At 45.1% G+C, this 72089-nt stretch overlaps 1 protein-coding gene across 1 annotated transcript; it reads right to left on the reverse strand.

The window, feature by feature from the left end:
* Window positions 1-10072: 10072 nt before the first annotated feature.
* Window positions 10073-49336, reverse strand: LOC128136032 (complement component C6-like). Its single transcript, XM_052775123.1, is given in 16 exon segments — window positions 10073-10256; window positions 16101-16191; window positions 16738-16929; window positions 17892-18047; window positions 18050-18071; window positions 18613-18724; window positions 20497-20569; window positions 21119-21295; window positions 21990-22047; window positions 22814-22863; window positions 22866-22979; window positions 23895-24017; window positions 25114-25354; window positions 30626-30739; window positions 48866-48926; window positions 49161-49336. Coding segments are annotated over 16 exon segments (1944 nt in total).
* Between the last annotated feature and the right edge of the window lie 22753 nt (window positions 49337-72089).

The raw sequence follows: 72089 nt of genomic DNA on the forward strand, positions 1-72089 counted from the left end.
TAGGGGCCTCAAATTCCCAGTTGGTGCCCAGTTACCTGCAATCACTTGTGTGAGATATGGCCTTTGTATTTGATTTGTCTGAAAAGTAAGATATCACCATGGGAAAACTAAGGCTCTCTTATCAGTTGCGCTATTTACATTATTGTCCTGGTTTCAGGTGGGATAGAGTTAATTGTCTTCCTAGTAGCTGGTACAGTGCTATGTTTTGAGTTAGGTATGAGAAGAATGTTGATAACACACTGATGTTTTCAGTTGTTGCTAAGTAGTGTTTAGACTAAAGTCAAGGATTTTTCAGCTTCTCATGCCCAGCCAGCAAGAAGGCTGGAGGGACACAAGAAGTTGGGAGGGGACACAGCCAGGGCAGCTGACCCAAACTGGCCAACGGGGTATTCCATACCATGTGACGCCACATCTAGTATAGAAACTGGGGGGAGTGGGGGTGGGGGAATCACCGCTCGGGGACTAACTGGGCGTCGGTCTGACGTGCGGAAAACAGACTCCACAATCAGTGAGATTGTAAAGTAGGTATGTTCATTCAGCGCTGGGCAGCACGGGGGGTAGTCCCACCAAAGTCGTGCGCACCCGACACGGCAGTTTGTCTCAAGTTTATACAGTCAAGTGTTACATATTCACAATACGCCTATACATATGCATGACCTATCCCCGCTTCATATTAAAATTAGCTCCGAGAGGTCATTTCCATAGTCTCCTCTCAACCGCGCTTGCGCAGTGCCTCTTTATGGTGGTCGCCTGGTGGTCGCAGAGATGAAGATAGATGACTCCTCTTCGTCACCGCTAGTAACCTCTTTTCTTGCGCAGGCTCAGTGGTTTCTTGGTATTCACCCAAGCCGCAAGACCAGTCTTAGCTGGCTCTTGGGGCCAGCTCCTGCTTCTTATCAGGAACTGTCTCTGCCTCATTGGCTGGTCCTTGGGACCAGCTCTTCTTATCAAGGACTGTCTCTACCTCAGCTAATTTCAACAATGTAAGCACTAAACATCATCTTTCATCCCCCTTTATTATATCTACTGAGATTCTTTTGACTCCCCTTGTCTCAGGTTGGCGGGTGGTAAGCAATTGCACTGTGCATCACTTGTATATTCTAATCCTTTTATTATTATTATTATTGTGATTTTATTAATATTATTATCATCATTATTAGTTTCTTCCTTTCCGTTCTATTAAACTGTTCTTATCTCAACCCACGAGTTTTACTTTTTTTTCCCCAATTCTCTCCCCCATCCCACTGGGTGGGGGGCAGTGAGTGGCTGCGTGGTGCTTAGTTGCTGGCTGGGGTTAAACCACGACAATTATGCTTGCAGAAGGAGCTAATAAAAGGGGAAGACTTTTTTTATTATTTTAGCAAGCTCTCAGCAGAGAGAGCAGTAGAGGGGAAAAGTCCCCAGTAACCAGGTTTTATCCCCAGTAAAGAAAAACATTAGCAGTTTGCACTTGCTGACATGTTTATGACTTCCAGCTAAACAGGTATTTCTTGACCTCCATGTTAGGGCACCACAGGGGCCGAGGGCTCCCTGAGGGCCATGGGGGGCCCCCTGGGGCAGCAGGGCAGGGCCTGTCAGCCTGGGTCTGTCCCACCCCCCAGCCAGGAGCCAGGGGGCAGCCCCAGCCATCAGGCATCTCCCTGGGCATGGGGCCATGCCCAGGCCAGGCCAGGACATTGGCCCACAAGTGGAGGTCCCAATTGATGAGGTCCATGGCCAGGCAGGGCAGGGCCTGATGGCCCCAGAGGGCTGAAACAGAGTCCTGGGCCATGGGCAGGGTGGGGGAGGCCCACAGGGGGGCTGATCTGGGCCATAAGTGTCACTGGCGCACTCAGGACCTGACACTTGAGATACCTTATATGCTCTAGGTAAATGATTTCTTCACCTAAAGATGATTCTGGGTGAAAGGCTCTGCTACCCTGCAAATTATGGGAGCAACAGCTTCCAAAAAAAAAATATGGGAATTTTAGCATATCTGTCTATGATAATTTCTTGGTTTCCTTTCCTTTAAGCTTGCTCGTGTCAGGCTGAAGACCCCTTGACTCTCAACTTGGGACGTAATGGGGCTCTAGGGAGAGTCGGCAGGGGAAGGGAACCAGGCTTCATCTGAAAAGCAACATGTTAAAATCAAGCCCCTTCTGCTCCAGGTTTGGTTATTGCAGGTCCCAGAACAACTGGACCCCAAACCCCATTGGGTAATGGTGATGGACAGTCTCTGGTGCTTTGACCAGTGGGCGCAACGCACTAAAATCATCCCATCCCCGGTTTGCCAGTGGCTGGCTGTATCTCATACAGACATGTCTCTTCCACCCACACATGAATAATGCTCGATGGTTTCTGGTTCACAGACCATGTGATGTGAAGGAATCACATGCACCTCATTTAGTGCTCAGCACTGTTTTGGGAGCCAGTCTCTAACCTTGATATTTATATATTTTAAATATATATATACACAGTTATATACACACAGTTTTAAAAGTAAAAGAGAGAGGATTAATTTTCAGAACATGGTTTAGTGGGCATGGTTGATGGTTGGACTGGATGATCTTGAAGGTCTTTTCCAACCTAAATGATTCTATGATTCTAATTTAATCCAGTTTTAGACATCTATAGCATATATATTTGTATCTGGCCTAGTCACCCCCCCAGCTCCCTTCACAGTCAACAGAGGAAGACAAGCACCTTTTGGGCATAACTCATTTGGCATGTTTTTAGATGTCTACCTAAGAAGACAGAAATCCTGTCTTCTAAGGGACTGTTTTTCATCTCCACTGACTAAAAGGACAGCCAAAGATGATTAGCTTGGATGCAGACATTCACCTTTAGGGGCATCTCACTCCCAGTAACCAAGGAGGGAAGATCAGCTTACCCAAACCCCTCTGCATCAGAAATCTTCACACCTACCCACACACAAACCCACAGAGCCTTGGGAGCCAGTTGAAAGACCCCTTATAGTAAAATCGATACCTCTGAGCAAAGAGTTTATTAAATCTAGTTAAATTTTAACTTATAAACAATGTTATTTGTAGCATCTTTATCCCATAACACTCCACTAGCAGAGTTGAGTCAGTTCTGTTACAGATATAGCTGAAGCCTCTGTTTTGTGAAGCAACTAGCCAAAGCCTACTGCTCAGGGATCTCTAGGTGAGCAGAAATGTGATGGACCTCTTCCTCCAAATACATAAATTGAATATGTTGAACTGGAGCTATCATGAATGCCACAAATTATGCTGCTGCTGGAGATGCATCCCTGAGTGCAAGCCCAGGAGTGTGTTGCACAGCAGTGAGCTCTGCAGGAACCCAGTGGGATAAACTGGCCAAGATTGCCTCTGGTTTATCACTCACTGGGAAAGCAGCACTAGTAAAAGCTCTGGTACCCATCTTGTACTGTGTTCGCTGCATCTGACAACTTTGCATTTAATAGTCACAGTCTTATTTTGCACCAAATTCTTAAATTAAGAGATGCTTACCTCTCACATAGCAGCTGAAATAGACATCAGGACTCAAACATTTAATACAAGATGTTTTCTCTCATAGCTGTAACAGAAAACAGTAATTGCTATAACTAAGCAATGGCCCATTGGCAAAAGCTTGGCAGTTACTTTGTAAACCTATATATCTACCTTATCTTCAAACCCTTGAAGCAAACTCTGGTTATCCCTTTCTGAAGTTGCATAAGGATAAACATTATAACAGACACTATATATATATATTCAGTTCTATATTTGGCCAAAGTTTACATTCTATGTTACAATTGCAATAACTATTTATACAGAAGCCCACAACAGCAGCTGCTAATTGTCCAGCCATTGAATTGTGCCTCAGCTGTTGAGCTGTGGTAAGTGTATTCTACGTACAGTCCACATACTGTTGTGCTAGTGAAAAATTAGATATGCTGGGATGTTGTATGGAACTTTTTGTGTCAGTGGAAAGGCTCATATTAATTTTGGATAATGCCTCCTCTCTGACATTAAGAACAAACGGATGAGATTTTCTTGTGCGGTGGAGAAGCTGCATTACCAAGAAAGCTGTCCTTCGAGAATCAGTAAGGTCCCTGTAACCTTGGTTACCCTGACAGATTTAGTTCAGGTGTTGCTTCATCTTCCCCAATTATAATTTATGACCCAAGGCAATGATCCATCATTGGAGTGAGTGCAGTCCTGACCCTACTGAAGCCAACAGCAAAACTTCCACTAATTTCAGCAAGCTGAAGATTTCCTCTGGATTCAGTTTATGGCTGAATCACCACCTTATTATCTGTGAGTGGCAGATGATGTCTCCACTCTGTGTCATAACGCTCAACTGTAAAACAGAAACTACGGGAGTTATCCCCATCAGCAAGAGAACAACGCAAGTCTTAATGCGAGTGCTCACATAGCATGCAACCACTCTGAGACCGGAGGTGCTGGAGAAATGGGGGCAGCCAGGGAGCTTTCAGCTGCCTTCTGTTTACAAGGAAATAACTTCATCTGGCAATTTGTCATGGTGAGAAGTGTCAGGGAGAAAAATTCCTCCTATCACAAACATTGCTAGACAGTCACACTGGAATCAGAGCCCTGTAATGAAAAGCTAGTATTAAGGTTAGAGGGTCAGGAGCAAGAAATCTTCATCTCTTGTTGAGGGTGCAGAAGGCATACGCAGCCATTCTGAGTGATTATTCCCCTACAGAATGCAACCAGCAAGAAGAAATAAGGGCACTAAAAAGCAATCTGGAGACAATCAAATTTGCAACCCTCCCCCCTACCATCACCAGCATATTAGTACAAATCTTCAGTTGGAGGAAAGAGCTATAGAACTACAAGGGCAAACCTATCTTGTTTTTTAATAATAATTTTTACTACACATTTTAAGAAAACATAATGCTTTATTATATTTAGCTGAAGGATTAATTGCTTCTTTTCCTTGAGCTCCATCCAGTTGAGACTAGCTGCTGATTTAGGGAGCTTGGCAACATCCCAAATACAGGGGTCTGATACCTCCTTGGAGGGGAAATAACCATTTCACATCCAGCCCACTCCTGGCTCCCAAGTGACTCTGCCCAGCCCCTAGCCAGATGTGCTGCTTATACATAGGGCAGGTTATTCACCAATGGGCACTTCTCATGCTTTTTTTCCTGATTTTCATTGTTCTGCTGACTGCTGGTAGAAGAAAGTGACTTTCAGCTTTCCCCTTCTTGGAAGGCAGGTTTCTAATCCTCAGGTTCATAAAATTCTGAGCACCTAAGGCTCAAAACCAGCAAACCAACCCAGAAAGCAAATGTTTCCTCCCTTCAGTTACTTTGATTAAAATTTCATGGTTTTGAAGGCTTCACTCAATCATTGCATATTTGTGGTTTTCAGTATTTTGTATTGCTCCCTGAATTTGTACTGAGTGCCCATACAGGTAGCCTCCTTTGTGACCCCGTTAGATGTCAGAGGGAATGTGCAATGATGCTGAAGTGCCCAGTATGCCTGCCTGGATGATACAGCAGGCGCTCAGCCAGCAAGGACCAGGGTGCAGAGCAGACACAAGTGCAGGAATGGAGCAACAAATGGCTGAGGAAAGGAAGAATCTCATCCAGCAATGGGGAGACCAGAGGCAATGCTCCCTTTTCTCCCTTCTCATCTGCTCCCCTCCCTCTGCGCATGCAGAGTTAGCAGCAGTGAGAGCACTCCCTATACTCCACACCCCAGGTCATTTTCAGAGCAAAAAAAGGCCACTGTCACCCTTCTCCCAAAAATCTGTTAAGTGAGGTCTATTTTTTTTTCATCCTTTGTTTTTGATCTATTTGTCCTTTTATAACTGTGGTGGGTTGACCCTGGCTGAGTGCCAGGTGCCCACCAAAGCTGCTCTATCACTCCCCCTCCTCAGCTGGACAGGGGGGAGAAAATATAACAAAAGGCTCGTCGGTCAAGATAAGGACAGTTTAATAAAGTGAAAGCAAAGGTTGCGCGTGAAAGCAAAGAAAAACAGATGATGTTATTCTCTACTTCCCATCAGCAGGCGATGTCTGGCCACTTCCTGGGAAGCAGGGCTTCAGTATGCGTAGTGGTTGCTCCGGAAGACAAAAATGCCCCCCTTCCGTCTCCCTTTACTTAGCTTTTATATCTGAGCTGATGTCATATGGTATGGAATATCTGTTTGGTTAGTTTAGGTCAGCTGTCCTGGTTATGTCCCCTCCCAGGATCTTGCCCAGCCCCAGCCTGCCGTTGAGGGAGGCAAAAATGTTGGGGAGACAGCCTTGATGCTGTGCCAGCACTGCTCAGCAGTAGCCAAAACACTGGTGTGTTATCAACACCTTTCTAGCTACCAATGCAGAGCACAGTGCTATGAGGGCTGCTATGGGGAGAATTAACTCCATCTCAGCCAGATCCAATACAATCTCCACCCCTTATTCCATACCATTTGCGTCATGCTCAGGTCCCACATAATTTAATACAGATATCTTCTAACCATGCCATTGTATTTAATTCTCATTACTGAAATCCCTTCTTAGCAACACTTACAACTGAAACTACATACTCTAAACCACTTTTATACCCAACATACAGACTTATACATTCTTATTAATTACTATCCCCTGTCCTTTAACAGATAGATATTTCATGGGCTTCTTCCACTCCTCCAGATGTTCACACACAGGTTATGACTTGGGCCCCATCCGTCAAGATGAGTGGTCAGGACAGGAGAAGCAGTATGTTCGATCGTTGGTGTCGTGGTTTCAGCCCAGCCGGTAACAAAGGACCACGCAGCCGCTCGCTCACTCCTCCCGCCCCCCTCCGGTGGGATAGGGAGGAGACGGAGGAGAGAAAAGAAAAAAAAACCTGGAACCTCGAGGGTTGAGATAAGGGCAGTTTACTGGGACAACACAAAAAAAAGGTTACAACAACAACAACGGTACTAATGAAAGAATATACAAAACGAGTGATGCACAGTGCAACTGCTCACCACCCGGAACCCGACGCTCCGCCACCGAAAGTCGAGAGACCTCCCCCCGGCCCGCTCCCCAGTTATATACGGAGCATGATGTCACATGGTATGGAATAGCTCCTTGGCTAGTTCAGGTCAGCTGCCCCGGCTATGCCCCCCCACCTCCCAGGTTCCTGTAAAAATTAACTCTATCCCAGCTGAACCCAGGACAGTTGGGCACCAGCACCGGCTTGGTTTGGGTCACCGTTGCACTTGTCTGGTTCCTTGCGAAGTTCACTCCTCTGCAGTTCAGGTCATTTCCCCCAAGGTTAAATATCCTTGAGGCACACACCGGGTCTCCCCATCCTTCCGCATTACCCACCAAGTACACCCAGGTCCTTGAGCAAATACAATCCCACGAATGGGTTTGCCTTTTCCCATGGGAGGAGCAATCCACACTGCCTTCCCCAGCCACTTCCCCATGTGCACTACGGGGACCTTATCTCCTCCCACAGTATGTAGGGGTTTTGTTTGGGCAGGACCAGGACGGTTAGCAGACCCTCTGGTGTTAACTAGCCAAGTGGCTTCTGCTAAATTTGTATCCCAATGCTTCCATGTCCCACTGCCTAGCGCTCTCAACATAGTCTTCAACAGTCCATTATATCTCTCAATTTTTCCAGATGCTTGCGGGTGATAGGGGATGTGGTACATCCACTCAATGCCGTGTTTCTTTGCCCAGGACCTTATGAGGTTATTTTGGAAATGAGTCCCATTGTCTGATTCAACTCTTTCCGGGGTACCGTGTCGCCATAAAATTTGCCTTTCGAGGCCTAAGATGGTGTTTCGGGCAGTGGCATGGTTTACAGGATATGTTTCTAGCCAACCAGTAGTTGCTTCCACCATCATGAGTATGTAGCGCTTGCCTTGGCGTGTTTGTGGCAGTGGTCCAATGTAGTCAATTTGCCAGGCCCCGCCATATAGAAAACCCAGCTGCCGCCCTCTGTTCCAGGGAGACTTTACTCTGGTGGCTCGCTTGATTGCAGCACATGTTTCACATTCATGAATGACCTGTGTGATGGCCTCCATGGTCAGGTCCACCCCTCGATCATGAGCCCACCTATATGTTGCATCTCTCCCTAGATGTCCCGATGTCTCATGGGCCCAGCGAGCTACAAATAGCTCACCCTTACGCTCCCAGTCCAGGTCCACCTGAGCTACTTCTATTTTGGCAGCCTTGTCTACCTGTTCATTATTTCGATGTTCTTCAGTGGCACGGCTTTTGGGCATGTGAGCATCTACATGACGTACCTTTAGAGCCATGTGTTCTACACAGGCAGCAATGTCCTGCCACAATGCTGCTGCCCAGATGGGTTTACCCCTGCGTTGCCAATTGGTCTTCTTCCACTGCTGTAGCCACCCCCATAGGGCATTAGCCACCATCCAGGAGTCAGTATAGAGGTAGAGTACCGGCCACTTTTCTCGTTCAGCAATGTCTAGGGCTAGTTGGATGGCTTTCACTTCTGCAAACTGACTTGACTCGCCTTCTCCTTCAGTGGCCTCAACGACTTGTCGTGTGGGACTCCACACAGCAGCTTTCCACTTCTGATGGTTCCCTACCACACGACAGGATCCATCAGTAAACAAAGCATAATGCCTTTCATCTTCTGATAACTCATTATATGGTGGTGCCTCTCAGGCACGAGCCACCTCCTCAGGCAATGCTCCAAAATCTCTGCCTTCTGGCCAGTCCATGATCTCTTCCAGAATTCCTGGGCGGTTGGATTTCCCCAGTCAAGCTTGTTGTGTGATCAATGCTACCCACTTACTCCATGTAGCACTGGTTGCATGATGTGTAGAGGGGATGTTTCCTTTGAACATCCAGTGTAGCACGGGCAATCGTGGTGCCAAGAGGAGACATGCTTCTGTACTAACAACTTCTGAAGTGGCTCAAACCCCCTCATGTGCTGCTAGTTTAGGTCAGCTGTCCTGGTTATGTCCCCTCCCAAGATCTTGCCCTGCCCCAGCCTGCCATTGAGGGGGGGCAAAAATGTTGGAGACAGCCTTGATGCTGTGCCAGCACTGCTCAGCAGTAGCCAAAACACTGGTGTGTTATCAACACCTTTCTAGCTACCAATGCAGAGCACAGCACTATGAGGGCTGCTACGGGGAGAATTAACTCCATCTCAGCCAGACCCAATACACTTGCCAATTACCATCATGGGCAAAACAGACTTGACTTGGGGAAAATTAATTTAATTTATTAATTACCAATCAAATCAGAGTAGGGTAATGAGAAATAAAACCAAATCTCAAAACAGCTTCCCCCCACCCCTCCCTTCGTCCCAGGCACAACTTCACTCCTGAATTCTATAACTCCACCCCCCGAGTGGCACAGGGGGACATGGAATGGGGGTTGCGGTCAGTTCATCACACGTTATCTCTGCCGCTCCTTCCTCCTCAGGGGGAGGACTCTTCACACTCTTCCCCTGCTCCAGCATGGGGTAACTCCCACGGGAGACAGTCCTCCATGAACTGCTCCAACATGGGTCCATTCCACGGGCTGCAGTCCTTCAGGAACAGACTGCTCCAGTGTGAGTCCCCCACAGGGTCACAAGTCCTGCCAGCAAACCTGCTCCGCTGTGGGCTTCCCATGGGGTCACAGCCTTCTTTGGGCATCCACCTGCTCCAGCGTGGGGTCCTCCACGGGCTGCAGGTGGATATCTGCTCCACTGTGGACCTCCCTGGGCTGTAGGGGGACATCCTGCCTCACCATGGTCTTCACCACGGGCTGCAGGGGAATCTCTGCTGCGGCGCCTGGAGCACCTCCTCCCCCTCCTTCTTCACTGACCTTGGGGTCTGCAGGGTTGTTTCTCTCACATGTTCTCACTCCTCTCTCCAGGTGCAGTTTCTGTTGCGCAGCAATTTTTTTTTCCCCCTTCTTAAATATGTTATCCCAGAGGCACTACCACTGTTGCTGATTGGCTCGGCCTTGGCCAGCGGCAGGTCCGTCTTAGAGCCGGCTGGCATTGGCTCTGTTGGACACAGGGGAAGCTTCTAGCAGCTTCTCACAGAAGCTACCCCAGTAGCCCCACCCCACCCCCCGCTACCAAAACCTTGCCACACAAACCCAATACAATAACCAGCCGAGTTTTCCCCAGGGCGACTCAGCCTGCGCACAGTGGGATTATTGTGGTGGCTGCCAGGAGAGCTGACTGAGCACCTCCAGTTTGATGCCAGCACACTTCATGGCTGCCAGCGTGCAATGACTGACTTTCCTCTTCCTCCCTGTCAACTCCATATGGAGTGAAGGCGGCTCTCTTCTTTGGGGCACTGGTAAGGCATCAGGCAGGAGCAATGGGTCTGTGTCTCTGGGAATGAACGTGTTGGAGTTTTAGCTGCAAATGTTATGACTAAAACCATATCTTATAGTTTGAAACATTTCAAAGTCCAACAGGGAAAAATGCTATTGCAGGTTCATGATACCTTAGTTACAGAGAGCCTATAGTGCATACACTAGATGGTAGGGTGATAGGAATAGAGACAAAAGCAGCTTTAAATATCAGTTTTTGCAGCAGTGGCCCATACAGAAGCAGAAATGAAGTATCTATTTTTTATCCACTGGCTTTCCCTGACCTCTAAACAAAAATATATTAAGTTGACTTTCTGTTCCCAATTATGCTTGCACACAATGTTGCTGTGAAATGCAGTCTTAAGGTCCATATTGTGTCAGATCCTATTTCATTAAAGCTCCCTTTATGACTGCTAAGCTACCTGCTGCTGGCTTGTGGTAAAGTTCAGTCCTGCCAGTTATTTCATTACTCATTTCTGATCAAATCAGATTCTGACTCTTTATATTCTTTCCCAGAATATAGGGCAAGTGTGACGGATGCACTCAACTCCTTAACCAAACTAGAGGTAGTTTAGTACAGGCTCCAAAGGAGGTAAAGAGAGATTTTCTTCATATTGCTGGAGTTGGCGAGCCATTTCATCCACCGTCAGTGCCTCTTCATCTTTCCAGGTCAGTACTGCCAATGGATTGGCATAGGACGATGGTGCGCTCCGTACAAACTTCCGCCACATGGGTCGTGTGCATGGGACTTCGACTGGATCTTTGGGTAATTGTGCATTGCCTGGGTCATAATGAATCGTCTCTAGCATGGCTAATTCCCTCAGATATTGGATACCTCTCTCCATGGTGGTCCACTTGCCTGATTGATATATAGCATCTTCCTTAAAAGGGTACCTTTCCTTCACGCCTGACAGGAGTCGCCTCCAGAGGCTGATGGCTTGTGTCCCTTTTCCAATTGCCTTGTCAATGCCACCTTCTCTGGCAAGCAATCCCAGGTGCTTGGCTTCCCTACCTTCTAATTCCAAGCTATTAGCCCCATTGTCCCAGCATCGGAGGAGCCAGGTGATAATATGCTCACATATACAACAGCCGAAATCTTTTCGTATATCCTGCAGCTCACTCAGGGATAGGAATCGGGTGATTACCTCTGGTTCTGCCTCTTCCTCCTGTTCTCGTGATGATCCTGGCTCATCTTCATCCCTCACTAAGCAAACTGAATATTTTGTATATTTCTTCTTCTGTATGGGGGCAACTGATACTGGCACAGGTTGGTTCTCTGGTTCAGCTGCAGTGCCTGTCGCGGGAGTTGGAGGGGCCATAGTGCCTGTCGCTTTGTTGTCAGATCCAGAGACCTTCTCTTCCCCTTGAGGGTACTGAGTGGTGTTGAACAGGGCTCGATAGGCATGGGCCAGGCCCCAGCACGTTGCAGTAATTTGTGTCTTTCTGGAGTTGCCAGGGTGACAGCATACTTTTTCCAAATATTTTACTAGTTCTTCCGGATTCTGCACTTGTTCAGAGGTGAATTTCCAAAACACTGGAGGTGCCCACTGTCCTAGGTATTGCCCACACTATCCCACACACCCTGCCACTCATAATTATCCAGCCTCGGGGCAGATCTCTAGGTGATTTTCTTAAATAGTTGTTTAACCCTAAACAAGGCCTGAACCACATTCAGGAACATGCTAGTTCCTAGCAAGAGGACCATGCTGGTTTCAACATCCAAAGGTGTCATGGTTTAACCCCAGCCAGCAACTAAGCACCACGCAGCCACTCACTCACTCTCCCCCCACCCAGTGGGATGGGGGAGAAAATCGGGAAAAGAAGTAAAACTCGTGGGTTGAGATAAGAATGGTTTAATAGAACAGAAAAGAAGAAACTAATAATGATAATGATAACACTAATAAAATGACAACAGCAATAATGAAAGGATTGGAATATACAAATGATGCGCAGTGCAATTGCTCACCACCTGCTGATCGATGCCCAGTTAGTCCCCAAGCGGCAATCCCCCCGCCCCCAGTCCCCCCAGTTCCTATACTAGATGGGACGTCACATGGTATGGAATACCCTGTTGGCCACTTTGGGTCAGCTGCCCTGGCTGTGTCCTGTGCCAACGTCTTGTGCCCCTCCAGCCTTCTTGCTGGCTGGGTGTGAGAAGCTGAAAAATCCTTGAATTTGGACTAAACAGTACTTAGCAACAACTGAAAACATCAGTGTTATCAACATTCTCATACCAAACTCAAAAACATAGCACTGTACCAGCTACTAGGAAGACAATTAACTCTATCCCAGCTGAAACCAGGACAGTAGACAGCTGTTCAGTTCCCTCCGTCTCCAAGGCAGCTATACCAAAAGGCCACCGATACCCCTTTGGGTCCTTAAAATACCCTCTCCTGAGACAGTCTATGCCAAGGATACAGGGAGCCTCTGGACCAGTCACAATGGGATGTTTCTGCCATTCATTCCCAGTTAGGCTTACTTCAGCCTCCAACACAGTAAGCTGTTGGGATCTCCCTGTCACACCAGAAATACAGATGGGTTCTGCCCCTTTATAACTTGATGGCATTAGAGTGCACTGTGCACCGGTGTCCACTAGAGCCTTGTACTCCTGTGGGTCTAACGTGCCAGGCCATCAAATCCACACAGTCCAATAAGCCCAGTTGTCTCTTTCCTCCACCTGGCTGGAGGCAGGGCCCCTCTATCCCAGCCAAAACCAGGATAGCTGGGTATCTGTCTAAAGACCTAAGGCTGTCCCAGCATGGTGGGTTGACCTTGGCTGGATGCCAGATGCCCACCAAGCTGCTCTATCACTCCCTCTCCTCAGCAGGACAAGGAGGAAAAAATACAATGAAAGGCTCATGGGTCAAGATAAGGACAGGGAGATCACTCAGCAATTACTGTCATGTGCAAAACAGACTTAACTTGGGGAAATTAATTTAATTTATTGCCAACCAAAATCAGAGTAGTAGAATGAGAAATAAGAACAAATCTAAAAACACCTTCCCTCCACCCCTCCCTTCTTCCCAGGCTCAACTTCACTGCTGCCTTCAGTACCACCTTCCCCAGAGCAGCACAGGGGAACAGGGAATGGGGGTTGCGGTCAGTTCATAATGCTTTGTTTCTGTCACTCCTTCCTCCTCATTCTCTTCCCCTGCTCCAGCGTGGGGTCCCTCCCATGGGAGACAGTCCTCCACGAACTGCTCCAACATGGGTCCTTCCCATGGGCTGCAGTCCTTCAGGAACAGACTGCTCCAGTGTGGGTCCCCTGCAGGGCCACAGGGCTTTCCAGAAAACCTGCTCCAGCGTGGGCTTCCCATGGGGTCACAGCCTCCTTCAGGGCACGTCCACCTGCTCCGGCGTGGGGTCCTCCATGGGCTGCAGAGTGGATATCTGCTCTGCCATGGACTTCCATGGGCTGCAGGGGGACAGCCTGCCTCACCATGGTCTTCCCCACGGGCTGCAGGGGAATCTCTGCTCCGGCGCCTGGAGCACCTCCTCCCCCTCCTTCTTCACTGACCTTGGCGTCTGCAGGGTTGTTTCTCTCACATATTCTCACTCCTCTCTTCCGGCTGCTGTTGCGCAGCAGTTTTTCCCCCTTCTTAAATATGTTATCCCAGAGGCACTACCACTGTCGCCGATTGGCTCAGCATTGGCCAGCGGTGGGTCCATCTTGGACCCAGCTGGAACTAGCTGTGTCTGACATGGGGGCAGCTTCTAGCATCTTCTCACAGAAGCCATCCCTGCAGCCCCTCTGCTACCAAAACCTTGCCATGTAAACCCAATACATTCCACCCCTCACTTCTGTGCATCACATATTTAAGAATTATCATTAAAATACACATTCATCACACAATCTACAACCTTCATAAACTTCACTTACGTCAACAAAAACATTCCCCACACCAAAATCAAAGTGACATCATCACAACACTGACAAAAGTGGCCAATTTACACACACTCCACCTCTCGTCCCTTCACCACAATTACAACAACAATTACCCACAATTATTCCGCTCTCCACTCTAGCAATTGTCAGTCCATGTTTTTCCCGTTACCTCTCCCAATTACTATCCTTATCTTGAATTCCTCACGTCCCACATTGTGTGCCAAAAAGGACTGTGGTGGGTTGACCTTGGCTGGCTACCAGGTGCCCACCAAGCTGCTCTGTCACTCCCCCTCCTCAGCAGGACGGGTGGAGAAAATAAGATGAAAAAATTTGTGGGATGAGATAAAGGCAGTTTAATAAAGAAAAGCAAAGGCCACGTGCAGAAACAAAGGAAAACAAAAACTCTACTTCCCATCGGCAGGTGACATCCAGCCACTTCCTGGGAAGTTGGGCCTCAGTACACATAGTGGTTGCTTCAGAAGACAAACGCCTTAATAACAAATGCCCCCCTTCCTTTCTTAAGAGGAGTCCTTTCTCAGCTTTTATTGCTGAGCTGATGTCATATGGCATGGAATATCTCTTTGGTCAGTTTGGGTCAGCTGTCCTGGCTGTGTCCCCTCCCAACTTCTTGCCCACCCCCAGTCTATTGGCCTTTGGGGTGTTATCAACACTTTTCTAGCTACAAATACAAAGCACAGTACTATGAGGGCTGCTGTGGGGAAAGTTAACTCCTTCCCAGCTAGACACAATACACCCAGCTACTGCAGGACCTGGACCTGATACAGCATAGTGCTGTGAGGTAAGGAAGCTTTGGTCCTGTCCAACAGATGGGAGGTGAAGGACATGTGCCTGCATAATAAAATAGGAGGTGCTGTTACCTCCACAAGACATGGGACACTTCCACAGGCCCTGGGGTGGCTTCACTGAGTTAATGCAGCACTGCAGCAGTGTGTGCAAGTCTGCCTCTGAGGCACAGTTAGTTTGGGACTTGTGGCAGGCAAACACAGCCATGCTACTTGTAGTTTCTTTCTGTATTGCTCTTGGTTCCCGAGTGGATCCATTCTTAGCAAGCGCAGGCATTTCCAAGCAGCATCATGTTGTGGAGCTCAGTCATTTCCCAGAGAGAGGGAGCAATACAGCTCACCTAGTTTAGCCTCTTAAGAGTTAAGCTTATAGCTTTGGGCATCGAAGCCTCTCTAGTTATCAGAGGATTCTGCCTAGGTACTTTTGACAATGTCTGTCACCCTCTGAACATGCTCTCTCTCTACCCTCTTGAGAGAGAGAAGATACTTGGTTATTTGGGGGCTGACATGAATGAGATGAATCCCATGCCAAGGGACTTGCCTGTGGTCACACAGGAGCCCTGTGGTAGAATACGTGTTCATCTCAGCCCTACAACAGCCCAGTTCATATTCAATCTGTTCTCATCTTTCCCATCTCCAGCCCCATGCCACACCTCCACCCTGGTCTGTCCTCCATGATAACCCTCTATTCACTTGAAGGCTCAAAGATTTGTGTAGATCGTGTTGTGCAAAGAAACCATAAATCCGAGTCTTACGTATTTTTATATGCTCTGGAGACTAAAACATACAATGTATTTTGCAGCATGTTAATCTGAAAAAGGTGAATCTCAAATGCAAGGAGCATGACCTATTATAGCACGGTGATGACAGTGAAAATACAGAATTTGGAGGAAAAAAGGGAAGAAAAGGAAGAGTGGGGATCTCCAGTAGCAGATGGTGACGTAGACTAGAAGGATGTTCCACGGTGTGCCATTTGGTTAATGTCATTGTTCATTTATTTCATAGGCTATAAATGGGGCTGTAATTTGGATAGAGGCATATATCTGAACAGAGAGTAACCCTGAAGTTGCTGTTGTCTTTTGTTACTCTTCCTGTTTTGAGTTTGCTATGGACTCTTAGTCTATCAGTGGAGAAACTGCAACTTTTCTTTTTCTAATGAAAGTACTTAACTTACCCACAGTCCTTTTCTGGAGACATACAAACACAGTAAGATCCAACCTGCTTTTGTCCTGGATTGCAAACACCTCTAATCTTAGTTTGCACATCTGAAACAAAAGTGAGAGAGTTATTGTAACTAGTAACAAAGTGAACAGAAATATCTTAGACTTCTGCTGTAAAACCTACAATGGATTTATTTTAGTTTATCCCATATTTCTCTCTTCAAAAGCTGCCATGGTTGGGATTCCACAAGTATGCATCATTCTTTGCAAAAATCACTGGAAAAGCCTGTACAAGAGGAGAAGCTGAAGTTTCAGCAGAATGCATTCTCCTACTTTGCTTTCATAAAGCCTTGTTAATACAGCTGGTTGGGTTGGGTTGGGTTGGTTTGTTTTTTAAGAAAACAGTTTCAGTATCTCAATTTCATAATTAAAGTGCAAGTACGTTGCACCCAAAAATTCTGAACTTAATGCAGAAGTTTGGGGCTGAAATTATAGGGCTCTGTGGTAGGCACAAAGGAAAAGCAAAATTAATGAACAGTTGCTATATGTCTTAAAACCAGTCATCTGCCTCCTACTTCTAGCTACCTAAAAGAAACTGTGCTGTGGATACCAGCAGTATAGAAACAGTAAAGCATCTGCAGGGATACTAACCTTTTTCACATGTAATAGATCTCAAAATAGGAGGTATCCAGAACAAGTCTTTCCCACAAGTATACTGTGTTTGACCAGTGACTATAAACCCAGCTTGGCAGCTCAGCTTCATGGTTTCACCAATCTTGTACTGTTGTTTAAATGGGGAAATTGTGACACTGTCAGATGTTAGTGGCCTGAGGCATACTGAGGCTGTAATAAACAAGAAAAAAATAAAATTCTTGTTGTTTTTATGGTGTGTGGATATTTACAGCAAGTCATAATGCTTCAGTTGAAGAGGCATAAAGATACTCAGTAACACTGAACGTTTGATTGACATTCAAAACTAATAAATATTTAACATAATTGTCTAGAAATTTTCAGTGCAGTCATGTCAGTATAGTCTGTAAAAATATTTTTCAGTCAATAACTAAATAATTACAATGTGTTTCTAATGTATGCTAGTATGAGTAATTTAATTTTACAGTTTAAAAATAATAAGAATGGCATTAACAACATATTTTAATTTTTCTTTTGTAAATGAAGCTATTAACACAATTTAAATGAATGGCAATAGAAAGCTCATAAGTATATTCAGGTAATTTTTTTTGATAAAATGAACACTAAGTCAATGAAATCACACTGAATTCTAGAAAACTATTGGAATCTCTCCTGTTAGCAAACCTAGGCCAGTTCTGATCATTAATTCTTAATTGGACTATAAACACTTCAAGACATTGATTTAGTGTGGGGATTTTCAAGGCAGCCTGGGGAGGGGGGTGGTTAGAGACACACCATCCATTTAATATAAAAAGTGGTAGTCAAATTCCTCCAAGAACACTTTCTTCACCATAACTGTCATCAACTTAAAGATATCTATATAAGTCTGGAAACAAAAGATGAGTCCTTCTGTTAAAGATATTTAAAGCTAGACAAGAGAAGGACTTCACAGCATCCATCTGAGGGTTTTCTAAAGCATTGAATATTATAATATCCTTACAAAGCACATAATAGTAACACTTCTGAATTGAAAGAAGAATGATGCAGTGACTCAGTAGGTTTTTGCCATCTCTAGTGTGAATACATGAAATACCTTCTTAAAATGCTATCTCTTCAGATATCATTACAGATTCATTTGTTAAAACCTGTATTATAATCAATTTTGTGTCTTTTACTTCCACTTCTGTTTTGTTGCCGGGCTAAATCAGTTTTCTCTTTCTTATGTTGACATTCAACAGGTTGTTGCGTCCAGGTTTGATCTGGCAGACACCGAAGGAATTGATAGCCACTGAGGACATACTCACTCACACAGGCAATTTCAGCTTCTTCCCCATAGCATACTGGTTCTTTTCATTCTAAAAAAACCCCAAACAAACCAAAAAACAACAAAAAAACCCCAAACCAATCCACAAAAAAAACCCCAAAACCCCCCAACCCCCAAAAGAAAAAAAACCCCAACCCCCAACCCCCTCCCCCAACCAAAACAAAAAGCCCCCCCCTTCTTCTATGGTAATGAGAATAGATATTGCCAAAAGAAAAAATGATAAAAGCCTGATGATATGATGTAATAAATGCTTGCTTTTCCTACTCTGAAATAGGAGTCATCCACTCACCTGTATAATAATGTTTGTCCAGCTGCACTAACTGACGTCATGGTTACAAAACAAGGATTCAAGGACCACTGTTTAAAATGGATTTTACCTTGCCTTTGCTTCAGTTGCTGGTGGACTTTGGTGGACTAGAGTCTCACAGCATGCCACATACACAGCAACATGTTTGCTGGCACACTAGCTAGTTTGGGTATCAGGCACATGTAGCAGAGAGGCTGTAAAATTTGCCAGCTCTGAAACTACTACACTTTCCTTCCTCACTCACTCATTTTTCATTCATGCTCACCCTGATAAAGCTGTTTTCTGGTGGGTCTGGCCTGGAGCATCCAGACTCAGGTTCACCAATCAATATATCCTCTTCTCTTGTTGCTTCATAATCATTTATACAAGGAGCCCCACTGAAAAGTAAAAATTTTCTGGTAAGGATGTATCTTAAGCAGCGATGTCACCAAATCACAATGGCAGAATGTCAGGAGCTTTGGACAGAAATGCTGAGGACTTCCCTGCCCTGGTTTCAGCTGGGATAGAGTTAACTGTCTTCCTAGTAGCTGGTACAGTGCTATGTTTTTGAGTTAGGTATGAGAAGAATGTTGATAACACTGATGTTTTCAGTTGTTGCTAAGTAGTGTTTAGTCTAAAGTCAAGGATTTTTTCAGCTTCTCATGCCCAGCCAGGGAGAAAGCTGGAGGGGCACAAGAAGTTGGCACAGGACACAGCCAGGGCAGCTGACCCAAAGTGGCCAAAGGGGTATTCCATACCATGGGACGTCACATCTAGTATATAAACTGGGGGGAGTAGGGCTGGGGGGATTGCCTCTCAGGGACTAACTGGGTGTTGGTCGGCAGGTGGTAAGCAATTGCATTGTGCATCACTTGTACATTCCAATCCTTTTATTATTACTGTTGTCATTTTATTAGTGTTATCATTATCATTATTAGTTTCTTCCTTTCTGTCCTATTAAACTGTTCTTATCTCAACCCACGAGTTTTACTTTTTTTTCCCAATTCTCTCCCCCATCCCACTGGGTGGGGGGAAGTGAGTGAGCAGCTGCGTGGTGCTTAGTTGCTGGCTGGTGTTAAACCACAACACTCATGAAACACTGAACTATCAAATAAATCTGAACTCTAACACCAAGTCTAAACCCCAAATCTACTTCCCATACAAGCGAAATTAAAACACCACTGTCTTTTCTTACCCCCAGGGTATTTTGTCTGTGCCACCATGAAGCATTATATGAAAATTTTTATTTACACACCATTTCTTTTCTCCACGCAATACACTTTCTACATTCAGCTCTTTATCTGCATATCTTCAATTGTTTATTTCTTTCAAAATATTTCTTTATCAGGGTCAGATAATGAGGCCTGTAGTTGCCTGAGTCACTTTCCCTTCTGTCCCCTTTTTTTTCCTGGAATATAAATAATATATACTAATATAATACTGTAAGTCTCTTCTGTTTCTTATAGGTATTGCATTAGTGCCAAATTCATTAAAAAAACTGTTTGCATGAAATTGTTCTTTAAATTCTTCAGAATGATGATTATGTTCCCTCTCCTTAAGACAAGCTAAATTGAGTTTTCCTTCCACATTGTAATCAACAATTGTTATATCCATTAGCCATTTTTTCTTAAGCATAATAGGCTATAGGGAAAACTAAGGAATGGGTTTCTTAATTTTTGCATAATTATCTTTGATCTCGGCTTCATCCTTATTGCCGAACAGCTCATTTCCTATTATCTTAATTATGTAGCTGAGGAATCTTTTACTATGTCTTATAATTTCTTTTATGAGCCATGCCTATTCAGTTTGATTTTTTATTTTTAATTCTGCCTTTATTCTTATACTTTCTGACCATCACCATGGGATAAGAAGTGCCATGGATTTAGGAAGGGAAGGTTACGTCAGATTCATCTTTGACAAAATTGCCAGGGTGTTTTTGGTAAAAGGTATGATACGAATTTATTATATCATGAGTGTTTTGGAAAAACATGCTAAGAACAGAAAAAGTTAACAACATTGAGGACCTGTCCCAAGGAGCAGCTGTGACCAGCCCTTCCCCACCTGGCTGATGCCTCCCTGGCCGAAGACTTCCTGGGGGTCTTAGAGGGAAAATGAACAAACTAATGCTTATCCTAATGTCTTGCTAAATCCTGACTATCTTCCATGTTACCCAATAGATAACAGCATTGCAGTTTTGACTTGCATATATCCTGCCTGCAGAGTCTGAGCACCATGAAAGGTGTCTGAACAGAGTGACCCAGAGAGGGGCAAGGACAGGCTGTGTTTTAGGACTAACCCTTTAATGTTTCTGCAATGGCCTCAGCCATTTGGAAAATTGGGATGCCATAGTGGAATAACTAACAAACTTGAGACTTGGTGCAACAGAAATGAGCTGAAACTTGGGAGTTCTAAATGCAGGACTAAATATCACTATGCTAAGAAAAATACTTTTTGATAGGCATTGGAATCTTATTGAAAATAACATGGAAGAGAAAGGTTCAGGTATTAGACAGTTAATTGTATGAAACCTTTACATGGTCAAAATCATTCAGATTTTTATTTTTTAAATGAAATTTCAGAATTTTATTCTATAGAAAATATACAGAATTTAATTTTCAAATTATCTAGAAAAGCAACAAATAGCCTTCTCAGTTTTCCCATGCCACAGGAATGCCTGACTGAAGCCTGCTGTGCATTTTGCATCAGAAGGACCATATTTACATCATGACAGTATCACCCCAAATACCCGATTTGTAACCCAGAGCTCGTGTGTCAGTTTTTGCTGTAGATGCCAGCCTGGCACAGGCAGAGGCACTCCGTCCTGGAAAGCACAGACCTGCCATTGCTGGGGCATGAGGCACACTGGCAAGGGTCAAACCTGCCCACATATTCTCTCAGGGCTCTCCTCAGGTTGCAAGGTCTGGTCACGGCCCATGGCACATTCTTCACCAAATCCATGATGGCGACACCTGGAAGACAGCCATTCAGTAAGCAGTTATCCAGATGCAGCAGGGTCCTGCTGGGTGTTAGTTGCAGGATTTTAAAGGCACTAGAGACTACACATGAATCTATGATGTCACACAGGAGTCAGGCATGTTGAAAGTTATGGATACTTTAAAGGAGCATGCCAGCACTATACATCTAGATTATCCTGTTTATATTGCTTTTATTGCCCCAGTTTAGGGCTCGGTGAGCCAGTGACAAAACAAACCAATTTCTGCCATGTCTAAAAATTCAGGACACCATAGATGACACAGGGTTTGCTTATACCTGATCCCTGCCATGTGAGACATCCCTACACTGCCTTCAGGAGCTCGGCAGCTGCAGTGGGAGAAAGATCACTGCATGCTGCATTCAGGCAGGTTTTGTCATTTGCCTCAAGCACTTTGCTGTTGCTGAGTGGCTTCTGTGCCAGCTGGGGAGGGAGGCAGCTCAGTGCACTCACAACAGTGCTGGCACAATGCATTAAACAAGTAGGACAGTGATACCAGGGGACTGCTGTTTTGTTTCAGTTTAGCTATACACCATACCTTGCAATGTAGGCCTGACAAGGGAAAGAGCACAGGGAAAAAAGTGTCCCCAGCACCATGCACTGCTTTCCTGCACAGTAACTAACCCCTGCCCATGTCTGAGCTCCTGCTGATGCCAGAGTAATTCACTCACATTCCTCCCTCCTACTCCCACTGTCCATGGATAATGCAAACCTGGTGCAGCTTGTAAACTGAGATACATAAGAAGTAGCTTTAATAAATTTTGTATGTTTATATTATGCTGTCCTGGTTTCAGCTGGGATAGAGTTAATTGTCTTCCTAGTAGCTGGTACAGTGCTGTTTTGAGTTCAGTATGAGAAGAATGTTGATAACACTGATGTTTTCAGTTGTTGCTAAGTAGTGTTTAGTCTCAAGTCAAGGATTTTTCAGCTTCTCAAGCCCAGCCAGCAAGAAAGCTGGAGGGGCACAAGAAGTTGGCACAGGACACAGCCAGGGCACCTGACCCAAACTGGCCAACTGGGTATTCCATACCATGTGACATCCCATCTAGTATAGGAACTGGGGGGAGTGGGGGCAGGGGAATCACCGCTCGGGGACTGGCTGGGTGTCGGTCGGCGGGTGGTGAGCAATTGTACTGTGCATCATTTGTATATTCCAATCCTTTTATCATTACTGCTGTCACTTTATTAGTGTTATCATTATTAGTTTCTTCTTTTTATATTCTATTAAACCATTCTTATCTCAACCCACGAGTTTTACTTCTTTTCCCGATTTTCTCCCCCATCCCACTGGGTGGGGGGAGAGTGAGTGAGCAGCTGCATGGTGCTTAGTTGCTGGCTGGGGTTAAACCACGACATATGCCCATATTTGTGTGCATTCATATAACACACAGCATCATCCTGACTTAAAAGACAGAAAACACCTGCAGAGCACTCTGAAGAGCTGCTAACTGGTGAGCGCTTTACTATCTCAATGTTTTTCTTGCTCTTCTCTTACCTCAAAGTCAGTCACCATGGGATTGTCCTTTGTGGATTCCAGCAGTTTGTGAAGATTGCGTGTCCTGGAAAAGCCCCCTTTTTCTCCCAGGCCAGAGCTGCAGTGTACTCTGACCTGCCACCCTTTACCAGAGAGACTGACCGTTCAGCTGACTCCAAAATGGAACCTGAAAGGGGATTTCATTGCAGTATTGTCAGATAAAGGCCTCTAAAGCTAGTGGATACAACAACAGAGTTCTAAGAAAAAGTGTAAGAGGATATAAAAGAATATACCAAGATTAATTTTTTGAAGCTACCTTTGGAAGAATGAAGTCTAAGCTCAGAAAAACAATCATCTCCACTATGATGGCAGCCTGTCATAGTCTTCCAAATGAAAGTGTGTGAGACCTCAGCCACAGAGATATTCAGAACTACAGGAGACACTTGTGGAAAATGCATGGGATACAGCAGGCTCTTCTAGAAGGACACACTGCAAGGCAGGATCTTTAGTCCCAGCTGTAAACATCTGAGTAACTGGAATTGATCATAAAATGAGGACAAAAACATGGTGGAGGTGATGAAATCCCTGTTTTTAGTGATGCAGAACATGACTCTTGCCATTCTTGCAGAAAATGCACCAACTTTCTGCAGTTCCTGAGACACATTTCTGGCATCGCCAGGAGACTCCTGCACCTAGACGCCTGCTTAGCACAAGGAAGATGAGAGGGGAAGGTCAGGGAGTGTGTTATTGCTGCCCAACCTCTCTCAATGAGCCCTGAGAAACCCTTAGAGAAGATCAGGGACTCAGTCATGATCATGCGTTTCTAGTTGTGCCCATTTCCCAGTTCAGCATCCCTGGCCTTGGACCCAGGCTACCCAGAGCAGAGGAAGAGCACTCCTACATCATAATTTCTTTTGCAAGCAAGAAGATGTTTCCAATGCTTGCTTCAGAGATAAGCAGTGAAACACTGGCTCCTCTGACAGTGGTGGAAGAGCATCTGTAGTTCAACAAAGCTAAGCGGTCACCTGGGGCACCTAGCTGAGAGGAATGGTATCTCTCAGGGTAAGTAACAGGACATGGGCCCTGTTCTCATCATGGTTACCTTCATGTTTCACAGTCATCCTGTTTGTGGTGCATCTGGTACTGACTTTCTTTTTCTTCCAGAAGAACACATGCCTTGTTGTTTCTGTTCGGACACACTCCACTGATTCATCCACCGCCAGACCTAGAAATATGACAGAGCAGCAGTTTCACCACCAGTTTCACCACCATAACCATGTTACATGATGGAACTGTGCCTTCATGCTCCTACAATGAGCTGAGCCATCACAGGTCTCCCTGCTCACTGGTTTCTTTCTGACCTCCACACTGTGCTCACGCTCTTCACTCACCACTGCCAGCACCTCATCTCTCTGGTCCCATCAGGCTCTGCCCATGTTCACCCTCTCCCAGACTCCTCTTCCCATTCCTGTCTGGGAATTTCTCCCATGTCGCCTCTCCTGGGGTATCTGACACCCCCTCCTGCCACCAGAACCCTGTGGAACAGCCCTTTTCTGTTCACAGTCCAGTCATGCTTGCCCAGGGTGCTGCTCTGCAGAGGTCAGTGGTGGTGAGAACAGCACACCTCTCCCCCAGCCTGGGATGCAGCAAGAAGCTGCTCTTCCTGGGACAGCAACAGTCACCTGCTCCTGCTACACTTGGGGCACAGGACACCAACCAGTCTAGGAGGAGACTTCACTACTGCAGGTACCTGCTTCCCCAGGTACAAACAGCATTGGACTGAGTCGTGCTTACCAACCCCTTTAGGTATCCTCCCATACCCATACAAGTTACAGCAGTGGCATTAAGGATCACAGCTTTTAACCTTAGGTTTCCACTTTTGTAGATTTGTCTTTTCCTTTCGACAATCTGGCAGTCATAGGATTAGTTTTAGAGTAATTTCTAATCAATACCAACAACTATAATAACTGTAGCCCAAAAGGCACCACTTACACCTCTCAGACCTCAGTTCCACACTGAAGTATGCTGGAATACATTTTCCTGGTGGCACCTGGTCTTGATCTGAAAGTCTTAAGAGGTTTCCCTGAACACAATGATATTTACCAAGTAAGGAACCTCTTGAAGTTTTCAAAATAAGACAGTGTAGAGCAAAATTTTCTTCTCACTCTATTTAGGCAGTGTGGGCAATTCCTGGGTCTATGCAAGTCTAAAGGATTTTTTGCTGTTAGTTGGAAAACTTACTATGTGGTGTAAGGCCTAAAAACAGTGATAAGAAAAGCTGGTAAACAAATAATGATATTTTCTTGCTGAAGATTACATACCTGAGTTCTTTAGTTCCTCAGAGCTGTACTGGTAAAGAATGTCATAGGAACCACCCATCTTCCCAGAGGTGTAGTAATGAGTGCCAAAGTCATCGAATATTCTGCTGTATAAAGTGTAGTTGTACTCCAGGGGCAGGTGGTTAAGTGCTTTTAGAAAGATGTCTGAGAGCTGCAGATCTGACTGTTTCATTGTGAAGTTTGCAACAGAAATGACTTTATGGACTCTAATATAGTTGGAATTCTAGAAATAAAGAAAAAGGAGAGTCTTAGCACCTTCATAAGTAGTTAATTGCAGAAAGTAGAGAGGCCAAGAATATGACCTGAGATATATTGCAAGAACTAATTAATCCTGTGTATCATGCTACTTTAATCATGAACAAACTAGCCCTTGAGTTTCCAAGAGCCCTATGAAGTTCTTGAGGACAATGCTCATTACTCCTTTACATTGTGGGAGTATATAGGATTCCAACAAAAATTAGGACTCCCTAACCACCAGCCAAACAGAAAGCAAAATGATTCTTGCCATAACAAATACACCAGCAATTGATAAGACAACCAAAAAGTTCAGAGGAAAGGCTTCAGTTTATAAGCATCCATGGGCCATTTGCAACTAATCTGGTGAGTGTGTATTTTGGATACTAACTCACTATTATGAAGTTTCACAGTTTATCAGTCTGCTAAAACCAAAACCACAGGGATAAAGACCTCATTGATTTCAAGCATCAGGCTTGTTAACAGGCAAGGTTTGGGGAAAGACGTGATAGGAAAAAAGCAAAGAGAAAGTTCAGAAACTGGTGTCATGGTTTAACTCCAGCCAGCAACTAAGCACCACACAGCCGCTCACTCACTCCCCCTCGGTGGGATGGGGGAAAGAATCAGAAGGGTAAAAGTGAGAAAACTCGTGGGTTGAGATAAAGACAGTTTAATAGGGAAAGCAAAAGCTGCACACACAAGCAAAGCAAAACAAGGAATTCATTCACCGCTTCCCATCGGCAGGCAGGTGTTCAGCCATCTCCAGGAAAGCAGGGCTCCATCATGCATAATGGTTACTTGGGAAGACAAACTCCATCACTCCAAACATCCCCCTCTTCCTCCTTCTTCCCCCAGCTTTATATACTGAGCATGACATCATATGGTCTGGAATATCCCTTTGGTCAGTTGGGGTCAGCTGTCCTGGCTGTGTCCCCTCCCAACTTCTTGTGCCCCCCCAGCCTGCTCGCTGGTGGGGTGGGGTGAGAAGCAGAAAAGGCCTTGACTCTGTGTAAGCACTGCTCAGCAATAACAAAAACACCTCGGCATTATCAACACTGTTTTCAGCACAAATCCAAAACATAGCCCCATACCAGCTACTATGAAGAAAATTAACTCTATCCCAGCCAAAACCAGTACATTCTCCACCCCTTATTCCATACCATTTACGTCGTGCTCAGGTCTCACACTATCCAATACATTCTCATTAACCACCACTCCCCCTCCCATCCTTTGATATAATACACAGATATCATTCCCTTAGTCTATGGACCACCCCTGTGAAATGTCTGTAAAACGCCCATAAAATGTCCACAAACGTCCACAAAATGTTCTGGTGAAGCTCTGCTTTGTTAGAAAATTTCCAATTAAAACTACTGGTTTCAATGTCAGTCCAGCTCAGCTTGTGTTTGGCTGCTTTTGTCAATGAAGGGGTATACCTGCTGCGGCATAGATACAGTCCACAGCTACAGTTGCTTTGAGGTGCACCTGTTCCACCGTGGACCAAATATAATAAACACAGTTGCCACAGAATCATGTCTGTTCCTGCCTGACATCCCCAGGGATGGGGATGGCTTCTTATCTTTGAGCCCTCGGTTTTTGAATTGTAGTTCAAGCAGTCCAACTCAATTAACTGCTGCCAAAAATACTAGGAACATGAGCTAAGGGAATGGGCACAAATTCTGATACAAAGCCCTCAGAAGTCCTTTGATGTCACAGCATGGGAATTCAGTGACAAAAAACTGAAGAAAATAGTCTATAAAAATAACAACATGTAGCAGGATGGGCTAGTAAACTAGTTAGTAAATGAAACGTTACATAATATTCCAGTCTTGCTTTAAGAGTCTTTCCTTATATTTAGTACAGAGAAGAGTGAGAGTTAGTCACCCTCTACAGCCCTACTAGGGCACTTATTCAGTTAACAGATATTTATGTAGAAACCCACCCAATTTCTCTTCATTAATACAAAAGGAGAGTGATTAGCTGCAATGCAGATCCCTGTGGAACTGCTGTTGCCTATGGATATGTGAGATGAATCCCACCCTAGATGGTTACCATGATGCAAGCAGAAGACATCAGGGAGGTCATGAGGATGATTAAAGGATCAGAAACCAAGACAACATACCAGTCAGCTTAGCTAAAAAAGTTTCTGGCAAACAAAAATAAACTTGAAAAACATCAAGTTTTCATATTTCTTCCATGCCAATACAGAAAAATGCATGACCTTTCAAGTGGATAGGGCCCTCTAGAGACCCTGGGATGCTCATGCAAAGCCCTTCTGCACACAGTTTAAAATATAGGTCTGAATCTGACCTCCCAAAGCCCAGGTAAGTTCCCCCTCCTAAGTGGTCTATTTAAACTTCTGTTTTCACTATTTAAGAAAGTATTGTAAATTTTAAGAGTCATCTCTTCAGAGGCGATTCCAAAATCTCAGAAGTTGAGCAAGCGGGGCAGAAGGCTGGCTTGGCTGAGCAAGGATCTTCTAGAACTTAGGCGAAAAAGGAAAGTATATGGATGTTGGAAGCAAGGACAGGTGACGCAGGAAGACTACAGAGATGCTGTTCACCAAAGCTCGATTAGAGTTCAAGCTGGTCAGTATTGTGAAGGACAACAAAAAGGGCTTTTTAAAAATATGTTGACAGCAAAAGGAGAATCAGAGATAACATTGGTCCGTTGCTTGACAAGGACGGTCACCTCACAAATAGGGATGTAGACAAAGCAGAGACGTTTAATGCCTTCTTCGCCTCTGTCTTTAACACCGATAATGGGCCCTGGGACCCCCAGAGCCTTGTGTTGGAAGACTGTGACTAGGGGGATGATAAACTCCCAGCCTACTCTGAACTTGTTTGAGACTTGCTGCTCCAGCTGGATGCGCAGTCTATGGGGCCCGATGGGATTCATCCCAGGGTACTGAAGGAGCTAGTAGATGTTACAGCAGGACCCCTCTCGATCATCTACCAAAGGTCTTGGGAGTCTGGGGAGGTCTCTGCTGACTGAAAGCCTAGTTCAGAGAAAAGGAGGCTGAGGGGCAACCTCATTGCTCTCTACAGCTTCCTGAGGAGGGGAAGGGGAGAGGGAGGTGCTGATCTCTTCTCCCTGGGATCCAGTGACAGGACGCATGGGAATGGTTCAAAGCTGCACCAGGGGAGGTTCAGACTTGACATTAGGAAGCATTTCATTTCCGAGAGGGTGGTCAAACACTGGAACAGGCTTCCTAGAGAGGTGGTCGATGCCCCAAGCCTGTCAGTGTTTAAGAGGCATTTGGACAATGCCCTTAACATGCTTTAACTTTTGGTCAGGCAGTTGGACTAAATGATCATTGTAGGTCCCTTCCAACTGAAAATATTCTATTCTAAAATAGTTATCACTTTGGCTCCATGATTGCTGCTGGGTGGGATTTGTGAAGTTATGTGAAAAATACCAGCATCTGCCTTTCAGAGAGCATCCCCTAACCCTCAGCACTTCCAGCTCACTGAGGGCAGCCCCAGTGGGAACTCAAACACGAGATGCCTGGCTTCTCCCAGGCTTGTAGAAACAAACCACAACTGTGAGCTGCAAGTCAGTGTTTGTAGTAGTATAATGCAGATGGGTAAAAGCTTCGAGCTGAGAAACTACTTTTACACTTTCTTAACAGGAAAGCAAGGAGTTACTAAAAAAGTTTATAAATTTTAAAATGACTACAAGGGCACTTCACACAGTCTACAAGCAGTCTGTGCCATTCATAATCAGAGAACAAGCTAGCAGACAAGCACCACAGTTAGCATTAATAGAAGTGTTAGATGGTGAGTGGCACTGGTAGACTTCAAACCAAAGTCAGGGCTTGAGTACAGCATGAGTACATCCACATAGACTCCTTAGATGGGGGTTTATGTGAACTTAACTCAGTTGCCTGAAGCTGATGGGCCACAGCAGCAAAGAGCACAGCTTGGGCTAACTCACATTCCAGCAAAGCTGCGTGCAATGGCTGATGTGCCCCAGGAGGCTGTCAGCTCATCTGCAAGCAGGCAAGCTGATCAGAGGAACAAAGGGTCTGGACCAGGACAACAAAGGTGATACTCATGTAACCAAAGTGACTAGAGAAAGTAGCTTCTCCCAAGTGTGGCAGCCCACCTTATGACACTGCAGGACTGCTCTCCATATATATTCCTCGGTTCATCACAGGCTTTGTTTGTAGAATATTCTCAAAGCAGTCTCACTCTCTTCTGTCCTGGCTGGAAATCAGCACTTGCAAATGTACATCCTTCCCTTATATTGTAGGATGTGTTAGGGCATCTGATTAGTAGGCAATACCCTAGTGCTGACACTCCACTTCATGTTCACTGTCCTCACAGTCAGCTACTCACAAGGTTTCCTCACGGCCTTTTAAAAGTATGAGGAATCAAATAAGTCTTCTTAGAGAAACAAGCACTTGGAAAATTAGTCAGCAACATGTCGAGTGATGGCTCATGCAAACAAGGGTGCCTTCTGGGACAGAGTTTCACACGGAAAAGCATCAGCACCAAAAGATGCTCTTCCTCTGGTCTGTGGTCCTGCAGGCTTTCACACCCATATAATGCTGTGCCTTACCAAGTCTCTGGTCTCAAGCACTGGTGCAGTATTCCCCAAAGGCCAAAGCACTATCACTGGAATCAAATTGGGAGCAACCCAGAGAGGTCAGCATATAGATGCATGCTATTTTACAGCACTCAGACTTTGGGAGTGTCTATGTGCATATGCATGGCCTCAATTTCAATATTTTTACAAGAAATATTTCTCCAGCAAAACATAACATACCTTCATCTTTGCTGCAATTTGTTTATAAAAGATCATTTTTCAAAAAACAAGGAAATGTTATGTCAAAGGGAGCTGAGAAATCCAATCAGTATTCTCCTGGGTTTCACAAGGTCATACCTCATCTATCAGGCTAGACTGGAAGGAAAATACACTTTGCACTTAATTCAATAATTCAGCGAGGTATTTTTCCTCCTCTTTAAACTTTTATCACCTTATACACCCTCCATGAGAAGGGATATTGAAGCAAAAAAATGAAAGCCTTTTGTGCTTAAAGGTGCCATCTGAATAGCTTCAATACTGAGCTGTTTTGACATATCTTGTGGCAATAAGAAAAGTGATACATAAAATATCTTATTTACTCTGTCCATCACCAGGCCATCTGATGACAAGGGTGGCACTGCCCCTGGCATGGCATGGTGGTGTTAGGCAGCCTTGCCTGCAGCCAGGCACCATTCACTTGTGCTCTGCTTCACTGAGAAACCTGCACCACCTCCTCCCTGGCTGCCACCAATGATCTGAAGGAGGTGTGGGATTGAAGAGCAGAAGCAAAGGTTTTGGGAGGAGGGGTTGTATCAGCACAGAGGATGCTGTGAAACAGCAGCACCTGTGCAGAAAAAACAATTTCTGTTTAAGGATTGCATTAGCAGATTCAGATTTTATGCTGCAGGATTTGAAAGCACAGAGTTACAGCTGCTATCTCCAGCTGCTTTGTCAAATGAACAGTCAGGCATTCCCTCTCCTATACAGAGTTTGCTGCTCCTTGATTTTAATTAACAAGCTGGAAGTATTTGATGCACCACTAATAGCCTTTTGAAAAACAGCCCCACAGGTTTGCCATTGTACATCCTTATTTAACCAGAGTGGTTCTTCTGTGAGTCAGTAAGTACACTGAAGATACCTCCCTGCATCTCCACAAACAGAGCAGCTTTGCATCAGCCTGCACTGTGTCTCCAGGTTTTCATACCGAAGCAAAATAATAATCACCCTTCCTGCATGGAGCCAGCTGAGAGGAGAAATGCTCCCATAAGGAAAGCTCCCAGCACTTGGGGCTGGAACACCGGCAGCACTTGGCTCTGCTGTGGCCAGGGGGAGCTCCCTGGGCTGCTGGAGAAGGAGCAGCATTTGAACAAACTCTTAAAAAGGGGTCAGAAAGAAGCTGCGGCATCTAACCCACAAAGCAACCTTAAACCCAGCAGGGAAACAAGCGCTTACAGCTCCTTACTGAGACCTGCATGAAGCAAGAGGGGTGCTCCGGACTTCATCATGGCAGGAGGTTGGCACCAAGGTTGCTCTGGGGCAGCAGCAAGCAAAACCAGCCACTGCTTCTGAAAACACATGTTTAGGCAGCTTTGCTCTTGATCAGGCACAGTTCAGGGTGTTTAGCTCTGAAAAGCATATTCACTGCTTGCATGACTAGGAAGGCCTAGCACAAGCCTGTACCCCTTCATTTGCACCCCCATTGTAATTGGGTGGGCTGGAGCCAAGGAGGGAATCTCTGGCTCAGTACCTTCCTTCATTTCCATGCTTTCAGGCTACTGTTTTGTCACTTCTTCATCTCACAGATCAGCCAGAAATGAAATTAAGACCTTTCCGCTTTAGAAGCCACTTTGGATTTCATCCCTGTTAACACCCAGCAACTGCTCTGACAGACTGAAGCACAACCACAGGATTACCCAAGCACAACTAGAGCACAGATGCATTTTCCCCCATAGCAGCAAAAGTACCCCTTCTGCCAGGGGCTGAAATGCTTAAAAAATGGGTTTTATCTACCACAGTGGAAAAAAAGTCTAGAGAAATTAAAATCCCAGTTTCCATGCTTATAGGGCATCTTACCAGCAGAGGAGAGGACAGGGAACCATCCAGAAATGTTGCATAAAGACATTCACTCAGTACCCAGCCTCCTCAGCTCCTCATGGAGGGTGGATGGAAAGTCAGCCACACTTTGCACAACACCATGCTTGTCAAACCAGCCACCAAGGACGGAGGAAGCAGCATCTGAACAAAGAGAACCTAAGCTGATCTATCTCAGGAGATAGCCACACATCCTCCGGTACACAAGCTGCAATGCTGAACACCAGGAAGCCCTCCTGCCCCACAACAAGGAGGCTACTGCAGCCACCACTGCAAGATTGTCGTGGTTTAACCCCAGCCAGCAACTAAACACCACGCAGCCGCTCACTCACTCCCCCCCACCCAGTGGGATGGGGGAGAAAATCGGGAAAAGAAGCAAAACCCGTGGGTTGAGATAAGAACGGTTTAATAGAACAGAGAAAGAAGAAACTAATAATGATAATGATAACACTAATAAAATGACAACAGCAATAATGAAAGGATTGGAATGTACAAATGATGCGCAGTGCAATTGCTCACCACCCGCTGACCGACACCCAGCCAGTCCCCGAGCGGCGAATCCCTGCCCCCACTTCCCTGTTCCTATACTGGATGGGACGTCACATGGTATGGAATACCCTGTTGGCCAGTTTGGGTCAGGTGCCCTGGCTGTGTCCTGTGCCAACTTCTTGTGCCCCTCCAGCTTTCTCACTGGCTGGGCATGAGAAGCTGAAAAATCCTTGACATTAGTCTAAACACTACTGAGCAACAACTGAAAACATCAGTGTTATCAACATTCTTCTCATACTGAACTCAAAACATAGCACCATACCAGCTACTAGGAAGACAGTTAACTCTATCCCAGCTGAAACCAGGACAAAGATTTATGGGGAAGGAAGGAGGTCAGAAAGCACCTGGCACTAGCTAGTGATTCATGTACACAGCTGGAAGGAGGATGTATGAGCTGGGCTGCTTGACCCACACCTTGTATTAGCCCAGATGAATGGGATCTTACCTTATAACATTTTTCAGAATAAATAAAAACTATCACTAAGTAGCTACTATTCAAGTTGCTTGTATTTTGAGAAACTTGCATCTAAAGCATGCATACTATATGAAACAAGTGATTTATTTAACTATTTTGTATCCCTGATTGTCATGGTTTAACCCCAGCCAGCAACTAAGCACCACACAGCTGCTCACTCACTTCCCCCCCACCCAGTGGGATGGGGGAGAGAATTGGGAAAAGAAGTAAAACTCGTGGGTTGAGATAAGAACAGTTTAATAGAACAGAAAGGAAGAAACTAATAATGATAATAACAATAATAAAATGACAATACTAATAAAAGGATTGGAATACATAAAACAAGTGATGCACAATGCAATTGCTCACCACTCGCCGACTGATGCCCAGTTAGTTCCCAAGCAGCAATCCCCCCAGGCCAGCTCCCCCCAGTTTCTATACTAGATGTGACGTCACATGGTATGGAATACCCCGTTGGCCAGTTTGGGTCAGCTGCCCTGGCTGTGTCCTGTGCCAACTTCTTGTGCCCCTCCAGCCTTCTTGCTGGCTGGGCATGAGAAGCTGAAAAATCCTTGACTTAGTATAAACATTATTTAGCAACAACTGAAAACATCAGTGTGTTATCAACATTCTTCTCATACTGAAGCCAAGGCATAACACTATACTAGCTACTAGAAAGAAAATTAACTCTATCCCAGCCAAAACCAGGACACTGATAAACAACAGTATTTACTATCAAAAAGGTTTAATAATCATCAATCAAAGCATCTGGTAATCACCTGGTTTGATTAAACCAGCACCTCAAAGCCACCCCACAGGGAAGAAGGTGCAGGGAACTGGGCCTATCCCTAATCACTGCTCCTGTCCCAGTGCTCCCAGTCTCTGCTCAGACTCACTGCCTCTGTGCAAAAAGAGATGATCCTCTCTGCTGTTTTCCCCATGGCCTTTTCAAGTCCTGGGACAACTTTCCTTTCTCAGCAGAATTTAACCATCACAGTCAGCCTTGCCCTTTACTAGACTGGGATTAGTGGCAGCTTCCCTGGAGCAGAAGCATCCCACAGCCTCTGTGTATGCAGTGCTGTGGTACTGCCTTTCCTGCAATACAGCTGTGGTGAGTTAATCCTGGCTGGCTGCCAGGTGCCCACCAAAGCCACTCTATCACTCTCCTCCTCAGCTGGACAGGGGAGAGAAAATATAACAAAGGGCTTGTGGGTTGACATAAGGACAGGGAGAGATCACTCACCAATTTCTGTCATGGGCAAAACAGACTCAACTTGGGGAAAATTTATTTAATTTATTACTAATCAAATCAGAGTAGGGTAATGAGAAATAAACCCAAATCTTAAACCACCTTCCCCTCCACCCTTCCCTTCTTCCTGGGCACAACTTCACTCCTGATTTTCCCTACCTCCTCCCCTGCATGGTGCAGGGGGACGGGGAGTGGGGGTTACGGTCGGTTCATCACACATCTCTGCCACTCCTTACTCCTTGGGGCAGGACTCCTCACGCTCTTCCCCTGCTCCAGCATGGGGTCCCTCTGTCGTGGTTTAAACCCAGCCAGCAACTAAGCACCACACAGCTGCTCACTCACTCCCCCCCCACCCAGTGGGATGGGGGAGAAAATCGGGAAAAGAAGCAAAACCCGTGGGTTGAGATAAGAACGGTTTAATAGAACAGAAAAGAAGAAACTAATAATGATAATGATAACACTAATAAAATGACAACAGCAATAATAAAAGGATTGGAATGTACAAATGATGCGCAGTGCAATTGCTCACCACCCGCTGACTGACACCCAGCCAGTCCCCGAGCGGCAATCCCCCGCCCCCCCTCCCCCCAGTTTCTATACTAGATGGGATGTCACATGGTATGGAATACCCCGTTGGCCAGTTTGGGTCAGGTGCCCTGGCTGTGTCCTGTGCCAACTTCTTGTGCCCCTCCAGCTTTCTCGCTGGCTGGGCTTGAGAAGCTGAAAAATCCTTGCCTTTAGTCTAAACACTACTGAGCAACAACTGAAAACATCAGTGTTATCAACATTCTTCTCATACTGAACCCAAAACATAGCACTGTACCAGCTACTAGGAAGACAGTTAACTCTATCCCAGCTGAAACCAGGACACCCTCCCACGGGAGACAGTCTTCCATGAACTTCTCCAATGTGAGTCCTTCCCATGGGCTGCAGTTCTTCATGAGCTGCTCCAGCATGGGTCCCCCATGGAGTCACAAGTCCTGCCAGGAGCCTGCTCCAGCGCGGGGTTCCCACGGGGTCACAGCCTCCTTCGGGAACCCACCTGCTCCAGTGTGGGGTCCTCCACGGGCTGCAGGTGGATATCTGCTCCACCGTGGACCTCCCTGGGCTGCAGGGGGATAGCCTGCCTCACCATGGTCTTCCCCATGGGCTGCAGGGGAATCTCTGCTCCGGCACCTGGAGCACCTCCTCCCCCTCCTTCTGCACTGACTGTATTGGGTTTGTGTGGCAAGGTTTTGGTAGCGGGGGGGGGTTACAGGGGTGGCTTCTGTGAGAAGCTGCTGGAAGCTTCCCCTGTGTCCAACAGAGCCAATACCAGCCGGCTCTAAGATGGACCCGCCACCAGCCAAGGCCGAGCCAATCAGCGATAGTGGTAGCGCCTCTGTGATAACATATTTAAGAAGGAAAAAAAAGTTGCTGAGACAGACAGAAACTGCACCTGGAGAGAGGAGTGAGAACACGTAAGAGAAACAACCCTGCAGACACCAAGGTCAGCGCTGGAGCAGGTTCCTGGCAGGACCTGCAGATCTGTGGAGAGAGGAGCCCACGCTGGAGCAGGTTTTCTGGCAGGACTTGTGACCCCGTGGGGGACCCATGCTGGAGCAGTTCGTGAAGAACTGCAGCCCGTGGGAAGGACCCACACTGAAGAAGTTCGTGGAGGACTGTCTCCCATGGGAAGGACCCCACACCGGAGCAGGGGAAGAGTGTGATGAGTCCTGCCCCTGAGGAGGATGAAGCGGCAGAAATAACATGTGATGAACTGACCGTAACCTCCATTCCCCGTCCCCCTGTGCCGCTGGGGGGGGGAGGTAGAAGATCCGGGAGTGAAGTTGTGCCCGGGAAGAAGGGAGGGGTGGGGGGAAGGTGTTTTAAGATTTGGTTTTATTTCTCATTACCCTACTCTGGTTGATTGGTAATAAATTGAGTTAATTTTCCCCAAGCTGAGTCTGTCTGCCTGTGATGGTAATTGGTGAGTGATCTCTTCTGTCCTTATCTCGACCCACAAGCCCCTTGTTATATTTTCTCTCCCCTGTCCAGCTGAGGAGGGGGAGTGATAGAGCGGCTTTGGTGGGCACCTGGCGTCCAGCCAGGGTCAACCCGCCACACTGACCTTGGTGTCTGGAGAGTTGTTTCTCTCACATATTCTCACTCCTCTCTCCGGCTGCAGTTTTCTGTTGCGCAGCAACTTTTTCCCCTTCTTAAATATGTTATCCAGAGGTGCTACCACTGTCGCTGATTGGTTTGGCCTTGGCCGGCGGTGGGTCCATCTTAGAGCTGGCTGGCATTGGCTCTGTTGGACATAGGGGAAGCTTCTAGCAGCTTCTCACAGAAGCCACCCCTGTAGCCCCCCCGCTACCAAAACCTTGCCACACAAACCCAATACAATAGCTTTAGCGATCTTTCACATAATGAACTTCAGTCAACACTATTGTGTTGGGCTTGAGTGTTTGAGAGTGGTGTCATTTAAAAGGTATATATATGTTTTATATATTTATATATATATTACATACATGTATTTAAAAGATATCAGATCTGAATATATAGATTGCATCAACTTCTCCTTTTGTTCCTTCATTTGTCTGCGTAGACATAAATCCCAGTATGTGCTGGGGAACCCCAAAGGCTTTAGAGGGTTCATACTGGAGGAGATGCACACAATGTGGATTTACCAGTGCAAATCCAGTCTGCAAGGCTTTGTCTATCGGTCAGAGTCAGGGCAATTCCTGCACCATGGCTAGTGGTAGGTGAGGGCAGAAGAGAGGTTTTTTTGGCTTAACTTCTGTTGCTCAGAGGCAGCGTGGTTATGCTTGGCTCTTGTGGCACATGTCCATCTGCACTAGGGAGCTGTGGCACTTGGCTGCATACAGCTATTTTGGAGGCAAGAGTAGACCATTGCTGTGGGTTTTCTTCCTCTCTCAGACATTTCTTAAGTCAGTAAAGTTCAGCCCGAGAGGTATAGGTTAATGCCAGTTTGTCATTCATCAAAGTCCTTTTGGCCAACGCTTTGTCCCCAGCCTGGAACATTTATGGAGAAGGAGCCATGGGAGTGACTGCCCTGCTGGGAACCGCACTGCTTGCTGCCGGAAACTGACCCAGGGAATGGGTTTGAGAGCAGAAATATTCTCCATGCCTCTGTGTGTGTGTCTGCCTGACTGCATTGGTGCCTGGCTTTCTGTCTGATACAGAATGAGAAAAGAAACGAGTGGCATATCTCATTTTATTTAGGAAAGTTTATGTATCACGTTAATGCTAAGGACAGAAATGAACAAAGCCTAGGAAGGAAAAAGGATTTTCTTCACTGGTGTGTACATTTTTCACATCATAACAGCCCCGTGCTATATAAAAGCACAGTCCTGCAAGCACTGATATGTGTGAATGACTTTATACCCCCCAAACAGGCTTTTTGAGGGACTTAAATTTAAAGCAATTAAGATATGGAATATGCACAATCATTAGCAAAATTCCTGCAGCTTTACTGCAAGCAAACGTCCCACTAGGGGGCACCAACAGACAAAGTTTTTTAGAGCTTTTCTGTATTGAAATCAAACTACAAATATAAGATACAGAATGCATTTAACACTAACACAATAAATTTTTTTTTTAAACTGCCCACTGAGAAACTAGATGAATCAGGAGTAATGGGGCAAGAGATTTTGATTTATTTGATCACCAGTCAAAGTCTGTAAATTGACACCAATCAAGAGCTCTGCTGATTCATCTCTGCAATTTGTGGCTTTTTTTTTCTGAGTTTCTGTATGATTGGTATTTTTATCATGATTAAAAAAAAGACAAATACCAGGCACCAAAGGAGTCTTTCTCCACCAGATATGAACCTTCTAGGTCAAATCTGATGTACATTACAGAGCCAAGAGAACACACAGATTGTTTTTTCTGTGGCAAATCAGGATCAGAGGTTCCTGATGATGTTTGGCAGTGACTCAGAGGCAGACAGAGAAAATTCAGAGCTGTAGCTCAAATTCCAGTCTACACAGCAGAACTGACTGACCAGAGAGAGTTGTTAACAGCTCACCTCATACACCTTCAATTCCTCTTCCTCTTGCCAGAAGCACAACTATATGTCCTCCTTACCCTCTCTTTCTGTCTGAACTGGATACAAAACATCAGCATTGTTACATCTGTGCAGAGTGGGGTGACATTAAGGACGGTGTCAGACTGCTCTATGAAACTCTCTGGCTGTTCTGGTTTTAGCTGCATGACCCATCAGCTAGGCTCCATGTGGATGTTCAAGAGCCTCAAGGCATTGACATGAAGGCGAGGTTCAAGTAAACACAGCTTTGACTCCTAAATGGCTTTGTGGATACAGACCAATGTGTATAGTAAACTGATAATTAATGTAAGATTTCACATCTCATCTTCTGCTTCTAACACTAGAAAATGGGATTAGCCTTGATTATTCAGTGACTCAGGAGCCACTCAAGTTGCAGCTCTTCCCAGTCTTTATTTTCCACGACAACCAGGACATGCATTCATGACTGCCAGTTTGGAAAGCAGCCCTCACATACCTCATACCAATTCCCACAAAACAGAGGAGGTTTGACTGGAGACCAGTCTACAGCCACTGCTCACAGGGGGTCTCCTCTGCAACTGGAGCCACGACTGCAAAGAAATTCCCCAAGCAAATGTACATGTGCCATAGATGTCAAAAGCCACAAGATGCAAAGCTCTACAGACCTGATGCAGTGGATGATGGTACACTGAGCACTCTTATGAAAACCCTTTTGGTAATGGTACAGAAACTAAACTGCATTAATCTAGCCTGCCATGGTAGCCCAGTTCCAGTTGGATTAAGGCTCTCCCCTTCCCCAATGGCATGTTATTTCATACCTTGGTCTTCCCAATAGTCATATCACTGTAGTGAATGTGCTCTAAATATCAAGAGAAGGTGTAATTGAATTCAGTAGGAAAGCTTCTGTTCACTTGTTGATTGCAATGACAATTAAGGTGACATTCCTGACCACGCACAGAGGGATGGCTTCTGCACCGCAGTGCTGCTGGGCCAGCCAAGGACGCCAATCCCCAGCTGGAGACTCCTTAGCTCACCATGGTACTGCGTGTTTGAGGGTGATGGGGACAGGAGCGGAAGTGGGGCAGCTGAGACGAAATTGATCTGGGAACAGGCATGTACATACTTGAGATATGCTTGATACACTCTGCAAAGCTGGATAGGAGAAACCATACAGAGGGCAAAAGTCTTGAGGGTTGCTGGGCATTATATGGACTATACGATGCAGTACAGAAATAATGCCCTATGCAGGTAGAAGCTGCTTCTCCTTTAGTATCAGAACAACTACCCTAAATATCATTATCTTAGAGACCCTGTTTCTGACTTCCCTTTATAGTCGTACCACCCATCTAAAGGTTGGCTCTCCAATATTCCCTGCAAGCCACGCACTCAGTGAAACAGACGAAGTTTGGTGGGGGGCAGGGGTGTGTGAACAGGGCCCTGAGCTGTGATGGGTTCCAAGGTCTCTGCTGCAACTCTGTCATGTTTGATCTGTGATATTTCTATGCAGACCTAAAAATCAAACCATGGCTCTTGTCAGCTGAGATGCAAATGCTCAACATCAGTGCTTATGAAAACTGTCAGTCTGGAAAGATTTTCCTCTGGCTGGCTGGTACATACACGACCCAGCCTCTTTGCCTCTTTTGTGCAGGGCAATGCTGACTAATAAAGAGCTGAAGATCAGCCTCAGCTTTGCAGAGCCCTGCTGTATCTGATAGGACTACTTGCCCTGCAAGGTCCTAGAGCCAGCAAATGCAGCTTCAGCAAACCAGGGAGTGAACAGCAAGGTGCATGTGCAGGCAAGCTTACCTCTGCTCATTTGGGCTCATGTCCTGAAATATCCATGTATGCACTAACACACCTGCTTGCAGTGAAGCTGAGCATCAGCTACCGGCATCTGCTAACAGTCAGCATTCTCCAAAGGAAACATTGGATGAATCCTACTGCATCTTTCTGAGGACACAGACTCCCCTTTCCTGCAACCATCTCCATGAAAAGCAGGGAGATTGGCTCAGCCCTCCCTGCCAAAGCGCTTGGCCTGCCTGGGCCACCCTGCGCCCCCGTCCCAGCAGCAGCAGCAGCAGGAGCTGGCCCTGGAGGCAGGCAGTGCTCGGAGACACCAGCTGCAGCAGGACAGTGCTGTTTGCCCAGGCTCCAGCACTGCTGAACCTGCATTTCGGGAAAGGCATAGGAGAACATGAGGCAGCCCTGACCTGGTGCTAATGAATTCGGTCACGAGTGCATCGCTATAAAACGGTTTCAACGCCATTCAGCTCGGCTGAGTTATTTTTGTTTCATGCTGGTGCGAGTGGGAAATGTTGAACTTTAATGTGTGTGCAGTGATTGACAGGCTCACGAGGTGATCTGAAGATATCCCACTATTTAAGACAGCTCTTAAAACTGAGTTTACAGTAGTCAATCCTTCTTTAGAGACTTAATGAGTTTAACGATCATCCCAGTAGGCCAATGCTAACTTTACAAAAATAAACCCAGAGGACAGAGAGTGAATTCAGATAGGTTTCAGCCCCTTAAGCCAGCTCCACTGAAGATGAAAGATGATTTATGGTGTACCTGTTCTGCAGATAAGCAGGAGACTTGAGGCACTTCTGTAATTATGCACGTGCACTCCTCTGGAAGCAGTGGCTATTTTCATACCACAGACCAATAAAGGAAATGTGAGAGGCATCTGTGCTTTGTTTATAGCTCCATTAGCCTTTCTTGAACTGTAAATTACTTGGCAGTGGCTGAGAAAAAAGGGAAAGACAGGGCTGGATGCCAAAGGAAAAGTTTGAAGTTCACAGCTAATTCAAGTCTTTCAGATTTTACTGCCTAAAGTTATAGTCCCTTTGAATAGTTACTCCATAATTATAAAACTCATCAGTGGAAATCGACACATTTAGTACATGTTTAATTGCATAACAGACTATTGTAAAATATATTTTTTATATATAAGTGCTTTATAAGATTTCATCTATGACCATTTTCCATGGCAGTCTTCACCAAACACTCCACCTTGTCCCCTTCTTATTCTTCATCAGGCAGTGAATAGAAAAGAGAATAGACAAATGGGTTTAGGGTCTGCCTAGCACACTTGAAATTTTCAGAGTGAGGGGAGTTAGGAACAATAAATTGTACTTTTCTCCCATTTCTAGCCCCCTGGTTTAACCACAAAGACAACACTAGGAGAACATAAAGGCGCATCCTGCAAGGGTCAGTGGCAGGAAGCATAGTGCCATAATGGCATCTGGAGCATTATCAGTAGCACAGTTGTGAGTAATTGCATTAATTGCCTTTAATTACACTCTGTGACCTGAAAAAGGCTGCTTCCAAGAAACACGACACACTACCTATCACAATAGATTTATAAAGTAACTTGAACAAGTATATGGTTAGATGTTTCTAATCAGAGGCACAGCTGAAATGACAGATGTGTGCATGCGTATTTGTGTGCTTGTTTTACAGGTCACCCACAACAGAAGCAGAGTGTCGTGGTTTAACCCCAGCCAGCAACTAAGCACCACGCAGCCGCTCACTCGCTTCCCCCCCACCCAGTGGGATGGGGGAGAAAATTGGAGAAAAAAAAAAAAAGTAAAACTCGTGGGTTGAGATAAGAACAGTTTAATAGAACAGAAAGGAAGAAACTAATAATGATAATGATAACACTAATAAAATGACAACAGTAATAATGAAAGGATTGGAATGTACAAATGATGTGCAGTGCAATTGCTCACCACCTGCCGATTGACACCCAGTTAGTCCCCGAGCGGCAATCCCCTCGCCCCCACTCCCCCCAGTTTATATACTAGATGGGACGTCACATGGTATGGAATACCCCATTGGCCACTTTGGGTCAGCTGTCCTGGCTGTGTCCCCTTCCAATTTCTTGTGCCCCTCCAGCTTTCTCGTTGGCTGGGCATGAGAAGCTGAAAAATCCTTGACTTTAGATGAAACATTACTTAGCAACAACTGAAAACATCAGTGTTATCAACATTCTTCTCATACTGAACCCAAAACATAGCACTGTACCAGCTACTAGGAAGACAATTAACTCTATCCCAGCTGAAACCAGGACACAGAGGAACAAGAAGTAGGTCCTTCTTTGCATAGGAAGCCCTGTACAAAGTATTTCCAGAAAAAGGGCAAGTCTGGAAATGGTGCTTTGCTTTCCTTTCCCTGGGACTAAACATCACCTCTATCTTCTGCCATTAGTGTCCCTACCCCTATGGAAACGCTTTAGAGATGGCAGGTTACGCCACAGTTCCTGCTGGATGGTACCATCCTTGCCATGGGCACGATGAGGGTGGTAAGGTACCACAGCTTTTCACAAATCCTGGAAGGAATTTTGTCTCAGATGCAGCTATGTCCTCTTTTTGTTACAGTTCTGCAAACATAAACAAACATTTACCTGTATGCTTTTTTGTGGTGAGATAATCTTGATGCTGGACAGAATTTACTGATGAAATCAGTTCAGGCAAAAGTCAATGGAGGTGTTGCATTAGAAAGGCGTGCTCTCAGCTCTCCACCCAAGCCTTGGGATGGACCTAAACTCCCAGTCCAGCATCCCAGCAGCAGAGCAGGAGCTGTGGTTGTAGATTTATCTAATGATGATTTGCAGGTGCACACATGCCTCCATGGCAGGCAGACAGGCTCCTGAGATGGCTCTGCTGACAGAGATGACTATTCCATTGTCACTCCCCGTGCCCCACAGTGGGATGGAGTTGGTGGTGTTACCATTCCAGCTTTACATCACTCACCTGCAATTATGGGAACTGTGCTCTTTTCCATGATTCAGAATGTTTTTTTCATGATCCATTTATGGTAAGACAAAGCACAGGGGACTCTGATGGTACTGAAGCTCCTTTGCATGCTAATGGCTAGGTTTACAGCTGTGGGTCTCTAATTGTCATGCCTTTTACACTGACATTTGTGTGTCTGAAGGAAAGTTGCATGCCAAACTTGCTGCATGTGCATTAACCTGCATGTGGTATGCATACAGAGTACAGCTGGCTGTACAAATTTAATGTGTATGCCTCTGTATCCAAGGTTATAGAGGACTTGATGATTTTAAAGGTCCTTTCCAACCTAAATGATTCTAGAACAGTGTGCATGACTCCTTGAACACCTGTATGAAGATGAGTGAAAAATGCTATGCTATGTCATCTGGCCCAGGCAGTCATTCTGCCAGACACCCTCCTCACCCTTCCCACTGCGCTCCTTCAGAGTGCATGGTGAGACCCTCAAGCTGACCCAACTCCCAGCTTGGCCGCATCTGGCAGCCTTAATCTCCTGAGCTGCACTATAAATCTGTGCATATTCAGGAAAATAAAGGGGGATCTCCCTTATGCCTACACTATCTACTCACACTCCTAGATCCTCCGTAGCAGACATGGGTGGAAACCCACACAGTTAGACTGATGAAGAGGGAGAACTAACTGCTCCCTTGTTCCCTGCCATGGATATCCATGCAGTCACAGGCTGTCCTTTCCCCTGTCCAAGGCGTTGGTAGGTCCTCAGGGACTAATTTTTGAGTGGTTTATGATCTTCAGCCTTACCACCAAAATACCTGTATTAACACATCTTGAGACATACAAGAGGTGGATCCAGTGGGTCATACTGTGATTTTGTTTTTGTAAGTCTACCTGTCACACAACTCCTGGGTTTACATTTCTTTGGAATTGTCTTTAAAATGTACTGTAGAAAGCATAAATGTATACTTACCTCTCAAGGAACCTGATGGCTACATGCAATGGCCAACAAATACAACAATCAACTGACAGCTCTACCAGGGTCCACATAATTCTTCTGACCTCCTGCTTTGCAAGCAAAAGGAAAGCAAAAGAACTTCAAATTCCCTAAGCCACCATTTACAAGTAACTGAGATCTTGGCTTTTCAATAGGTTTTAAAGACAACATAATCCCTCTGGAAACCAGCAGTGAGTCTCTGAGTCCCTCAACTGTCCTTGGAAATTCCAGCCTAAGGTCTTGCTCCTGTTCCCATTGAAGTAATTAAATTAATGAAATTCAAGATAGGGCAGCAGAGGAAGCGTAGTCCAGACAACCAAAGACAAGGTTAAGAACAAGAAATTACAAAACCCAGTCCCATGCCTCCTTTTCTATGGATTTTGCCAAGTCGCTTACTTTTCTTGCCCTTTTCCTCATCTATTTTTAGACTCAGTGGTTTATTCACCTATTTTAAAAAAAGATTTGTTCACCTCTAAATCCACTACATGATCTTCAAGTCATTAATTTTCTTGGATAAAGACATCACTGACAACCAGCTCTGCTTCTCATCACATGTTGCAGCACAGCCAAGTGCAGCCTGGATTCCCCTCTCTGCTCCCTGCTGTCTGCATGAACTCACACTGGAGAGAGAAGACAGTGCTATGCAGAAGGGAAGACCATACCAGAAGGGGTTTTGGACTGTGCTTGTGAGCCACAAGGATGCAGGATGTGAGGAGGCTGCTGATGGCGGAAGCTGGTAAAGATGCAAGCCCACGCTACCCTCTGGGATTTAACTCCACAGGAAGGAGGTCTCATGACTAATGCACCACACTTGGGCCTCTGGTGCATCAGCATTGCTAACTGCAGGCATTTTGAGGCTTGCTTTCCCACCCACACTTTCTCCACTAAATCCTTCCATTCCCAGTGCTTGGGCATGAATAGCCCTGGCTCTCAACTTCTGTATACGTTCCTGGTACATAACCACCCCAGCTGCAACACTCATCTTTGCTTGTCCAGTTTGCAGTGCAGCAATGACCTGCTGCCACTGTCCTCCACTGGTCCCATTCTCTCCATCCATCCATCCTTACATCCATCCATCCATCACCCTGTTTGCACAGAGGCTTGGCAGCACTTTAGGCTGCCCCGGTTATGGTTTCTCCTCCACAGGCTGCTCCAGACTGCCATCATATCCCTCTCCACTGAGGCATCACAAGCTGCTTCACAGCCAACTGGAGGGGCATATAGGCCTTCTGGTGACTATGAAAGGGATATTCCAAGATCATGGGTTTGGCTATACAATTTCCCATTTTGACCTTTGAAGTCAGTCTTGGTGAAAGAACCTGGAATGAGTTGAACATTTAGTGCAGGCGTCAGCATATTGCAATCACCAGACCTGATGTACTTAAGAAATGATGTACTTAAGCCACCTTAAGAAGACCACAAAGGTCTTGTGAAGCAAGATACCCTTTGTATAAACAAGGTATGCCTTGCTAACGACTGTGCCCCTGAAGAAGAACTAAAAGACTGATAAGAAGGGAATATCCTACCCCAGGAGGCACGAAAAGTTGAATAATTGCTAATAGGCATGAAGTCAGCAAAAATCTTCCATAACTGGAGGAAAGGTGTGATGGGTTAACCCTGGCTGGACACCAGGTGCCCACCAAAGCCGTTCTATCACTCCCCCTCCTTCTCAGCTGGACAGGGGAGAGAAAATATAACAAAGAGCTTGTGGGTCGAGATAAGGACAGGAGAGATCACTCACCAATTACTGTCACGGGCAAAACAGACTCAGTTTGGGGAAAATTAACTCAATTTATTACAAATCAACCAGAGTAGGGTAATGAGAAATAAAACCAAATCTCAGAACACCTTCCCTCCACCCCTCCCTTCTTCCCGGGCACAACTTCACTCCCGGATTCTCTACCAACCCCCCAGCAGCACAGGGGGACGGGGATGGGGTTTACGGTCAGTTCATCACACGTTATTTTCTGCCACTTCATCCTCCTCAGGGGGAGGACTCATCACACTCTTCCCCTGCTCCAGCATGGGGTCCCACCCATGGGAGACAGTCCTCCATGAACTTCTCCAACGTGGGTCCTTCCCACGGGCTGCAGTTCTTCACGAACTGCTTCAGCATGGGTCCTTTCCACGGTGTGCAGTCCTTCAGGCACAGACTGCTCCAGCGTGGGTCCCCCACGGGGTCACAAGTCCTGCCAGAAAACCTGCTCCGTGGGCTCCTCTCTCCACAGACCCGCAGGTCCTGCCAGGAGCCTGCTCCAGCGCAGGGTTCCCACGGGGTCACAGCCTCCTTCGGGAACCCACCTGCTCCGGCGTGGGGTCCTCCACGGGCTGCAGGTGGATATCTGCTCCACCATGGACCTCCATGGGCTGCAGAGGGACAGCCTGCCTCACCATGGTCTTCCCCACGGGCTGCAGGGGAATCTCTGCTCCGGCGCCTGGAGCATCTTCTCCCCCTCTTTCTTCACTGACCTTGGTGTCCGCAGGATTGTTTCTCTTACATGTTCTCACTCCTCTCTCCGGCTGCCGTTTTCCGTCTGTCCCAACTTTTTTCCTTCTTAAAAATGTTATCACAGAGGCGTTACCACTATTGCTGATTGGCTCGGCCTTGGCCAGCGGCGGGTCCATCTTAGAGCCGGCTGGTATGGGCTCTGTCGGACACAGGGGAAGCTTCCAGCAGTTTCTTACAGAAGCCACCCCTGTAACCCCCCCGCTACCAAAACCTTGCCACACAAAGCCAATACAAAAGGTAAAGGCGGCAGGGGGAGATCACGACCACCGACTCAATTCAAGACCAAAAGACTTACCCCCCCCACTCTCCTTGAGCATGTGCTGTAGAATAAAAGAACACTGTACCTTTAGTTCGAAGTGGGGAAACTTTAGCCCAATAGAAACTGTGGTAGATAAGCAACTACCAGTAATAGTTTTGGGGAAGAACTTTGGAAATTGAATATGTATAACTCAACTGTATAAATTGCTTGCCCGTTTAGGCAAACATTTAAACCTGATTAAGACCTGTTATTTAAGTTATTTTGATTTCAATCAATACACTTACACTGCAATTATTTTTTCCTTGGAAATTTCTCATTTGCTGGGAGAAAAACAAAAATAAATGAATAATGCTAGAAACTGTGGCTGGGGCACTAAGGAGCCAAAAATGTGGAAGTCCTATTTATCACTTACACTGTGCCTATGCCCACAAACTGCTTATTTCCATAAAATGTATTAAAAATTGACCTTCTGAGAGAAAAGTTGCATTTTGATAGAACTCTCTTAGCAAATTAAAAACATATAAGGGTAAAACATTTTTCTTTTTTTTTTTTCCACCCAAATTCAGTGTCTTAATACACAATTACTTTCTGGAATTGTTGAAGAATAACTCAGAGATTTAGAATAGTCTGACTATTTTGTGCAAGATGTATTTTGTATATATCAAATTAACAAGTAAGGCTGTAATCAGAAAGGCACACAGTTGGCATTCATAGAGTAAGGACACCCTGGAACAATTAGGCCTTGATGCTTTGAGGATGCTTTGTGTGCATTGCCAACTTGGCAAGAATGCTCAAGGTCCATCAGAGAGAAAAGAAACGTTCTTGAGATAACAAGAAGGATAATTGAACCTAAGAAAAGTACGATGTGACTGATAAAAGGAAACATCCTGCTCCAGAAGGTGCCAAAGGCTGGATGATTGCCAAAGAAGCATGAACTGGGGGAAAGGTAAAGGTGGCAGGGGGAGATCGCGACCTCTGACTCAATTCCAGGCTGGAAGACCTTGCCCCCCCACACCTGCAAGGAGCATGCGTGCTAATCTACATAGCAAGCAAGGCTAATCTAAATATAACTGGCCAATAGTAGATGAGATGTTGACTACTAACCAATGAATGTAAATTTAGGCGGGTTTTTACTAAATACATTAGTTTGGTGTGGTGTGCTAGCTTTGTGGAGTTACCACCTAGCACCCATCTTTGCGCAAATATGAAATAAATAATGTCTCTCCTGAGTGTGTGATTATTGGCTCGTTGCACACCGGGAAATGAATCCACTTTTCAGACAACCAAATCAGAACCATTTACTAAATACCTGTTTCACCTAGTGTTACGCATGCTTTCTTAAAGGCATCAGCAACTCAGCTGGCTGTGTTCTCATGTATCATCAGACCAGTATATTAACCAGGACAGAGGCATCCCATATTTGGAGTAAAGTAGCTATTACAACAGCAGGATAAAGTTGGCCTGCTGATTCTTTTATTGGAGTAGTTGAGAGAGAGACAACCACTTTTGCAATGAGGAAAATTCATTCTGTGTACAGAGCAACCCATATGCTCCCATTGGTAAGACAGTACCTGTGGGGTAGGAAGAGGAGGGGAGACATTTTAAGCAGCAGGCAAATTTAATTCGTGGATTTCTGTAGGGAGACACTGACAGAGAGGCCTCCTTGGCATTGCTCATCTTTCATGGCATCTTCTTCTGCAACCCTGGCAGCCTGCGTCTGGCTCCTTAACTTCAAAATGGGCCAAGTGAGAGGGCATGAAGAGTGCAGGAGCAGAGCACTTGAGCTGGGTTTGCCTGTGACTCAGTAGGAGAGGTAAACAAAAGAGGTCTGTCGTGGAAAACAAGTAACACTTCTGGCCTCGCTAGGAATACAAGGTAATATGAGCCTTAAACTCCAAGCTGTTGCCATGCAGAAAGACTTTAGCTTCTAACATGCCATGCTTCACCTTAGCAGGACCCTGCAAAGCCCAGTCTTGCTGGCTGTGCTCCTGGGTGCAGAGAGCTCTTGGTGCAGGGCTTGCCTGTGTCCCCCTCCAAGGAGCTGGTCCCCAAACCCCACAGGAGGCACCAGGGAGATGATGGAGGGAACTCACCTGCTGGCTGGCACGTCCTGGAGCCAGGCTTGAGGCAGTGGCTAGTCTGCTCCACCAGCACCTGCAGGCAAACTGAGTTTGTGTCACTATGCCTATGTGAGCTGCCAGGCAGCAATGCTGAGAGGGCCCAGGGAAGCAGTGGGAGAGACTAACACTTTGGAGGTCTAGTTCCTGCTTTCCATTTCACTCCTCTTTACAAGATACCGCCAATGGTAAGAGTCAGCAGCAGGGTACAGAGCTGGGTCATACGCTTTGGTGCTTGAGGCAAATTGAGGCTGGCACCAAGAAGAGGTACCCGAGAGCCTGCTGCATCCCCAGCAGCATGAACACATCACAGCAGCCTGTGGTATTCAAGGGTCCCACAGTAACCATGTGGAAACGGTACTCCCGCTGTGATGCCCTTATGGGGCAGTCCACGTACGCCTCTAATGTAATAGCACAGCCCGGGTCTAACATCTGACTCCATCCCATATTGCAGAACTGTGTTTAAGAAGCCTCCAACATGTAATGTCTTGAATGCAGCAATGAAGCCATAAACCAAGAATACAGGTACCAGAGCTTTATTAGATGTTTCACTGGATACAAAGAAACTGGATTTTATGTTATTCTTTTTTTTTTTACATTAAATATGCATTCTTGTCATAAAAATTCACATTTGCTATATAGAACTGTAGGCATTTTTTACACAACATTTATTAAAGTACCACTGAATAGATCCTAAAAAGAGAAGGTGCAGCTCTGTGAACCTTTGTGGGCACAACGCACAGGGAGCTCCATGTTTTCAGTGTTAAACAATTGTCCTTCCCACTGAAACGTAGAAAAGTCATTCAAATGTATTAATGCTCATTGGGAATAATAAGGCTTCTGTACAGAAACCCTGAACAGTGTCAGAAGGCAGTGTGGCAATAACATACTAATCATCACACTGCATGATCCTAAAGCTACTCATGACTGAGGCAGTCAAAAACTTAACATCTGTCCTGACAAGCCCAGCTATTTATTTATTTTTTTTTAGGTTGCATTTTTAACCACATATTTTTATTTTCAATACTAATAATTACATATAAAGCCCAGAATTCTGCTTTAAGGATCCCAGCAAAACTGATTTGCTAGTGTCAAGCATTTCAGCTACTCTAGGAATCTCTGGCGATCAAATTGACCTTTGTAGGACCAAGAGCTGAGGGAAGAGACTAGTACATGTCATCTCACTGCAGAAAAAAAAGCCTAAGTGTACCTCCATCTTAGGAGATACTCATTGGTGTATCATCTAATTTGTTTTTAATTTGGAGGGAGAAAGTTTAAAACTGAATGTTCATCAGCCAAGGTGAGGCCCATCTAAGAGTATATGTGTACATAACTTGGAGTGTGGAGATAAACCATCCCGGGACATCAGATGTGGAACACTGCCATCTTTTAGCCCTGTACTCAACATCTTATAAGAACTTGTGGATTGTGATGGCGTACTGAGGATGACAAACCTATAATACTCACTTTGAGCAGTGTTGCTCACAGCTGGCAATTAAAGGGATGAGTATGCAGAAGCTGAGATAAGAAGCACTGAGTAGAGGCAAAGGAGAAGAGTGGGAAGATGTTGTATTTTAAGTAGACAAAGATAACAGAAGAGGGTCTGAAATCAGACTTCTGCCTTCCCTCAATCACTGTTCAGGTGGGTCTGACTGAAGCTGGCCTCACACCAAATGTACTGTAGGCCAGGCGTGCTCTGCCTACTCCTGCTCAATGGGCCAGGCATGAGGTGGACTCTGTGTTCAGTACGTCTTTCAGAATTACCACTGGTGTCAGGCAGAGGCATCTCAGACAGAAACCATGAAGGGAGAGCTAGACCTGGCTGTGGGAATGGTAGAGGGGTCATACCTGTGGGCAATGTAGAGATTCCTAACTAGAGCACTAGGTCCTGCCAGCCACTGGGAAATTATTATTGCTTTTTTAATTAAAGCTGCCACAGCTCCTGAAAGCAGAATGCTGTATGCGGGCAGGCCAGGCCAGGCTGCTCAGCCTCTGACATTTATCATTTTAACATAAGGATTTTTACAGTCCACCCTAGATTGGAACAGAGTTCAGAGCTCTTCCTGCAAATTTACAGCTACATTCCAGCACAGGACATGAGCAGTATTGCATAGCATCCAGGTGCTTCCCCAAAGCCAGGATACCACCACCTTTGTATCATGATTGTATCCCAGAAGAAGAATTTTAGGCCGTTCAATAACATGAACACAGTTCCCGCTGACATCAGCAGGAGCTGTGTGTGCACAGAAGTGATTTGATCCGTATCACACTGGAAACCATGTCTTTGCCACCTTGTACAATCAAGGTAGTTGATCAGGCAAACATGCTGTTCTTTTTTTACCAATATGTAAGTGAGCTCCAAGCAACTTCAAGTTTAACTCCTTAGTGCCGAAAAGTGAGGGAGTCAGCCCTATAGACAATCCTCGGTAACATTTGAAATCAGAACTGATAATTATAGGATTCAAACAAGATTATGCAAATGCATTAAGGCAGGTTACATAACTGCCCTTTCCTTTAGGATTGATTATTATTTCCTCATACATTGTAGACAATCCATACTCCCATACACACAGATACCTACAAAACAGCAGCACAGTAAAAACTAAATAGATCACTGAACTCCAACATACTTGTAATCAATACATTGCACATACTATACAGCATATTTTAACCTCATTTTTGGGTAAACATATACAATTCAGAACAATTCTGTAACACAGAAGCTACCACTGAGATATGGCAAATACATCATACACTATTAGCTTTTACTTCACTGAGAAGGAGTTTAGACATTTAAAATGGTGTTAACTGAACTGTTGAAATCACCAAATAGCCTGCTCAGTTGCTAATACCTAGTGCTCCATATACTATATTCAGGATAAACAGCACTGGAGCTGCGTTTTCAGGGCACTCCAGTTTTTTGATATTGTGGAGTTAACCTCCACAATTTTAAATTTCCTTTGCAATACAGCATATACTTACTATGCACTGACTATCTGCTCCCTTTCATCCCAGCGTAAAACTTTAGTAACTGCTTTGAAATTAGTAGAAATGGTCTAGATTTGTATCAGTATGACAGAAAGACTTAGCCCAGCATACAGGATCATACATTTCCTCTCATGCACATATACATATATATACACATGTGTATGTTTAAAAGAATGGCTTGAAATGGCAGAACCTACAAAACCAGTAATGTAACCAACAGCAAATGAATGTAAATAACCCACTGATTTTAAAACTAGGCTCCTGTGGTCTGATTCTGATTTTACTCTTCTCCACACAAGGCAGGAATCAGACACCTGGAACCAGCTGCTATTTGGTTCAAATCGCTGCAGGTTGGATCGGTATCAAAAGAGATTCTCAGCTTGTGTAAACTGAAAAATGGAGCCAGGTAGGTTTACACCAGCTGAGACACTGACTTTTGGCTTGTGTTGTGCAACGCAGTTGCAATTTTTCAAGTATGACTGAAAGAAAGAATCAAGTAATCACGTGAAAATGTCAGAAAACAATACTACTTGATGTGTATACAATGAACATAGCGAGGGGGAAAATGAGCACGAGAAGAGAAAAAAATGTTTTGACAAAGAATGACATGACAGTTTTAGTAAACAGATGTTATGAAGATCAATAGTGTAGACAGGTATTTTTCCTCTGATGGGCTGATTACAGTCATCTAATTTCCCATGCAAGATTGCTCATAATACATGTGTAGAAACCTCCCAAACGAATCAGGTCAGAACAACTCATCTGACCCAATCCCACAAGCACATTTCTGCTTGAAATCAAAGAGAGTTTTAGCTGCATATGGGTGGCAAAACTGGGCTCTTGAATGGTCAAGTTGTGCTGCATAGTCCTTTCTGGCTTGTTCTTTTCTGGCGAGATCTCCCAAACAATATCAATGGGGAGTGCATCCCTATCAGGACAGTTTGACTACAGTTTTGGGGCCTTGCAGATGAAATCGCCAGAAAAGTGTGGATAGTATGCCCCCCCCCTTTTTTGTTTTAGTAATTAAGGCAAGTTTGCTTACCTGTCCCCTACCATAAAGTGCTGTGCTTCTCCAACAGAAAGGAGATCAACAGCTAAATGAAATCATAATTTTTCTGACCAAAATTTAACATTTTGCTAAGATTTCCCCTCCCCCATTAATGGAGAAATGATATGATTTGTCTATTATCCTTCTCATCAGAGGATTTTCTTTTTGCTTTGCTTTTATCTTCCAGTACCCAAATGACAATTAGAATAAAACTGATGCTAAGTGAACATTTCATAACAATGCTAATAAGCTCAAGATATGGCATAGCTCTATATTTATTCATATATACAGGCACACACACGCACACACCTTTTCTTAAATACAGCAGAACATTTGCTTTGAGTACACCTTTGTGTAAGCGAAAAGCTTGGGGTGTCTGGTGTGCGTTTGAGCGGGAGGCCTCAGGAGGAACTCGGTGTTAGTGTTCTCAGATTCAACAGAATTTCAATCAGAATCCAAAAAAGAAACATTGTTTTTGCTCCACCCAAAGATTCAGATTATTTTACTATATTAAAAGGATAGTTTAAATGTTTCAACTATACTTAAGTAGCTGAAGGATGACAGGAAGAATCTGGAAACAAACAAATCCAGCTAAACAGAAGAATGAAAAGAGCATTTCACACCACATCTCCAATAAATAAGCAAACATTTTCATGTTTCTATATGGGACATCCCACATAAAAGAAAAGGTACTCCTTCACAAACTATGCAAAATACACAAGTTTTCAGTTTGCACAGGGTTCAAGAAAACATATGCTCATGTTTCATTTTATGTGTCCATTGCATTAATTTTGCTTGGAGAGCCTGTGGAAAGTGGAAACAAAGTGCATCAACCCACCCCATATCTTGCTTAGCTGTGGGTGAAAGGACTCGAGTCCTACCCCTTGTTCAATGCAAAGATGGGCTGTGACTCTTGGTAAATTTTTGGGGCACTTTGGGTCAAGTTTTAATACTGTTGTCGTGGTTTAACCCCAGCCAGCAACTAAACACCACGCAGCCGCTCACTCACTCCCCCATCCCACTGGCTTAGATCACAGCTTTCACTGAGGATGAATCTTACAGTCCTAACCTATACAGAAAAAAACTGCTACTGAAGGAGGCATCATAACTTTGTAACACCTGCCGTTTCTTCAACCAAATTTATAATACTCCTGTCCAGAAACCAGAATATCATTATGCAAGTGTGCATGGGTGTCTTTGTATCATATACATACATTTAAATGCATCTTTATAGTACACATACACTTAAACATTTCTTTATAGTACACACACACACACACTTTTTCCAAGGCACCCTCTCAGTACAAAATAGCAGCAAGTGTTCATTTTATTCTACTTCTTTGTAAACTAAAACCAACAACAAAAACCCTACCACCTCCCCATAACCCACCTGTTCAATGAGATCATTTTTGTTTTTCTAAAATCTGATGGTAGATGCTAGTCCTTATCATCTGACAGAAAATAGCAAAGGACCGTATGATGCCATTCTCTCTTCTCACTCAACCAAAAGTTCTAGTAATATCAATGGAAATTTGACCTTAGTCTTATCCCATAAGGCCCTGCAATATTTCAAAGAGCATTTTCCTTGTAAGACATTATGGTATCTATTGTTTTGCACAAATGAAATGGTTTGCTTTCCAAAGTTGTGTGCCTGTGCATTGATGTATCCAGGAGATATGATTGATTGCATTGTATCCAGTTAGGTTTCATACAGTGGCAATGCTCTCATTTTATAACTAACTCACTAAATTTTCTATATATTTGAGTTTTATGTGTTTCATTAAAAGTAGGATGATCAGAGATTCTGCTGCTAGAACAGTGCCATTCATTAGACTTCTGACCTTGTGTTATGCAGTATTATATCCCACAAACAATTTAAGGACATTAGGGTATTGTTATTAGCTAGATATTGAACTACTACACTCTTAAGTACAGCAATTTTTCACTGATGAAGCTGGCACTGATTTTTTTGTAATCAGCAGAGAAGTGTTGTGTTCATAGCTGTCTTAAAGAGAAGCTTAGACTGCACCTATTTTTTTTTTAAGTGCAGTTTTAATCCTGCAGAAAGCACGTTTCCACTATGGGAAAAAATCCTGCCCACCTTACAGTACACACAATTTATTGATCCTATGCCAAATCTATGCTAAACACAGGAAATTTTCCTATTAAATTCACTGGACATTGGATCAGGCTCTTACCTAAGATGAATCCTGGGAGGGAGTGGTGCTCCAAGCTGGCCTAACTTTGTTCCTGCTAGAACCACAGAAAATATGCACTGGCAGCTCCTAGTACAGAGTTAGGCCAGCACCACATATCTGCTGGCTTGACCTGGGGCAGAGACATTGGAAAACCCCATTTTGAGAATGAAAAGCAAGCAGGATGTAGTCTGTGCTCTGTGCAAGCTACGTAATACATCATGTTTACTGTCCACTGATTATGCATATGTTGGAGGCATGACTTTGGATTTACTTCACAAAGGCATTTAAACCTGTAGCTCACTGATAAATACGATCAGTTAAACCACCTAACAGATGAAGTGTAGCAGCTTAAAATTTTCGGGCCAGATATACTGTCCTTAGTCTCCCAGTGTAATGCACACACAGTCATGAATCCTGCTGTGAGCAGACAGAGGGCAATATACATCCCATTGCTCTGAAAGCAGCAAATTTCTTGGCACTGTTCATAACCATAGAAGACACGTGAATTGCATTTTGTACCTCATGGAAAACGTGGAAATGGCCTTCTTTTATAAAACACTGTAAACATGTTTAGTTTTGTTCTTCACATGAAACACAAATGTAAAAAGTGATCATAATTGATTAAAACATTTCCCCTACACCCACCTACTAAAGCCCTAAACACCTCAGCGTGTTATAGGAAGATCAGTGTTTTACAAGATACTTCTTTTAAAATGCAATCTTTTTTTTTAATTCTAAATAACGCAACAACAAACATATTACAGTACTATCAAGCAGTGTCATCTTCACCTTCATCCAGGGCATAGTTGAGCTTTATGACTGTGCTGATAAAGTCACCAAGTTCTACAAAATCTGCAGTGATAATATTCACACCACTTTCTCCTGGTTTCTGAGTTTGGACCCACTGCATCATTGCAGGAAGAGCCCTAAGGAGAAAACAGGAACAATAATTACTCATAAAGCAGTGAGACAAATGCATTGAGGCAGGATTTACCAACAGTGACTCCCATTGATCTTACTTGGTTTCTAAGGGAACCATGTGAGAAAGGACACAGGTTACTGCTCAAGCTTTTTGAAACCTCTTCTTTTTATAATTTTCATTCTCTTTGGAAATAATATGTTGATTGTATTTCAACTTCTCAGTAGAAAAGAATAAAAAAGGAAGGTCATACAGGCTCATGGTAATTGTTGATCTAACCTAGGGGCAAGGGAATGGACCAGATAGATACCTTTTCTATATCATCTGGCCATATGACTCCATGTTTATGGAAAAAGAAGTAACAGAGAACTCAAGCCATTTGTAAAGCGTGTTTGACACACTGAAGGTAATACTGAAAATAATATTTTGGGGGACACTGGAGCAACCATTATTTCTACAGTATAAGTACAGCATATACCAAATACCCTTTCTTTCCCAGTATTAATATCTCAGTGATGAATTATATTTAATCATAAACCAGTGATTAGTAACTGAAACAAAAAGCACCACAGTCATCATATCGACTCTTTTCTAAGATGGCATATTTTTATGATGTCAGACCCCTAGCACTGGGATACTGGGGTGTAAAAGATGTCTGCTTAACTGGGTTTGTGAATATATAGAAATTTTTCTGATACCATGAAAATATAAAATAATAATAATGAGAAATATCTTTGGGAAAATAAAGAACTCCCTAGTCCTGCAGAGGAAATGAAGCAGCAAGATCCAATGTTCAGAAGACAAAAGTTAACAGAGTTCCAAAAAAATAAGGTACAGATTTTTCAAAGAAAGGGTAATTGACTATTGGAAAAAACTCTCAAAGATTGTGACAATTTCTGCAGCACTTGGAGTCTTTAAATCAAGCCTGGATGTCATTCTAAAAATACACCCTCGGTCAACCTCAAGCTGTTGAGTTAAATAAAAGAACCTACAGACTGGGCAGGGCCATAGTCATTTTAGCTGAACATCATGTTCTCCCTTTGCTCTAAAATCTATAAATCTGTGATTCCCCCTCAGCCAGCATGGTGTACAGCCTCTTTCACAGAGGCAAGGTACATGTAAAATGTTGGTCTAACAGTAATATAAATCAAGCTAAACATGCTGAACCTAAATCTGGACCCCAAAGCTTTAGGAAAACAGATCTAAAGAAAACAGAACTATTAGCAGACACAGATTTTACTTGTCAGTGGCCACTGGAATCATTCATTTTTTAATATAATTTAGTACTGAAAAAAACCCCCACCAGTTATAATTAGGCCCCTCTATGATTTTACAGGAAAATGCACACTAAAGTTTTGCTTCAGCAAAACATTTGTCCATGTGCTTAAATCCACCGTAAGATCCTCATTTAAGGCCAGCAAAGCATTTTATTTCACTCGTTGATTAAATATAACTGAAGCATATGCATGTATGCACACCAACTCATAAAACTGAGCTTAAGCACTCTGCTGTATAAGAACCCAGCCAGCATCTTTAGATTTAAGGTTATGTAATCCTGAAAAGCTGCACTCTGTGGAACTGTAACAGGCATAGGTCAGGTGTTAAATATCTGGCAATGTCTGGACTGTTTGAAAAGATCTGAGAGCAACCAGAACCAGGACAGATCTCAGCAGAATGGCATGGACCACCAAGATGATAAAAGGCAGCTCAGAGCAGTTGAAAACTCCACTGCATCTCTACATGCAAGAGATATTGCTGAACACTGGACAAAGACATGAGGCTGAACTTCTAAGATGGCAGTATGTTGCCTTTGTCTTTAATATCCTCCCATTTAAGCTCAAAGAGTTTTAGGTTTAAAGGTGAACTGATTGACTGTAGGCAGGCATAGATTTTTTTCTTCCTTCCTTCTGCATAAGTTGATACCCTTGATATTTTACTCCCCCTTGAGGCATAATTAACTTCTTTTGGTGTCCTTTATTTGTTCTGAATATGGTTCTGACGTAATTCTGTCTTCAGACCATAGAGTTTGTCGTCTATACACTTAGCCATATAGACTGAAATACTGTTTTATTTTTCCTAGTGTGTTCTTATTAAATCAGCCTTTAACAGATAGTCATGCTTCCTTTTGATTAGTGCTCTATCTTAAACTTAATTTGTCCTGCCATTTCATCTCCAGATAGGCTTAGTAGTTAAATGGGTTATTTACGTTTTACTGATATTACACGCAGAACTCAGTTGCATAACCCTTTGCCCATACGCAAATTGTTAGATAAAGTCACAGAAATCTTTTGTTCACAAGAGTAGAGAGTGTTCAAAGATAAGTCAAAAAGTGAATCAGATTATCCAACAAAAAGCTTATTTGTATAGCAAAGCCAAACAACACAACCCTGTAAAAAAAATATACCTGAACAAAAGATTCCACTGACCTTAAGGATTTGGTCTAGGCTATGCAACTCTGCTTATGATAGAAATTCATAGAAAAAACCCATACAGATCATCTTCCTCCCATAGTGCCATCTTGAAAGTGGATTACATCAATGACTGTAAGAAACCACACATTGCTCAGTTTCAGTACAAATCTCTCACATGCTCACAATAATTATTAGAATAAGCCTGCTTTAACATTCCTCAGGGTGTCTTTGTGATAGCAGAACAAACTTTGTTCACCCTTCCTTGTAATTTCCAGTCTCCACATGTCTCAAACTAGTAATTGTTTTCACTAAGGGTTTTAGTCAGAGGAACACAAACCATGCTGTGTGGCAGCCACCTACGTGAGTGTGCTCACAGAAGCCCAGTACATACCATAGTCTTAGTGGATATTCTTGCAATCTTGATAAAAATTATTTTGCGCATGAGCATATGCAAGTCTCTCAGCCTGCAAACCCCAATAGCATCACTGCCTTTGTGTTAAGTGGGTCCTGGTGCTCCTACGGAGGCTTTTGATGTCTGTGCTTAAAGGTCTCACTGGAGCTCTGGCACCAATGGTTCAGATCCTGACCTGCAAGGGCTGAGAACAGCCCAGCCATGTGAGTACGGGCCACGCTCAAGGTTAGTGATGTCTGCTGTTACGCCACTAACTACAGTGGTGTAGTCATACTGTAACTACATCCACAACCGCATTGTGCTAGTGTAACAAGTTTTCCTAATAAAACAGTGCCATGCTGGTAATAATGACAGCAATGCCACTGTTGAAACTACATGCAGGACAGTCTCTAGCTCTCCTTACAGCACTGGGCAGCCTCAAGTCTTCCAGCCCTCTCATACCTCAGCTGCATTCTCCAACTGGTCAAGCTATTATTGAAAGAATACACAGAGTACTAAAGGACTATCTTGCCAAGCAAAAGGCTACAGAGGAATTAGACCCTGTACAGTGACTACACTACTTTGAATTATCTGTGCTTAACGGAAGGCGGGGAGGAGCTGCCTGTGGTCATACATCATACAACAGGTGAAGGACCATTGTGGGTACCAGCGCGATTTACCCGAGCTGCACGACAACCGAGAGAAGCCGACAAGAACTGTATTGGGTCTGGCTGAGATGGAGTTAATACTCCCCATAGTAGCCCTCATAGCACTGTGCTCTGCATCAGTAGCTAGAAAGGTGTTGATAACACACCAGTGTTTTGGCTACTGCTGAGCAGTGCTAGCACAGCATCAAGGCTGTCTCCCCAACATTTTTGCCCCCCCCCCAATGGCAGGCTGGGGCAGGGCGAGATCTTGGGAGGGGACATAACCAGGACAGCTGACCTAAACTAACCAAACAGATATTCCATACCATATGACGTCAGCTCAGATATAAAAGCTAAGTAAAGGGAGACGGAAGGGGGGCATTTTTGTCTTCCGGAGCAACCACTACGCGTTCTGAAGCCCTGCTTCCCAGGAAGTGGCCAGACATCGCCTGCTGATGGGAAGTAGAGAATAATATAATTTGTTTTTCTTTGCTTTCGCGCGCGACCTTGGCTTTCAGTTTATTAAACTGTCCTTATCTTGACCCACGAGCCCTTTGTTATATTTTCTCCCCCCTGTCCAGCTGAGAAGGGGGAGTGATAGAACGGCTTTGGTGGGCACCTGGCATCCAGCCAGGGTCAACCCACTACAGTCCTTTTTGGCACCCGAACAGGGACAAGACAACGGCAGTTTTGCATTAAACATGCCATAGCTAGTTATTAAGTGGCAAGCTCCTGTGCAGGTCACGGAGCTTGTTGGCTGCTTGCTTATCTCTACCTTGCTGAGTTTGGGAACATGGTAATGCAAATAATGGCTGTGTGCTTTGCCCTGGCACTGATGGCTTTGTTGTGCTGCGGGAGCTATCTTGTGGGGAGAATGAAGGAACTCGGTAACATGCTAATACAAATAATATCTATGTATGTGCTTTGTCCTGGCACTGATGGCTTTGCTGTGTTGTGGGAGCTATCTTGTGGAGGAGATGAGGGAACACATCTCCCTCTCCCTACCGGGCATTGATGTGAATGGTTTTATTATGCAGGCTCCTGAGGTCCTTGTTCACCCTTATGTGAGTTGTTCAGTACTAATAATTAATACTGGTGGTATACTATGGGTATTGTGGAATCTGGTCTCGTCCTGGTATAAGAGAAGACAAGTTTTGGGTGAGGCAATACTGAAATGTGCCCTCAAGTGACCGGTCCCTGGGTGGCAGGGTATATGGAAGGATTTGGGCAGATTCCTAGGACGGTTATCACCTCCCATAATCTGGGACTTTACACCTGAACAGGCAAGTAACCCTGGCAAACTGACGCGCCACCTGATAGAAGGGTGCCTTGCCTATCCCAATGAAAACCAGCAGCTTCTCGCACTGTACTGGGGCCTGGCCTATGCCTACCGAGCCATAGTTCAACACTCTCAGAGGACCACGGTTGAGGCAGGGACCCAGACTGCATCTGAGGACACCATGCTCGAGGCAGGGACCCAAACAACAACAACAACTACAGTAATTGCCGCAGTAGTGAAAAAGAAACAGTGGACAAGGAGATCAACAGGTCCATACCATCGATTAGTGAGGGAAGAAGAAGAAGAGGAAAGGCTTAATCTAGAAGCTGGTCCTTCGATAAAGAAATTGGAGGAAGGAGTGAGGGAACTTAAACAGGAAGCGGAAACTACCCGGTCCCTGACGTCCTCAGAACTTCGGGACTTGCGGAAAGACTACAGCCGCCAGCCAGGTGAGCGGATTGCTGCCTGGCTGCTCCGATGCTGGGATAACGGGGCTGACAGTCAGCAACTGGAAGGCAAGGAAGCCCAACAGCTGGGATCCCTCGCTAGAAACCGGGGAATTGAAAGAGGAATTGGAAAAGAGGCAGCAATTTGCAGTGTCTGGAGCCGGCTCCTCTCAAGTGTGAGGGCAAGATATCCATTCAAGGAAGATCTTGTGAATTCCTCAGAAAAGTGGACTACTGCAGATGAAGGCATCCAGTACCTGAGAGAGTTAGCAGTGGTGGAAGTCATCTACAGTGATCTAGATGATGAGGAAGTCTCGAAAGATCCAGAGGATGTCCTGTGCACACGGGCCATGTGGAGAAAGGTGATTCAAGGTGCCCCAGCGTCATATTCTAACAGCTTGGCAGCAATGTATTGCCCAGATATGGAAACACCAACTGTGGAGAAAGTGTCGTCTTGGCTCCAAAACTTTGAAGAAAATCTCTGTGTCTCCTCATCCCTACAGGACAGTGCCTTGGCTCTTAGGGACGCTCCAAGAAATCAGTCCTTTCCTGCCCCGGTCAGAGGGAAAGGGAGCCCAAGGCGTATGCCACGTGGTACACTCTGGTTCTTCCTGCGTGACCAAGGGGAGGACATGAGGAAGTGGGATGGTGAACCCACCTTTAAGCTGGAAGCCCGCGTACGTGAACTGAGAGGGAAGACAGCTGTTAAGAAGGGGTCACCCAAGAAGAAGGCTGTCAGTGTCGTTGCTGTAGAGGCCCAAGAAAGCAATCAGCGATCCTCCAGGCATAGAAGAACTGAAACGACCTCCCTTGACTCTGGTGAGGGGACTTCTGGTCTGGCACCACAAGGGTCAGACAGTGAATACTCTGATGAGGAACAGCAATAGAGGGTCCCTGCCTTCGGCCAGGAGGAGGAAAGGGATGACCAGATATACTGGACTGTGTGGATTTGATGGCCTGGCACATCAGACCCACAGAAGTATAAGGCTTTGGTAGACACTGGTGCACAGTGTACGCTGGTGCCATCAGGGTACAGGGGCACAGAACCCATCTGGATCTCTGGAGTGACAGGGGGATGCCAAGAATTGACTGTATTGGAGGCTGAAGTGAGCTTGACAGGGGACAAGTGGGAAAAGCACCCCATTGTGACCGGCCCAGAGGCCCCTTGTATCCTTGGCATAGACTACCTCAGGAGAGGGTACTTCAAGGACCCAAAGGGGTACCGATGGGCTTTTGGTGTAGCCACTGTAAACGCAGAGAAGATCAAACAGCTATCTACCCTGCCTGGCCTCTCGGAAGATCCCTTCATTGTGGGACTGCTGCAAGTTGAAGAACAGCAGGTGCCAATCGCTACCAGGACGGTGCACCGCCGGCAATATCGGACAAACCGAGACTCCCTGGCTCCCATCCATGAGCTGATTCATCAACTAGAGAGCCAAGGAGTCATCAGCAAGACTCATTCACCTTTTAAGAGTCCTATATGGCCAGTGCAAAAGTCTGATGGAGGGTGGAGGTTAACAGTAGATTATCGCGGCCTGAATGAAGTGACACCGCCACTGAGTGCTGCTGTACCAGACATGTTAGAGCTCCAATATGAACTGGCATCAAAGGCAGCCACGTGGTATGCTACAATTGATATTGCCAATGCGTTTTTCTCCATTCCTTTGGCAGCAGAGTGCAGGTCACAGTTTGCTTTCACGTGGAGAGGTGTCCAATACACCTGGAATCGACTGCCCCAGGGGTGGAAGCACAGCCCTACCATTTGTCACGGACTAATCCAAACAGCACTGGAACAAGGCGATGCCCCTGAACATTTACAATACATAGATGACATCATCGTGTGGGGCAACGAGGCAGAAGAAGTGTTTGAGAAGGGAAAAAGAATAATTCAGATTCTTCTGAAAGCTGGTTTCGCCATAAAGAAAAGCAAGGTCAAGGGACCTGCACAGGAGATTCAGTTCTTGGGAATAAAATGGCAGGATGGACGCCATCATGTCCCTGTGGATGTGGTTAACAAGATAGCAACTATGTCTCCACCAGCTAACAAGAAAGAAACACAAGCTTTCCTAGGCCTTGTGGGGTTCTGGAGAATGCATATTCCAGGTTATAGTCAGCTTGTGAGCCCTCTCTATCGAGTAACCCGGAAAAAGAACTATTTTGAATGGGGCCCTGAACAACAACAAGCCTTTGAGCATATCCGACAGGAAATAGCTCGTGCAGTAGCTCTTGGGCCTGTCCGGACAGGACCAGATGTACAAAATGTACTCTACACTGCAGCTGGGGAGCATGGTCTCAACTGGAGCCTCTGGCAGAAAACACCAGGAGAAACCCGAGGTCGACCATTAGGGTTTTGGAGCCGGGGGTACCGAGGATCAGAAGCCCACTACACCCCGACTGAAAAAGAGATACTAGCAGCATATGAGGGGGTTCGAGCCGCTTCAGAAGTTGTTGGTACAGAAGCATATCTTCTCTTGGCACCACGATTGCCCATGCTACACTGGATGTTCAAAGGAAACATCCCCTCTACACATCATGCAACCAGTGCTACATGGAGTAAGTGGATAGCATTGATCACACAACGGGCTCGACTGGGGAAATCTAACCGCCCAGGAATTCTGGAAGAGATCATGGACTGGCCAGAAGGCAGAGATTTTGGAGCATTGCCTGAGGAGGTGGCTCGTGCCTGAGAGGCACCACCATATAATGAGTTATCAGAAGATGAAAGGTGTTATGCTTTGTTTACTGATGGATCCTGTTGTGTGGTAGGGAACCATCGGAAGTGGAAAGCTGCTGTGTGGAGTCCCACACGACAAGTCGTTGAGGCCACTGAAGGAGAAGGCGAGTCAAGTCAGTTTGCAGGAGTGAAAGCCATCCAACTAGCCCTAGACATTGCTGAACGAGAAAAGTGGCCGGTACTCTACCTCTATACTGACTCCTGGATGGTGGCTAATGCCCTATGGGGGTGGCTACAGCAGTGGAAGAAGACCAATTGGCAACGCAGGGGTAAACCCATCTGGGCAGCAGCATTGTGGCAGGACATTGCTGCCCGTGTAGAACACATGACTTTAAAGGTACGTCATGTAGATGCTCACATGCCCAAAAGCCGTGCCACTGAAGAACATCGAAATAATGAACAGGTAGACAAGGCTGCCAAAATAGAAGTAGCTCAGGTGGACCTGGACTGGGAGCGTAAGGGTGAGCTATTTGTAGCTCGCTGGGCCCATGAGACATCGGGACATCTAGGGAGAGATGCAACATATAGGTGGGCTCATGATCGAGGGGTGGACCTGACCATGGAGGCCATCACACAGGTCATTCATGAATGTGAAACATGTGCTGCAATCAAGCGAGCCACCAGAGTAAAGTCTCCCTGGAACAGAGGGCGGTGGCTGGGCTTTCGATATGGCGAGGCCTGGCAAATTGACTACATTGGACCACTGCCACGAACACGCCAAGGCAAGCGCTACATACTCACGATGGTGGAAGCAACTACTGGTTGGCTAGAAACATATCCTGTAAACCATGCCACTGCCCGAAACACCATCTTAGGCCTCGAAAGGCAAATTTTATGGCGACACGGTACCCCAGAAAGAATTGAATCAGACAATGGGACTCATTTCCAAAATAACCTCATAAGGTCCTGGGCAAAGAAACACGGCATTGAGTGGATGTACCACATCCCCTATCACCCGCAAGCATCTGGAAAAATTGAGAGATATAATGGACTGTTGAAGACTATGTTGAGAGCGCTAGGCAGTGGGACATGGAAGCATTGGGATACAAATTTAGCAGAAGCCACTTGGCTAGTTAACACCAGAGGGTCTGCTAACCGTCCTGGTCCTGCCCAAACAAAACCCCTACATACTGTGGGAGGAGATAAGGTCCCCGTAGTGCACATGGGGAAGTAGCTGGGGAAGGCAGTGTGGATTTCTCCTCCCATGGGAAAAGGCAAACCCATTCGTGGGATTGTCTTTGCTCAGGGACCTGGGTGTACTTGGTAGGTAATGCGGAAGGATGGGGAGACCCAGTGTGTGCCTCAAGGACATTTAACCTTGGGGGAAAAATAATCTGTGATGTGAGTTGTATGTTGTAGGAAGTAATGTAGCAGGAATGACCTGAACTGCAGAGGAGTGAACTTTGCAAGGAACCAGACAAGTGCAACGGTGACCCAAACCAAGCCGGTGTTGGTGCCCAACAATCGAACATACTGCTTCTCCTGTCCTGACCACTCATCTTGATGGATGGGGCCCAAGTCATAACCTGTGTGTGAACATCTGGAGGAGTGGAAGAAGCCCATGGAATATCTATCTCTTAAAGGACAGGGGATAGTAATTAATAAGAATGTATAAATCTGTATGTTGGGTATAAAAGTGGTTTAAGTATGTAGTTTCAGTTGTAAGTGTTGGTAAGAAGGGATTTCAGTAATGAGAATTAAATACAATGGCATGGTTAGAAAATATCTGTATTAAATTATGTGGGACCTGAGCATGACGCAAATGGTATGGAATAAGACATCTGTGCCTCAGCAAATTAGCGGCCCTGCTGGCCTTTTAGACAGTGTGTGTGAAGTTTGAGAGAAAGATACCTTGTAATATTAAGATGAGCACTAATCAAAAGATTGGCAATCATTTGAGCCCGAAAGGGTACCATTTGTGTATAACAAGTCTGTTCCTACAGTGGGTGACGAGCGTCATAGCCATACATCGCATTAACCCTCAAGTAAACATGTGGGTCACATGGGCAAATGAGACGGGACAGCACTCTTTTTGTTTGGCAATGGCATCAGCTGCAGATCCATTTCGCACTTGTTTAATTGGAATACCCCAATTTAATGCAGAGGATTTTAAGAGTCATAGCACTGGAAACTGTAGCGAAAGTCAGTCAGTAGCACAGTGTGCTGCGCAATTAATTAATATGGCAAACGTCTCGTTGCCCTGGGAGCCGCAAGAGCTAGATCTGCTGGGATCAATGCCCATTGACAACTCTACCAAAAACGTAACACAAACTTGTTTTGTATTTGGCGGTTCATTATTTGCTGGCACAAACATGTATAAACCTCAGAGTTGGTCTCAGTGGACCAATGTAACAAGCCGCTCTACGATATATGGCTATATGAATGCAGGAGATTTTTGTGGTACCAGCCGCACCGAAAGTCAAAAACAAGGCCTTGGCGCCTTAGGAGCAGAAACAAAAGGCAGTAAGCAATCTATATGGGTAAACAATACTGCTAAAGCCTTACCCCCTGGAGTGTTTTTAATTTGTGGCGACCGAGCTTGGCAAGGCCTGCCAAAAAATGCAATAGGAGGACCGTGCTATTTAGGTAAGCTCACCTTATTTGCACCTTCCATTAGGACTTGGAGGAACCTTATAAGAAACCACCCTCGGAGCAAGCGAGCAATAACGCAGTTGACTCCGAGTGCAATGATAATGTGGAACTTTTGGGAACACCTGCAAGGGTAGCGTTGTCTCTCCTCCTCCCGGGTGGTGCAGCAAGGAACGCTTTGAACAATTTAAATAAGCTTGCTTGTTGGACGCAAAAGCAGTTTAACACAACTGCTGATGTAATCACGCAATTATTAGCTGATCAGAGTAGCTTGCGCCATGCTGTTTTACAAAATAGAGCTGCCATTGATTTTTTGTTATTAGCCCAAGGACATGGCTGTGAAGATTTTGAAGGAATGTGTTGTATGAACTTGACTGATCATTCTGAATCCATTCACAAGGCACTGTCGCTGATGAAACAACGCATGTCTCATATTACAGTGTCAACATCTCCATTTGATGAGTGGCTAGCCAGCTTGGGCCTTGGTGGATGGCTGGGAAACTTATTTAAGGAAGGAGTTCGTTTGATTATTTATGGATTGATATTTGTTTTAGCAGCATGTATATGTGTGTCATGCATAAAAAAGGGTTTAGAAAAGATAGTAAATCAGGCCTGGCTTGTCCAAAAACAAAAAGGGGGAATTGTGGGAGATTTCATGGAAAATGGGGGACATTTCTTTGAGCCTGATTATTTAGAGTTAGCATAAGTAGGCCGCAGTTAGCATGAGTGGGCCAGAGTACGTGACAGCTGCAGTATGAACGGACTTTGAACCACCAGAAAAACAACGGACATGAGGAACTTGGACAGTGGAGCAATTAATAAACAAGATAACAGAACTGCAGAGGCAAGAAGGAGCTGCAAGAGCTTTAATGCAATTACGAAAGCTGTCATTTCGGCTTAGAGCATTTAGCTGCGGGATGGGGACTTAGGAGTTGGTTTGTATCTTTGTTAAAAATCGGGGTTTCTTTTATTCTTGTGTATTTTATTAGGTATAATGTTGCTTTTACTGTGTTTAATTAATTGTGTTCATAGATCTTGTAGGTCACCTTGACCAACATGACAGGTCAAGATTCTTTGTGCATTGCAACCGCATCACAAAGCCCATGAACCAATAGACAGGGTGGCTATGGCTCGTGCAGCGCGCCTGGCCAGCGAGCGCATGCGTCATAGGCTCCCCATGTTACAACCGAGGCGTGTTTTGGCACCCGCTGGCCACGTGTGCCGAAACCCGTTCCTCTGCAAATGTATAAATACCGGGATTTTTCCGAAGAGCATCGGGCTGGTGTACGGCGAGGCCACCGTTGCCTCCGTGGGGACGCCCACGTAAAGCTGGCACCTACCGATTGCTGGGCTGAGCTCGCGGCGCAAGACGGCACAAGAATGTACGGATGGTCCATCTTCCTCACAGTCCTCGGGTCGGTATGTTAATTTGCTTTACAAGATACCTTTAGCATAACGCACATCTGTAGTTAATAAATGCTTGCTTTTTCCCCTTATAGTCAGTGTGTGTGTGTTCGCCTTCTCGGGAATCCTCGAAACCACCCTAAAACACACGCACACAGAGGTTAACCTACTATTAAAATTTCCCTCTCGTGAGTTTCATGAATTACTCACTTTTACGTGCCGGCATTCATCAACGGATGGTCAGCAAACCTTGCGAAATCAGGCCTTTAAGTCCTCGCGAAATTGTCGATGGATGATCTTTCAATCCCTGTGAAATCTACCCTGAGAGGTGTCCCAGCTCAAGGGGAGATACTGGGTCGCACAGCCCGCTGCAGTCCCGGAGAACTCCAAAAGGTCTCACCTTGGATTGCTATTTATAGGGTCTCGAGATGATTGGCTTTGGTCATTCTTTTATATTCTGGCCACAATTTGTGCTGAGTCATTCTGATATACAATTCAGGCAGCAGTTGGCCCAGGTGTGGCCAGGGGGTGCCTGGCGCCCATAAGTCTCTGCACTTGTAATCAAGATAACAGCACAATGGGAGTTTTCCCAAAGCATGCATGGCTTATCCTGAGATCTCAGAGTGGCCCGGGGGGCTGCACCACCACACTAGGAAAAAGTATTCAGCAAACAGCAATGTCCAGACTTCTTAGAGCTAGCAAATGCCTTTGAGATTTTTATAAATGATCAAAAAAAGAGATAAATACTGATCATTCCAAGGAGAGAATGTAAAATGTAAGGCTTGTGATAACATCAGCATACAGGAACCCCAACAGACAATGAAGCCTTCTGTTTTCTCCTTTGTGTGGTCTCATGGCAAGAGAGGAACACACACCTCTGCCCATTTATTGGTGACTATATATTGTGTCTTCTGAGGCAGTAATGAAGCCAGGGCAGGGAAATACTGCCACGTACAAAATGCATCAGCCATGAGAAAGGTACCTTGAGAAAGGTTTGTGGTCAGCTTTGACTGAAGTCAATAACAAACTTGTAAAATGGTTGAAAGACTCAGCAGAAAAAGCCAATTACCAATATTGTTGCTTCGAGGGTTACCACATTTTATTCTGATGTTAAAATACAGTAAGACAAAATAAGTAGGCTTGGACTTGTCACAGTTTTGCGACCTTTTTACAGTGCAACATTGACTCAGGCATTTTTCCCTTCTCAAGCAGCCACTCTTTAGGAGACATCTCCCCCTAACATATGTTCAAGCACAACTGAAAAACGTTTCTAATTTACAGCAATTAGTTAGCAAGTACTAACTAACATGATAAACCACATCTAAAATTGTAAGTACTGGCACATTCTCCACCATCTGTGTAAGTGCCGGTGAAGCTGAGTTTACCCTGCTTCATCCAAAGGCAGCCTTTCAGAGACAGAAAGGTGCTAAGGTGTAGTTCCAATCAAAATAATGGGAGCTACTTAACCAGACATTTTGGAAAACCCCATTTGATACCTTTCTGCATATCTGCCCCCTTGGCAGGCAGACCAGTAACAGCATCTCGTTGCACCCTGCCAGCTGGTGCACAACCTTCCTTTCCAGAAGACTGGCTGTGTTGCACGTGCTAATCTAATCTAGGTCTTGTGGCCACAGGATTGTGAGCTCCGTGTTGTGATCGGATAAAAAAAAAAAGTTCAAAAAGCTCCATTTCTTTTGTGTGTCCTCTTTGCATGCACTAATAATGCTGGGCAATGTCTTGTCCTCTATTTTTATTAAAGTAGTATAAGATGGAAATCGTACATGGATGTTAGGGGAATTCCCTGATGGAGCCAGTATGCCTCAGTTCCAGTAAATGGAAAGCTGAAAATGCCTGATACAGGAAAAACATATTCCAGAATAAACAGAAGATAACATTTGTAACTGCAGACTTGAGCTGACCTTCATCAGCAAAGCATTTGTACTTAGGGAAGGTTTGCAGCTGGTGAAAATAATAAAATGCAACAGTGATTTTGATGAAGGAAGGCAAACTTACTTCACCTGGGGAAACAGGCTTTATCTTCAATAAATTTAGAACATGCAATTGTCCATTTCACTGCAAAGCCTTTTTTTCCTTATAGTTTGTGTCTCACATCCGAATATTAAAGGCAAACCGCACAATTCCAGACAGGGTAAAGCATGCTGTACAAGTGACAGGTTTTTCTACTTTAAAGTGAGCTTATATTTTTCTTTGTAGAGAAGAGCCAGAGTGACAAGGGAAAGCATTCATTTGTGGTAGTCCCAGAGCAAGATAAATGTAAATTCTTTATGATGCCTGAAGTGAGATGTGAGATAAAGTAAATAAATAACAAATTAGAATAGAATAGAATAGTTCAATTGGAAGGGACCTACAACGATCATCTAGTCCAACTGCCTGACCACTTCAGGGCTGACCAAAAGTTAAAGCATGTTATTAAGGGCATTGTCCAAATGCCTCTTAAACACTGACAGGCTTGGGGCATCAACTACCTCTCTAGGAAGCCTGTTCCAATGTTTGACCACCCTCTCGGTAAAGAAATATTTCCTAATGTCAAGTCTGAACCTCCCCTGGTGCAGCTTTGAACCATTCCCATGCGTCCTGTCACTGGATCCCAGGGAGAAGAGATCAGCACCTCCCTCTCCCCTTCCCCTCCTCAGGAAGCTGTAGAGAGCAATGAGGTCGCCCCTCAGCCTCCTTTTCTCCAAACTAGACAAACCCTGAGTCCTCAGCCACTTCTCATAGGACATGCCTTCCAGCCCTTTCACCAGCTCTGTTGCCCTCCTCTGGGTGCATTCAAGGACCTTAACATCCTTCTTAAATTGTGGGGCCCAGCACTGCACACAGTACTCAAGGTGAGGCTGCACCAACGCTAAATACAGCGGTATAATTGCCTCTTTTGACCGGCTGGTTATACTGCATTTGATGCACCCCAGAATGCGGTTTGCCCTCTTGGCTGCCAGGGCACGCTGCTGACTCATGTTGCGCCTGTTGTCACCCAGCACCCCCAGGTCCCTTTCTGCAGGGCTGCTCTCCAGCCACTCCTCTCCCAATTTATACTTGTGTCTGGCATTACTCCGTCCCAGGTGCAGAATCAGGCATTTGTTCTTGTTAGATTTCATCCCAGTGATGATTGCCCAATGCTCCGATCTATCTAGATCCCTCTGCAAGGCCTCTTGTCCCTCGAGAGAGTCAACAGCACCTCCCAGTTTAGTATCATCAGCAAACTTGCTAATGGTGCGTTCAACTCCTGTGACGTGCGGAAACAGACTCCACAATCAGTGAGATTGTAAAGTAGGTATGTTCATTCAGCGCTGGGCAGCACGGGGGATAGTCCCACCAAAGTCGTGCGTGCCCGACTCGGCAGTTTGTCTCAAGTTTATACAGTCAAGTGTTACATATTCTCAATACGCCTATACATATGCATGACCTATCCCCGCTTCATATTAAAATTAGCTCCGAGAGGTCATTTCCATAGTCTCCTCTCAACTGCGCTTGCGCAGTGCCTCTTTATGGTGGTCGCCTGGTGGTCGCAGAGATGAAGATAGATGACTCCTCTTCGTCACCGCTAGTAACCTCTTTTCTTGCGCAGGCTCAGTGGTTTCTTGGTATTCACCCAAGCCGCAAGACCAGTCTTGGCTGGCTCTTGGGGCCAGCTCCTGCTTCTTATCAGGAACTGTCTCTGCCTCATTGGCTGGTCCTTGGGACCAGCTCTTCTTATCAAAGACTGTCTCTGCCTCAGCTAATTTCAACAATGTAAGCGCTAAACATCATCTCTCATCCCCCCTTATTATGTCTACTGAGATTCTTTTGACTCCCCTTGTCTCAGTCCCCCCTTTTCTAGAAAATAGTAAATTCTTTTACTATATCTAATCCTAGTACTTCTAATACATTGTTTCCCTATCTAGCATCCTCTCAAAGTATTTGTTGGTCTCGAGTTTTCGTCGTAACTGATTCTTTTTCCATTCACTGTAAGAGTCTCCTGTACTCTTACAGCACAAAAAGCCACATCGAACCACTATGCAAAGGACCACAGACAAGAGAATGATGATTATTATAGTGACAAACAATTGCTTCAACCATGCCAAATTTGGCAACCAGGAGGTTAATTTTTCTAATATGCCTGTCAAGCCCCAAGAAGTGTCATCTTGG

Source organism: Harpia harpyja, chromosome W, assembly GCF_026419915.1.
Source record: "Harpia harpyja isolate bHarHar1 chromosome W, bHarHar1 primary haplotype, whole genome shotgun sequence".
In the NCBI taxonomy this organism is placed as follows: domain Eukaryota; kingdom Metazoa; phylum Chordata; class Aves; order Accipitriformes; family Accipitridae; genus Harpia; species Harpia harpyja.